Below are 72089 nucleotides of genomic sequence, written 5' to 3'. Positions count from 1 at the left end.
AAGGATGCTTTGTCTAATGTGCTAGTTGATTGGGTCTTCGTTGAACATGCTGCCGAAGTCAACTCTGTCAAAGCTATCATACCAGGGAGCGCCTATGAGGTATAACGGTGTAATCGTAAAAGCTTTTGACGGTTCGCGCAAAACAATTATTGGTGAAGTGGACCTTCTAGTTAAGATAGGTCCGAGTGATTTTCAAATTACTTTTCAAGTAATGGATATCCACCCGACCTACAGTTGCTTGTTGGGAAGGCCATGGATCTATGAGGCGGGAGCTGTTACCTCCACTTTGCATCAGAAGCTCAAATTTGTAAAGAATGGAAAACTTGTAATCGTTGGCGGGGAAAAGGCGATGTTGGTTAGCCACCTGTTATATTTGTCTTATGTTGAAGCTGAGGATGAGGTTGGAACTATGTTCCAAGCCTTATCTATTGCTGCTGAAAAAAGAATTGGGGCACCTATGTCCTCATTGAAAGATGCAAAGAAGATTGTGGAAGAAGGCAACATTGATCAATGGGGACGAATGGTAGAGGTCTCCGACAACAAAGGCATAACCATTTTGGGTTTCCAGCAAGGTTCATCAACTGCATGGTCTGAAGATATGCAAATTAGCTTCCGTAGCGGAGGGTTCATTCATGGAAATGAACAACACTTAGCTGTTGTGCTAGAGGATGACGAAGAGGAAGACTGCATCAACTTTGTGACGCATGGAAAGGCTTGCGACAATTGGATTGCTGTTGATATTCCTGTTATTTTGCATCAATCTAAGTAATTGCTTTTATATATTTTTTTAAAAATCCTTCTCCTATGCCTAAGGGAGAAGTGAACATTGTTGGGCATTTTGAAAGTGATCATTAATAAAATTAATTCTATTCATACATATCTATGATGTTTGTTTTTACTTTTTGCTTTATTCTGAAAATGGTAATCACAAAAAACATAAATAAATAATATAATTGTCCATCTGCATAATATTTGGTCACAAATTCACTTCTCTAAAATCAAAATATCAAATCATTATGCAGGTTGGTTTCTAACCCCATTGAATACAATGATCCTTCTCCTTCTCCAAATTTTGAGTTCCCTGTGTTTGAGGCCGAGGAGGGAAGTGATGAAGAAATGAATCGTGAATTATCTTGTATTCTTGAGCAAGATGAAAAGACCATTCGGCCATTCGAGGAGCATATTAAGCTAGTCAACTTGGGTTCCGAGGATGATGTGAAGAAAGTCAAGATTGGGTCTCGACTGTGTCCAGATGTCAAGAAGGGGTTGATTGATCTTCTTCGAGAGTATTCAGATGTGTTTGCTTGTTCCTATCAAGACATGCCTGGTCTGGATTCTGAGATTGTGGAGCATAGATTACCATTGAAGCCAGAATGCCCGTCAGTCAAGCAGAAGTAGAGGAGAACGCGTCCTGATATGGCTGTGAAGATCAAAGAAGAAGTGCAGAAACATATTGATGTCGATTTCCTTGTAATCGCTGAGTATCCGCAATGGGTGGCCAATATTGTGCCTGTGCCGAAGAAAGATGGAAAAGTCTGCATGTGTGTCGACTATAGATATTTGAATAAAGCCAACCCGAAAGATGATTTCCCTTTGCCACACATTGATATGTTGGTAGACAATACTGCTAAATTCAAAGTCTTTTCGTTTATGGATGGATTTTACGGATATAATCAGATCAAGATGGCACCCGAAGATATGGAGAAGACCACATTCATTACGCCTTGGGGAACATTCTGTTATAGAGTGATGCCTTTCGGTTTAAGAATGTTGGTGCAACTTACCAAAGAGCAATGACCACCCTTTTTCATGATATGATGCACAAAGAGGTTGAAGTATATGTCGATGACATGATTGCTAAATCAATTGATGAAGAGGAACATATAGAACATTTGTTGAAGCTATTCCAGCGATTGAGGAAGTACAAACTCCGCTTGAATCCCAATAAATGTACTTTTGGTGTTCGTTCTGGTAAGTTGTCAGGCTTTATTGTCAGCGAGAAAGGTATTGAGGTTGATCCTGCCAAGGTCAAAGCAATACAAGAGATGCCTGCGCCCAAAACTGAGAAGCAAGTCAGAGGTTTTCTCGGTCGCTTGAATTATATTTCCAGATTCATTTCACACATGTCTGCCACATGTGCGCCTATATTCAAGCTTCTTCGGAAAGATCGGTCTTGTGATTGGACCGAAGACTTCCAAAAAGCTTTTGACAGTATCAAGGAGTATCTGCTTGAACCTCCGATTTTGTCTCCACCTGTTGAAGGAAGACCGTTGATCATGTATTTGATTGTGATTAAAGATAGTATGGGTTATGTTCTTGGTCACAAGATGAGACTGGAAAGAAAGAATTTGCAATTTACTACCTCAGTAAGAAGTTCACCGACTGTGAGACTCGGTATTCTATGCTTGAGAAGACTTGTCGCGCATTGGCTTAGGCTGCTAAGCGTCTGCGTCAATATATGTTGAATCATACCACTTGGTTGATATCCAAAATGTATCCAATCAAGTATATATTTCAGAAGCCTGCTTTAACTGGGAGAATTGCCTGTTGGCAGATGTTGCTATCAGAGTATGATATTGAATACTGATCTCAGAAAGTGATCAAAGGGAGTATCTTGGCTGACCATTTGGCTCACCAACCGATTGAAGATTATCAGTCAGTGCAGTATGAATTTCCTGATGAAGAGATCTTGTGCTTGAAAATGAAAGATTATGATGAACCATTGCTTGAAGAAGGGCCAGAATCTAGTTCCCGTTGGGGCATGGTATTTGATGGAGCTGTTAATCAATATGGTAATGGCATTGGGGCAGTGATTATCACCCCTCAAGGAACACATTTTCCATTTACAGCTAGATTGACTTTCAAGTGTACAAACAATATGGCAGAATATGAAGCTTGCATTATGGGGCTCGAAGAGGCCATTGATCTCAGAATCAAGCATCTAGATGTCTTCGGAGATTCTGCTTTGGTTGTGAATCAAATCAAAGGTGAATAGGAGACGAATTAACCCGGTCTAATACCGTATAGAGATTATGCGAGGAGGACTTTAACTTTATTTACAAAGGTTGAGTTTCATCATATCCCTCGAGATGAAAACCGGATGGCAGATGCTCTTGCAACATTGGCGTCAATGATTATAGTAAAGTATTGGAATGAGGTTCCCAATTTATCTGTGATGCGTCTTGATAGGCCAGCTCATGTGTTTGCTGTTGAAGAAGTCAAGGACAAGAAGCCGTGGTATTACGACATCAAATGCTTCCTCCAAAGTCAGATTTACCCGTCTGGGGCATCATTGAAAGATAAGAAGACTTTGAGAAGATTAGCTGAAAATTTCTACTTGAATGGTGATGTACTGCAGAAGAGAAACTTCGATATGGTTTTGCTCAGATGCGTGGATAGACACGAAGCAGACTTGTTGATGACTAAGGTGCATGAAGGTTCCTTTGGTACTCATTCCAATGGACATGCAATGGCGAAAAAGATGTTGCGAGTAGGTTACTATTGGCTGACAATGGAATCTGACTGTTGCAAGTTTGTGAAGAAATGCCACAAGTTTCAAATTTATGCTGATAAGATTCATGTTCCTCCGACACTATTGAATGTTATTTCTTCCCCATGGACCTTCTCCATGTGGGGAATTGATATGATTGGGATGATTGAGCCCAAAGCTTCGAATGGACATCGTTTCATTTTAGTGGCAATTGACTACTTCATAAAATGGGTCGAAGTGACATCATATGCAAATGTAACCAAGCAAGTCGTTGTGAGATTTATCAAGAATCAGATTATATGCCGTTATGGTGTGCCAAGTAAGATCGTTACTGATAATGGATCAAACTTGAACAATAATATGGTGAAAGTTCTTTGTAAAGACTTCAAGATTGCGCATCATAATTCTTCTCCCTATAGACCTAAGATGAATGAGGTTATTGAAGCTGTAAATAAGAACATCAAGAAGATTGTCCAGAAGATGGTTGTAACATATAAGGATTGGCATGAGATGGTCCCATTTGCTTTGCACGGGTATCGAACATCCATCCGCACCTCAATAGGAGCAACCCCTTTTTCTCTTGTATATGGAATGGAAGCAGTGCTCCCCGTAGAGGTTGAGATTCCTTCATTACGTGTGCTCATGGAAGCCAAATTGATTGAGGCTGAATGGTTTCAGACCAGGTTTGATTAGCTGAATTTGATTGAAGAGAAGAGATTAACTGCCATGTGTCATGGTCAGTTATATCAACAAAGGATGAAGAAAGCTTTTGATAAGAAGGTCTGACCTCGCGTGTTAAGAGAAGGTGACCTTGTTCTCAAGAAGATTTTATCGTTCAAACCATATTCTAGGGGCAAATGGACTCCTAATCATGAAGGCCCATATGTTGTTAAGAGAGCCTTTTCATGCGGCGCCTTGATTCTTACAACTATGGATGGTGAAGAGTTCACTCGTCCTGTCAACGCAGATGCAGTCAAGAAATACTTCGCTTAAAAAAAAGAACAACTCGCTAAGTTGAAAACCCAAAAGGGAGGCTTAGGCAAAAATGAGCGTCTCAGTGGATTGAAAACCCGAAAGGGCGATCTAGGCAAAAGTTAGAGACATAAAAACATAAAGAATTTCCCGATAAGTTGAGTACCCCACCTTGGGGCAACTTATGCAAAAATTAGGGATTATGGCAAATAACTGCAGTCTGCTGATCGTCTAGTGTGGGAAAGACTTTGTTGAACACAAAGGCTGATGTCGAGTCATCATCCCCAGCAGCGGTCAAGAGCACAACAAACATCAAAAGTTGGTAGGAGGATTAAGGATCATTTGTATTCAATGTACCCCTTTTCCATGAAAATTACCATTTTCAACTTTGTAAAGATCTATGGAGTCTTGTAATTTACAGACTACCATTCTATTAAATAAAGTTGAGCTTTTATTCAATTATTTCTACTCTTATTTACTTCAGCCAATAGTTTTAAATTTTATTATGATCATTTTCGAAATTAAAAACTTTAATCAAAATCATTTTCTTAAACATATAAAAGCAAGAATTTTTCAAAGCAATTAAAAGGAAACATCAACAACATTTCGAAGAACAACAAGTCTTAAGTGTGAAGCATTAAGGGTTTCCCAAGCAGTTAACCCTTAGGATATCCCCAGCCGAGTTTGATGGCCTGATCCCCCTGTGGAATATTTGATACCCAACAGAGCTTCGATTCTTTTCCTCAGCTAAATTGGTTGGTTCAGTGCCGTGCGATGTGTTATTTCCCTGAAAGAGTTTCTACCCCCCGACTGAAGTTGTTTCCTCAACAGGGTTGATTCCCTAGTAGATCGTGTTGGTTTCTCCACCAGTCGCCATCCGACTTGCTCCCAGTCAGAGTTTCCTCCTGGTTTCTGAGCAGCTACTTGTGTTTATCCTCTGTATGGTTATCTCCCATTTTGATATGGTGTTAACCTAAAATTCCCTGCAGATTTGATAAAATTTCCTCTTCTCAGCAGATCTCCTCCCTCCTCAGCTAGAGTTGAGCCTTGGGGTCGTTGATCTCTCTCTCTGTTTTCCAACAGTTGTCTCCCTCTTTTTGTGGATTGATCGAGGATTGTACCGATGATTCAAAATTCTTTGCGACACATTTGTATCCTTTGTGATCGTTTTGTCAGGATAATCATCATATATACATATACACTCATATAATTTCATAATTGCATAATTACATCATCATATTTGATTTGATTTATTTGAGATTCTTATCATCTGTTATGGAGGTACTTTATCCCCATACAAATTTGGTGTCTGTCCTCCCTCAATTGTAGAGTGTCAGTCCCTTAGGCAGAAAGACTTTAACCTTTCTCCTTTTTTCTACTAAGTTATTTCCTCGTGGATGATTATTACTTCATCTTCCTCCTTAGTTGATTATCCGGATGGAATTGCTCCCCTTGAGTTATATCCTCATTGGTTTGAGTCTTGATTGACTGTTTCTTTCTAGCTCTTGCCTAGATAGATGCTTTGAGTCTCCTAAGAGCTTATTACCCAGTAACTGGTAATATTCTTCTTAGTTTGCAGTTTGTTACTTCTTGCCCAATACACGACAACAATATCCCTGTTTTTCCAGTAGTAGAGTCCCCGATGGATTCGTTTTTTCCTGATTCCCCAGGAAGTATATCCTCGATATGTTCATCCTAACTGATGACGGATATCTTTCTTTCCCCTGCGTGAGTTTATCCTCGATATGTTCATCCTAACCGATGACGAATATTCTCATTTGTGATATTCTACCCAGTAAAAAGGTAGTTGTAATCCCTATTTTGTTCCCTAGAGAGTTAATCCTTGATATGTTCATCTTAACCGATGACAAATTTCCTTCTCTTTGTGGTATTCTACCCAGTAACCGGTAGTTGTAAACCCTACTTTCTTCCGCAGAGTTTATCCTTGATATGTTCATCCTAACCGATGATGGATACTCTCTCTTGGTATTCTATCCAGTAACTGATAGATGTAATTCATATTTTCTCTCCTCACAGAGTCTATCCTTGATATGTTCATCCTAACCGATGACGAATTTTCTCTCTGATGGTATTCTATCCAGCATTTGATAGATGTAATTCCTACTTTTTGTTCAGTGGGTATATCCTTGATATGTTCATCCTAACCGATGACGGGTATCCTCCTTGACATTCCCAGGCAATTCTATCCTTGATATGTTCATCCTAACCGATGACGAATTTTCTTCCCTATTGAGTTTATCCTTGATATGTTCATCCTAACCGATGACCGATACTCTCATCTTTGGTCTTCTACCCAGTAACTGGTAGTTATAAATCCTATTTTCTACAGTTTCCCCAACAAGGTTATTCTTACCCAGTAACCGGTAATGAATACTCTCTCTTAGCGTTTTCCCAGCGAGTCATCCTTGATATGTTCATCTTAATCGGTGACGGGTGTCCTCTTTGTCAGATCTTTATTATCTCCTTACCCAGTAACAGGTAGTGGATGATGAATTTCTGCTCCTCCTGCGTTGAAGTTTATCTTCCCCAGTCGAGTTGAGTGCGCATTTCCTTAGTGAAATTGCTTTTCCTGCATGATTCAAGTACTTTAGTTGCATCCTAATCTACTCGTATCCCCTGCATATGTTTCGATTCCCTAGCCGAGTCTTTCCATTTTGTATGGAATTCCTCTAGTTCCCCATCATTTTTAAGTCGTAGCCTAGCCTACGCGTAACTCCTTTAACCCCTAAAGTCGTTGTCTCCCCAATGAGTTTTCCTTACGGAATGCATTATGCTCCTACGGATTTTCAGTCTCTCTGATTTCTTTTCCTTTGTGGCAATATTTCCCTATAGAGAATTAACTTTTACATTCATATCATATGCATCATGAGGTCTCTTAGGGACCAAAATTTGTTTCTATGTTGTTATTTAAGCCCATTCTACTGAGTCGAGCCGAAGATTTTAACCTTCATCTCCTCAGTTAGAATGTCCTTAAATAGGGGCAGCTGTAAGACTCCAATTTTGACCCTAAGATCCCTCATGAAATTTCATCACATGCATTAAGCATTGGGATCATACCTTGACATCCTCCTTACCCTTCTTTCATTGAGTTTGTTTTGGGAGAGATCACCAAGCACCATGTGTTTGTATCATATTTGTATATTATCATTTTACTAACCAAAATACCACAAATATGTCTTTGTATTTGCCTAACTCTTTTGTAGGTAGGGCATGATCACCATTGATCCATCAAGTTCACATCTAGGGTTTGAGACCCTCATGACAAGGAGCACAACCATGAATTGATCCAATAATGGTTATGAGTATCATATACGAGTCCCAATGATCTCTACATGTCATATTTATCAAGTTTTCTTCAAGAGTTGGAGGGTGATTTGCCTTGGAAACCCTAGTTTGACTAGGTATCTTGAACAACTTCCCCAACAAGATATCTCACTAATTGATCAAATTTCTCAAGGGACACTTAAAAAATCATCATCTTATGCATATATGATCTACCATGAGCCAAGAAAGTCAAGAGAACTTAAAGTTAGCAAGTTGGTTGATGGTTGTTGGCCAGATGAATTCATCTGATCAAAACTGGGTCTCCCTAGACACCACTCCTACAATTTTCACCATATGAAAATTATTCCAAGAGAAAAGTTACTCTAAACGACACTCCAAACAACTTTCATGTTGATACCTAGATCTAGTTTTTCTTGGAAAGTCTTTTTCTATATTGAAACATTATAGGTCATTTTGTCTAAACCCTAATTTGAAAGTCATCTTCCCAAGGTCATAACTTTCTCAATTTTTATAAGATGAAAGATTTCCAAGTTTTATAATCAAATTCAAGATGTCTAATTCAACTTTTATGTTTGGAGTGGAAGCAAGTTCAACTATTATGAGCATGTGATATGAGGATACATTATAGGTCATTTTTGACCTATACCATTGGACAAGTGATTTTTCCAAACTTCAAAAATGCATAACTCTATCATTCTAAATCCAAATGACATGAAATTGGTGACCATTTTGAAGGTCTTTGAAGTAGATACAACTTTTATGAAGACACGTTTCTCATTTGAAGCTCAAATAAAAAGTTAAGTAAGGTGGAATATTGAGATATATGGCTTGACACTTAGAAATTTTTTCAACATGTTGAAATTTCCAAACTTCCACCTCAATATTCACCATGATTGAAGCTCCAAATGAAAAAGTGTTGAACATTAAACTTGTTCCCCTTGATCCAAGCTTTCCAAAGAACCCAAGTTCATGCATTTTGGATGAGGTTTGCTAGGGCTACGCATGGCTTTAACAGAGCTGCACCATTGGAGAAAATCAAAAGTGAAAATGACCATTTCACATTGCCTTGCCAATCAAGCTTCATTTCAACTTCATTTCAGATGCATTTGGACCTAAATGGATTGCTTCATGGGCCTGCACACGCCCATGCAAGCTTGTGCATCACTTTGCCAAATTTAGCAAATTTTCAAGTGTGCAATTATCAATCCCAAATGCTATAAATACATGACCTCTAAGCTCAATTCAAACACACCTTGCGCGCCAGCTTTGACCCCAATTCAAACCCTCTCATTCTAAAGGAAACCTGAGAATTTTCAATTTGAAAATTAAGTTTGAATCTCAACTGTTGGCGATTCAAAAACTCCAGGATCCAAAGCCTTGCACCCTTGCTAATCACTTGCTACAAGCTTTTCAAGTGTGATCAGATCGTGTTTGAAGCAAGAAACATCAGGTTCTGCACAACATTGAAGGTAATTTTCAAAAAACTTCATCTCTTCGATTCTCACTCAATTCTCATCAATTCTCTTGGATCTTTGGTTGTCTGAAGTCCTACCAATGTAGGCAAGAAGATTGAGTTGCTTAGAGGTTAAATTGAAGCAACTCAGTTGACACACCTCAAAATTCAACTCCATATATATCTCTCTATATATTTGGATTTAGTTAAAATTGAGGTGATATTCGTGATCTACACCATTTTATCTTTCAGATCATGTCCTCTTTTGTCATTTATGATGTGGTGATGACTGAACCAGTTTGGCCAGGGTCATCAGAGAAGATGACCGATCTTTGGCTCCGGCAATGAGCTGGAAGTGTTCAGAGCCATTAGATGAGTTTGAAATGTTTTAATCTCGTACGTTGCATTTAAATACCAAGAATATGCCGCGTTGACTGCAGTGCACCATCGAACGCGCGCGCTGATCCACTTGATCTGCCACCTCAATTAATGAGGGAGATCCAGTGGTCCACGTTTTTTCACATTTTCTGATTTTTCTTTTATTCCTTTTATTTTCATTAATTCATATTAATTTTAATATTGATCCAAAAAATATGAGAGTTTCACCAAAAATTACCAAATAATTTCCTCTTTCATATTTTGAATTAAAATTATTTTTTGGATCATTATTAATATTTTTTATGATTTAATTGATTTTTTGATTGTTCTTTAATTGTTTAAAAATACTTTTAAGTCTTTAAAATTTCTGATTTTTTTTCTCCAAGGTCCTTTGACCTTGTTTGACCTATGATAAATCCCATGGCCATTTCTTTGGTGTTTTGATGAGGTTTTAGGAATTTGGCAAACCATATTTAGTTTAAATGTATTATTTTAGTATTTTTAATTTGAATAAATGCCAATTAATTGTGTTGACCTATTGTGATGACTTGTATAAGTTTGACTCTTGTTGTTGGGCCTTGGTCAAGGTTGATTTGACTTTGTCAAGTTAATATCATTGAATTTAGGGGATTGATGGAATGTACATTCCATCTCCCAAAATGAATGAATGATACTAATTTGGTAAAAGTCCTCCTTTGACCAATTTGAAATTTGATCCATTCCCCTCCCTCTTCATCTCATTCCCATTCTTTATGCATTCATCTCATTTGGCCTATGATATCTCTAAGTCCTAAGGCTAGTTGATTGCAAAATCAACATAAGTATGGATGAGATTAGGCCACCTCTTTTGCATATTCTTTTTGTGTGTGGTATGTTTCATGAGCATAGTCCATTATACTATATCTTTAACATGCATTAACCCCAAAGTTCTATTTCCCGACCTCAAATAGTTGTGACTTCTACATAAGTTCAATTACGATTGCTTAACATAACGCTAAATTTGTGACACAAAAAGGCATAGCATTCTAGTTAGTGAGATTGTAAGTCTCCCCTCTTTCATGGTGTTGTGTGGAAACTTGGTCTTTTTTCCTTCCTTTGGAAGATGTCTTGGTTCAAGGATCCATGCTTGTGATAAGTGGGTTGAGTGTTCTCCAAAGAATGACTTAAAATGAAAAGCAAAAGCAAAACAATACTAACTTCTGACTCATTAACAACTAACATATAATTTCAAGACATTTACTTTGATGCAATTTAATTTTAGTCTTTATTCATTTGCCATTATTCATACCATTCCAATTGTTTATGTTAATGCAATTTTCATTTTTGTCCATTTGGACCATATTGTGTGATATATCTTGCTTGTGTATATTTTTGTTTGTTTGTGTGGTCTTTGACCATTAATGTACATAATAACAACAAAAACCCTAAAAAACTTTTGTGTGGAGTGTTGGCTTGATCTTGGACAATTAGACTTAGAATTTAGACAACCTCCCCATGCCAAAGGACTTGGCAAATGCCAACTTTCTATGAAACCAAGTGCTTGCAATTTGAAACTTTATCTGATACATCATTTAAGATCCCTTTGAGTTCATCTGCAACATGATCATTGTGAAACTGTTATTTTGAACCCGTGACTTATGGAATTCATTTGTTGCATGGGCTAATTTGAATAAGATAATGGAGTGGTTAAGCTTGGATGTGGATATCTTTATTTGATGCCTTGCTCTTCAAGATAATATAATTATGCAACTTTTGTGTTGCTTGATTCAAAATGTCCAAGGGAATTTGGGTTTCTATTGACATTCTTGTCTATTGGATTGCTACCCATTTGTCAGATCTTTTCAACCCTTAACTTTTAATTTTGTGCATAGGATTAGTCTCTTCATCTCCTCACCATTTCTTTAATTTCAAAATCTCTCCCTCTTTTTTTTCAAAATCTTCTTTGATTGAACTTAGTTTGTTCTAAACTTTGACCACTTTGCAAACTAGAAACTTTGGCCTTATGCCATTGTATTTTCAAACTCCTTTTCTTAATCAAACTTGTAAATGAACTTAATTATACTTGACTTAAACTTTCAAAAATCCAAAAAGAACTAACTCATTCAAACCATTTTAGGCCTTTGTGCCTTTCAAACTTAAATTTTGTTAAAAGCAATGCATCCACTTTGAAATTTGTATCATGAACTACGAGGTTTTGATCCCTCATTTTATGTTGGTACGTAGGCACAAGTCCGAAGGTCTTGTCAAACACAAAAATATAATTAATGAATTCTTTTCTCATCCCCCCATTCTATTTGTTTGTAAACATCATTTTGTACAAAATACATATGCACACAAAAAAGGGCTCCCTAGGAGTACCTAGGACACTTTGGGTGCTAACACCTTCCCTCTGTGTAACCAACCCCCTTACCTGTAATCTTTGACATTTTATTAGTTTTGATTTGAAAACTTCTTACTTTTGGGTTTTGTTCGTACTTTTTCCCTTTTCCCTTGGAAATAATAAAAGCGCGGTGGCGACTCTGGTTTTATTGGTCTCTAGCTTATCAATAGCTTGATGATCATGAATTTACCGCTACAGTACAGTAACAATGCTAGGAAAAAGGTAGCATTTTGTGCCAGTCCTTTTAGGTTACAACCATCTTCTGTACAATCTTCTTGATATTCTTATTGGTTGCCTCAACAACTCCATTCATCTTCGGGGATACGAGGAGGAATTATGATGCTGAACTTTGAAAATTTGGCACATCTCCGTCATCATTTTGTTGTTGAGATTGGACTCATTGCCCGTAATAATCTTCTCGAGGATCACATAATGATAAATCATATTCTGCTTATGAAACGAGAAACCACCTACTTAGTCACATTGGCATAGGAAGCAACTTCCACCCATTTGGTGAAATAATCAATAGCCACTAAGATGAAACAGTGTCCATTTAAAGCGTTGGGCTCAATGCGTTTGATCATGTCAATGCCCCACATTGCAAAAGGCCATGGTGAAGTCAAAAAATTCAACGACATGGGAGGAACATGCACTTTATCAGCATAAATTTGGCACTTGTGACACAATCTAACATGAAGGTGGCAATCATTTTCCATGGTCATCCAGTAATAACCTGCCCTCAGAATCTTTTTAGCCATGGTATGACCACTGGAATGGGTTCCAAATGAACCTTCATGAATCTCCTTAATAATTCTTTCTGCTTCGTGTCTATCCACACATCTGAGCAGAACATAATCATGATTCCTCTTATACAACATATCCCCATTCAAGAAAAACCTGGGAGACAATTTCCTTAGTGTTTTCTTATCTGTGATAGATGCATCCTTCGGGTACTCTTGTTTTTTAAGGTATCTTTTGATATCATAAAACCAAGGCTTATCCTCTTGCATTTCATTATTAGCATAGCAAAATGATGGCTCATCCAACCTCATAATGCTGATGGAGGGGGCCTCATTCTCCTATTTAACTTTAAACATGGATTCCAAAGTAGCCAATGCATCAACTAAATGGTTTTCTTCTCTCGGGATATGGTCAAACGTGATCTCCTCAAAATATGGAATCAACTTCAATACATGCTCCCGGTACATAATCATATTTGAGTGCCTTCTCTCCCACTCTCCTTTGATTTGGATGATAACTAGAGTTGAATCCCCGTATACCTTTAGAAATTTGTTTCTCAAGTCAATAGTTGCTTCAATCCCGTAGATCCTAGCTTCATATTCGGCCATGTTGTTTGTGCAATCAAAATAGATTCTGGAGGTGAAAGGAATATCAAAACACGTGGGAGAAGTAATGTCATCTCCAACACCATTTCCCAAAGCATTTGAAGCATCGTCGAACACGAGCGCCCATCGTGATCCTGGTTCTGGGCCTTCATTTGGGACTGATCTATTGTAGTAATCTTTGAGAAACAACACATCTTCATCATGAAATTAAAACTTTATTGACTGATAATCCTCTATAGGTTAATGAGCAAAGTAATCAGCAACTATAATACTCTTGATGGATGTTTTAGTCGTATACTGGACATCATATTTTGTTAAAATCATTTGCCAATGGTAAACCCTTCCCATGAGAGCAGGCTTTTAAAAAATATACTTAATCGGGTCCATCTTTGAGATCAACAAGATAGGATGAGTCAAAATATACTGTCTCAGCTGACGAGCAACCCACGCCAGAGCGCAACAAGTTTTCTCGAGCAGTGAATATTTGATTTCACAACTGGTAAATTTTTTGCTCAGGTAGTATATTGCATGCTCTTTTTGGCCAGACTCGTCGTGTTGGCCTAATACACGCCCCATTGACTCATCGAGAACAATGAGGTACATGATTAACATTCTTCCTTCTACTGGAGGCATAAGAATTAGAGGTTCTTGCATGTATTCTTTTATTCTTTTGAATGCTCCTTGACAATCTTCGTTCCACCTGACGACCTGATCTTTTCTTAAAAACTTGAACATTGGTTCACAAGTGGCTGTTAGATTAGAGATGAACCTAACAATGTAGTTCAACCTCCCTAAGAAACCACTAACTTCTTTTTTGTCTTTGGTCCAGGCATCTATTGAATTGCTTTTATTTTCGTAGGATCAACCTCAATTCCTCTTTCGCTTATCAGAAAGCCAAGTAATTTTCTGGATCTTACCCCGAAGGTACATTTGTTGGGATCAACCTCAGTTTGAATTTCCTCAATCTCTCATATTTTTTGTTGCAAATTGACTAGATGTTCTTCCTCCGTATGGGACTTTGTGATCATAACATCCACATAACACTCAATCTTCTTATGGATCATGTCATGAAAGAGAGTCACCATAGGGCGCTGGTAATTTGCCCCCGCGTTTTCCAAACCAAAAGGCATTACCTTGTAACAAAAGGTTCCCCAAGGCATGATAAACATGGTCTTCTCCATATCTTCCGGAGCCATTTTGATCTGATTGTAACTGAAGAATCCATCCATGAAAGAAAATACTGATAATTGGGCAGTGTTATCTACCAATACATCAATATGAGGGAACGTGAAATCATCCTTGGGACTTGCTCTGTTTAAATCCCGATAGTCAACACACATCCTTACCTTTCCATCCTTCTTAGGCATGAGAACGATATTAGCTACCCACGAAGGGTAAGAAGTAACATCCAGAAAACCTACGTCAAACTGCTTTTGAACCTCATCTTTAATCTTCTTGGACATATCCGGGCACGTCCTTCGAAGCTTTTACTTGACAGGGGGACACTCTTCTTTCAAAGGTAGCGTCTGACCCACAATATACGTATCGAGCCCAGGCATGTCTTAGTAAGACCAACCAAAGATGTCAACAAACTCTCGTAACATTTATATCAACGTTGTGTTTACACTTTTCTCTAAAGCAACCCCTATCCTGACCTCTTTCACTTCGTCCCCAGTTCCGAGATTCACAACCTGAATTGAATCTTGGTCCGGATGGATGACCTTTTCTTCTTTCCTCAATAACCTTTCTAACTCTTCAGGGAGTTCGTAATCTTCCTCACCTTTTTCTTCAGCTTGGTAGATCGGATTATCAAAGTCTCAATGAGCGATAACATAACCATTATCAATAAAATCTGGGGTGGATGTGAATCTCTATTAATGATGTTTTTATGTTTTTTAGGAAGTGTATGATGAAAAGAAAACATTTCCTTTTTAAAAGAAAAATAAAACAAAAAGAAAGACAGAGAGAAAAATATTTGAATGCAAAACGTCTTTTATTTAATGATAAAGATTTCAATTAAAAACATGGTGGCCCTACATGATTCACTATGCCTTGGGTAGAGTGTAGGAATTATTTCATGATAAAGAAAAAAAACATAAAATTACTCCTGATTGAGAGTGACTTGGATGATATCCTCAAAAGTCCAGTTTCTGAGCTTTTCCCCTGGAAAACTTGGATGAATCCAGTCGTCAATATCATAATCACTGTAGATATCGTCACCAACAACATTGGCTTGGCCATCCTTGACAAAGCCAGCACTTTAAAACTTCATCGGAGTGGAAGCATTTGGAGCTTTGGGAGTTGAACCTTGTCTGGAGGGACTGAAAGCAAGACCAAACTTGTCAAACTTGGGAGGAAGATCCAACACACGACCCCAACCTTCAGGGTGACCAACTTCAACAACTACTTTAGCATCCTTCAAAGATGACATGGGAACTGCAAGCTTCTTCTCCTTAGGATGAGGAGTCTTGATCACTTGAATAACTTCGAAATCCTGGAAAGGAGTTTCAAGGAACTCTCCTTCAACCTCCACATAACGGAAAGACGCCAAATGACTAACCATGTACTCTTCTTCACCACAAACAATAATCACCTTACCACCTACTGGGAACTTCATCTTCTGATGTAGAGTAGACGTTACAGCCCATGCCCCATGAATCCAGGGTCGACCTAGAAAACAACAATAAGTAGGTTGTATATCCATGACAAAGAACGTTGTACTGAAAACCTGTGGTCCAATCTTGACAGGTAAATCCACCTCACCAAACACCACTCTTAGGGATCCATCAAAAGCCCTGACTATTAAGTCACTCGGGTGTAATTCATCACCCGCATAATCTATCTTCATCCACATGTAAATTGGCCAAAATTGGGTCTGCAACAGTCACTGACCCCTCTTTGTATAGGTCAGTGGTGGGTGCCTTACAATATGCAACTCTTACTAGACTTGATATTGCCTACTTTATCAATAAGGTTTGCCAATTTATGTCTCATCCTCTTAAGATTCATTGGGTTTCAGTTAAAAGAATACTTAGATATCTAAAAGGCACCGTGGGACATGGCTTGTTTGTTTCTCCTCCGTCTCCTGCTGTTACTCCATCACTTCATGTCTATTGTGGGGAAAGTTCAACATGTGAAAATATTTCTTCTATTTATATAAAATTATTAGGTTAAAACATTTAATTTATAACAACTAAATCTCAATTAAAAATAAAATAAATAATTAATGTAAATGGATTCTAACCTAATTTTTTTTTTTGATTTTATGTCATGAATAAAAATGTTTGATTTTTATAGTTTTTAATTAAAACAAAATTGCCAAAAATGAAATAAAACATAAAAAATAAAAGTTAATTAATTAAATAACATAATAAAAAAATGAAAATTTTAATTAAAATTAAAAAATTAAAATTATCCCTTTTGACATTTTAATTTTTTTGAAATAATCATAATGTATTGTTTTACCCTTTTCTTGGATATTTTTTGATTAAAAAGTGAAAATAATTATTTTTAAACAATACATATTAAATAAAATGAAAATTAATAATAAAATGATAATAAATGCATTTGTTTTTATAATAACAACAATAACTATAATAGATAAATATATAATAATGTTAATGGTAAAAACTTGAATAAATCTATTAATAGCAAAATAATTCGAATATAATTCTATTGTTAGTGAAAAAATATATTAGTAATATAATAATGCTAATAAAATAATCCTAATAATAATAATAACATAGTTTTAAAAAGAAAGATGCAAAAAGTGTAGAAAAATAAAAAAAAAGGAGAAAAACACTAAAGATATGAAAGGTGAGACTCAAACTCAGGAGTCACCGTTGTAACTCCTAACACATGCTCTTCTACCAATTGTGTTATCTCATTCATTCAAAAATAAAAGAGACTATAAAACATATGAAGGGTGAACAAAATTTGGGGTACGACACAAACTGTTAAAAAGTTTGGATAACAATTACACTTGATCTACAATCAGAGGTGTAGACAGAATACAACTTAGAAAGACTATAACAATTGAGAAATTATAAAATATACATAAAGTTAAGATGTTCTAAGTCTTGTAAATTTAACAAAGTAGCTTCTCTTTGATGTCAATGAAAAAATGTATGTATCAGAGTGTTATATTAAAGCTTGGTTATCTTCTTCTTCAGCTCCTTAAATAGAGAAGAAAGAAAAGACACGTTGGAGACTTTTACCAAAAGGTTAGATAACCTTTGTACTTGATTAGACACATCAAACACATGTCTTTCTACAAGAGGAATGATTCGTTGAAGCTTAGACAACCAAGAGAGAGATATTTTTTTAAGTGTTCACATGATCAAAAAGGTTCTAGGTATGTCAGAATTGCCTTGGAAGAAGAGCTTTTGCTTTAGAGTCTGACTTTCCTTCAGACTTTACTCTTTAGAAGCTGGTCACATCAGAGTCATTCTTCTTGGCTTTTGACACTTCAGAGTCTGAGTTATCATATGCAAACTTTCTTCATAATTGACTTTTTCAGAGTCTGAATCTCCATCATAGGCATAGTCTTCAGAAGTGATCTTTAGAGCCAACGTCTGATCTTCATATTCAAATTTCTCAAGCATTTATTCATAAATTCTTAATGATATATTGATACATATTTGAACAAATGTTAGAATACCCAATTTTTCTTTAAATAATTTGTCATGATCAAAATCCAAGGGATATGGTATTAACCAATTTTGTTCTAACATAATCAACACCCTATAATTGAGTGTAACCTTTAGTTACCAACTGTGCCTTATATCTCTCTATGGAACCATTTTCATGATACTTCACCTTGTATACCCATTTACAACCAATCGGATTTTTTTCCTGGAGAATGCCCATAACGATACAAGTTTGATTATCCTTAAGATAATTTATTTCAACATCCATGGTCTACTTCCAACAGTCGTGTTTAGAAGCTTGGATATAGGTTTTTGGTTTAGAGATAGATGAAAAGGAACAACTAAAGGATATATGTTTTTGGATAGGGACTGCTGCTATGGCATAAGTGTTATGAAAGTCAGGGATATGGTTGACTGGTATGACAAAGGGGCTTGGGACAAGCATGCCAGAAATTTAGGGATTATCAGGACGAGAAACATTAGGTACATGGGTCAAGGTAGGGACCTATGGTACATCAGGGTCAAGGTCATATAGGGAATGTCCACTAGGTTGTGTATAGAAGTAGGGAGAGTTTTGGTATTATTTTTGAAAGGAAATAAAGTCTCGTAAAAGATAACATTCCTAGATACAAACAAGTCATGAGACTACCTGTCATAAATAATATAATCTTTTGTACCATCTTTGAACCCAAGGAAAATAGATTTTCTAGCCCTAACATCAAATTTGGTTCTTCGAACCTATAATTTTGTTGCAAAGCACAAGAAACAAAACATTTTCAAATGAACAATGACATGAAATGTTTTGAATAATATCTCATAAGGACATTTATAATAAAACAGAGGACTAGGGATCCTATTGATCAAGTGGAGAACATGTTGAATACTATAGTTCCACAAATTTAAAGGAATGTTTAAATGGAAGGTAATGACTCTAGATATATTCATCATGTGTTGGTGCTTTCTCTCTACCATCCTATTTTGTTGGGGGGGGGGGGGGGGGGGGGGGTTCTACAAAAGATTTATGGTGAGTGATGCCTTTTGAAAGGAAGGCATTGCGAGTTAAGAACTTTGAAACATTTAAGGGTAGTTTTAAACTAATTTTCTATTAAGCCATTAAAGTGAATGACACTTTATTTTGTTTTATATTTAGCCTTAAGGAATATAACCCATGTAAACCTTTAAAAATAATCTACAATAGTTAGAAAGTACCTAAGGATTAAAGCATACTCAGTAGAAAAATGACCCCACAAGTTAGCATGTAAAAGTTCAAATGGGGCATGCGTACTAGTGATGCTAATAGGAAAGGTTTTTTTTTTTTTTGCAAATGACATGAATCATAAGGGTTCATTTTATTCTTACAAGGAATAAGAGGAAAAATGTTTAGCCATAGTTTATATACTAAAATTAGAAATGTGGCTTAGTCTTAAATGCCAAATTTCAAAGGAATTTGAAACAATAGAATTACAAGTAGAAGGAACATCACTAGTGTCTATCATATATAGTCCGCTGTGCAAGTTAGTTGTACGAATCATTTGCTTTGAATGGTTCTGCAAAATATGATACATGTTTGAGGAAAAAATTAGATAGCAATCATTGCTACTAGTAAATTTTGTGACCGAGATTAAATTGACATAAAAGTTGGGTATATATTAAAACATTGTATAGGGTTAAGGAATGAGAAATATCAATATTTCCAGAGATACATGAAGTCATATGAGAACCATTGGGCAAAGACACAGATACATGTATGATGTTATGATCTGAGGTAAAGCAATCTAGATGAAAAATAGTATGGTCAGTTGCTCCAATGTCTAGAATCTAAAGTTTAGAATTCTTATCAGTGTTGGTGGATGAGTGAGAGTTCAAAACAAAAGGAGAGGTGGTGATGGAATTGACCGTTGATGTAGGATTCGACTGTTGAAGAAACACACAAATACTTTGAAACTCTTCTTGAGTAAAACCAAACGAGGAGCTTGATGAACCTTTAGATAGAGCAGGAGCATTTCAAGTATTGTTCACTTTAGTTTGTGAAGAACTTTGGCCATATGACTGATTTTTCCTCTTTGTCTATAGACGGGTGGATATTCATGTTTCAAGAAATAGATGCCGACGGTATCATTAGTTTGCCCATAATGAGTACAAACTCTGTTAACTCCTTTAGTTGAAGAATAAAATCCTCTCCCTTTGTTAAACTGTATTCCCTTTCCATTAGAATTATTGTGAGCACTGCCATGAGGAGAAGTAATCGTGGATTTGGGAGAATATATTGGGACATTTGAATTCAATTCACATTTTTGTCGAATAACCAGTGAAAAAGATTTATCAATATCAAGAAGGGGATTCATCATCATGATTTGGGGCCTTGAATGTGCAAACCGCTCATTTAACCCCTTCAAAAATCAAATCACATAATCTTGCTCACGGTAAGTTTTAACAGATTCAACAATACCTCAAGAACAAGCAAATGAACATTTATAACAAGGAAGGGGACGATAGTTCTCTAAATCATCCCAAAAAAACTTTCATTTGAGTAAAATATTCAGAGACGTCATGAGTACCTTGTCGAAAGCGGTACAAATCTTCTTGAATGTCTGAAATATGGAAAATATCGCTATGTGAAAACCTAATATGAAGGTTTCTCCAAACTTCGGTTGAAGTATCGATCCATAGAACATACTTCGCAATCGACTTAAAAGTTAAACTCTGAATCCAAGAGAGAACCACAGTGTTGCAGCAAATCCAATGCACATAAAGAGGATCAGATGTTAAGGGTTTGGGAAACGAACCATCAACAAATTTGTCTTTGTTCTTCAAAATCAATGCATTGTGTATTGATCGTGACCATGTGTGGTAGTTCTTGTTGTTCAATGGTGGAGTAACAAAAATCAGCGCAAAACTTTCATTCAAATGCTGATAGTAAAGATTCGCAGAGTTTGTTGCAAAATCGGAAAAACACTAATGATTCATGAAGAGTTGAATTTGATGAAAGAAGAATAAAATATAAAAAAGAAGATGAATGAATGTTCACCATAGTTCATTTAGCTCTGATACCTTTTGATGTACTTACCGAAGAGGAGAAAAATCTCATTATCATCCAAAGTGAATATGTTTTCTTACGTAACACATAATAAATACTCCCTCCGTTCCTTTATAAATGTCACTTTCTTGAGAAAAATATGTTTCTTTTTAATTGTCACTTGCTATGTTCAATGTAGTATTAATTGATATTTTGTCAAAATTACCCCTAGATAATTACAGAGAGAGAAAAAATAAAATAAATGTAATATATAATTAACGGTATTATAGGTAAAAGAGGAATTATTGTGTGAAAAGTAACAACAATGATTAAATTTCTTGATACGTGTAAAAAATTAAAAAATGACACTTAAAAAGAAACGGAGGGAGTAAATGTTATATATATATATATATCTTATCTACAAGGTCAAAAAGGGAAAAATACAAACTAACGAAACTAACTTATAATCATTTCTATAATTAACATTAGTTATGTTGAGAGATATAAACCCCTTTTTACAAGCTAGTCGAACCAATCCCGGACTATGTCTTGAATCACACAAGAATTAGAATGAAAAGTGACCACACATTTCATATCACCAAAAAAAATCATAAAACTATATATCCAATCAATTGATTGAACCTAGTCTAGCAAGAAGACATGGAAACTACAGAAATGGAATCAATAGCATTACATTTTATCTACTGTAGAACTAGAGTAATAACAAATCTGGTTCATACTGCAAATAAGAGAAAAGCTGCCATAAACAAAGATTAGTTTCACTACTTTCGGTTCTTGTGGAAAGTCAAACCAAACCTAGACAAGTTTCACCTCAAGAATCTTTTTTTTGTTTGTTTTTATTTTCAATTTCCAAAAATATTTTGTTTTATTTGTATGTTTTATCAAAGGTTTAAGATATGACAAATATACGTTATCATTAAAATCAATATAAGATCAAAACCAAATAGTGAATTCTAATTATTGTTGAGAAATGAATAGTGTTTTATCAAAACAAGAAAGAGAGAATGAAATAACAAAATATATATATATATATATATATATATATATATATATATATATATATATTTGTTAATCGAGAAATATAACTGAGAGGACCTTAACCTTGTATACGTTTTATTAATATTTTGATAAATATAAGGAATAAATATTATTTTAAGATATTCTCTCATTCTCTAAATATAGGATATAATTGAAAATTTTATGTCCATTCTTTATGATTATTTCAAAATTCGAAAATGTAACGAGTATTCTTTTATTAATATTTGTGTGATTATTGATTTGATGTCCTTTTTTTTAAAGAACCGACGAGCTTCATGTATAAGACATTGATTCAAAAGATTAGTGAAACTCGCTTCAAAATATTTTTAAATAAAGAGTCCATTAATCTTTTATTTTTGTTATATATATATATATATATATATATATATATATATATATATATATATATATATATATATATATATATATATATATATATATATATATATATCTTCCAATGCACAATCTTTGGATTAAAAAAACTCAATAAATAAACATAGAGTCACATTCTAATCTCAATGGACCTGATAACAACCATCAATTTGGCATAAACAGAGTTAGAAACACCTATTATCAAAAACTCTAACTTGAGTGGTTTTAGGAGAAATTGGAGCCTAACAAGTAGCATAAAAAATTGAATAATTTTAAATCTTGAATACATAAATGCATATGTCTTTTAGACAAATTTGAGGATAAGAAAACATCTTGTTTCATTTTGTCAAAGTAGTAATCAGATTAATAGCATTGACGAACCGCGTCTTGTTGTTATAAAATCTAATAGAATCAAATCCTTAAGTTATGAGCTCTAATTTTGATTCATTATAAAAATAAGATGATGCATCAAAGTGAAGTCCAATGATCTCTCAAGAATAATTGAGAGTCGATTTCAAATTAGCAAAGTAAAAGAGTCACAAAAAAGGATGGTGATTGTCTTCAAATGTATTAAAAGATGCAACATAAAACCATACTGAAACCTTATTTATGATATTGTCACCTATTTGCAAAGCATTGTGATTTTTTTCTTCAAATTACCAAAATTTTGGCATGAGAAATGACATTAGACCAAGTTTTTTTCTCTATCCAACAATTTGATTAAGTGATACGTTGGAAGCGTAAACATCTTTAAAAGAGTAAAGGGATTCAAAACCAGATGGGGATTATCATATGTGAGGGAAATAATTTAATCTGTGATTTTATTGATAAGAGAAGGTTGAACTGTGATTAACTAATCAGTAAAAGATCGAAAACCATTATGAATGAAATCACAAACCTTGGTAATCAAGTTAGCCCACACAGTCAAGGAAATTTAAATCATAAACAATCATATTAGTATTCCAATTGTAATTCCAAAATTATATAGATTTACCTTCTCCTATTTTTCAAGAACAACTTTTTTGAATTAGATTAAGAGATCTTTTAATCCACGCCATAAAGAGGAATAAATATAGTCATTAGTAGATTTGTTGTCTTTAAGAAATCTATCTTTAAGAGTAGAAGTCCATTATTGATATGATACGATCATGTCACAACATAATTTCATACAACCAACCTCATTTATCTTGGATATTTGTCTTAATCACAACCACCATCTTTGCTTGGAGCACAAACTTTATTTTATTTTATTGTGACAAGTTTCTTAGTTTCAGTACAGTATATTCGGATAAAGCTTTTTAATCTGTGTCCATTTTTTATAAGTTTCTAATACCAAAGATAAGTTTTAAAAATAAAAACGTATGTGTCTTTCAGATAGATTTTGAACGTTGAGTTCTACTACTCGTTATGGAAAAGAGGTGTCATTTCTAAGAAGATAACTTAGTTTTTTTTTCCAGTACAATAATTAATACATTTTATGATAAAACATTCACATTAGCAACCAAAAAACTAAGGTATAGTCCCTGGGCGTGCCACGTTTTATTTTAAAAAAAATATTTATTCCGTTTGTGAACCACAAATGAATGATCTAGCTCCACGAAGGAACTAGAAATAATGATAGTTGAGTTATTGATGATCTTGAATGGTGACTATGATCTCCTTTACGGTGGCGCAAGATAGACTTTCACGGTTAATACTCCAACGCCTAAGTTAGTTCAAGATTCAATATGAGTATAATGAAATTGGAGATCAAAGATTGTACCTTGCTCTTAGCATGCGAGTTGTTTTATACCTGGGTCGAGTAGAGTGGGTTTTGAGATGGATTGGTCCTTGGTAAATTTAGCATGTGGCCGATCCGAAACAGTTTTCCCCAAGGTTTTGTCGGGCACTAAATGAGTTGGGGAAAGCCTTAAGTATCATTGACCGGTCACCATGTCATGATCCGGTGTAGAATGAACATAATCGTTTGGGATCAGTTTTTGAAAAAGTAGTGGGAAACAGACGCATTTAATGCGGTTCCATTATTAAAACGTTTTGTCACCATTTTTTGGCACGTGCAGAGATGTGAATAGTTAGGATATGGTGCAACTTGTAGAGGAGTGCTTCAAAGCACTTGAGTTGGTGTGTATTCATGAGTGAAAATCTAGTTGTTGATACTGTGATTTATTTACATAGTGGGTCTTGTCTTTTCAACTTTTGTTACATATAAGTAGAGTGAGTTGAATGTTTGGATATTTTTTTCAACCTTTAACTTTCAAGCTTTATAGTTAATTTTCTAGAAAATGTCTATGTTCTTTCTTCTCTAAGAGTATCACTAGAAGTGATTTAGCGTTTCACTTAATTTGTTTTTGCTTTTTTTCAATTCCTTCTACTTCATCAATACCTTATAATTAGGTACCTTTGACATTTTCTATTTTCTAGTCAGGATCAGAGGTAATACGATTAATTTAGTGAGCAATTTAGAAGTTGAAACTTCATATGCTTCTATTCTAGGGACTTCCCTTGATCTTCATCTCCCTTCTCTTAGTAGCGATCACATAGGATCATAAATTATACTCATATCTGACAATTTTGGATTAGAAATGTTACTTGGGAATTCCTTGGAGGAGGAAACTTCTTCTTCAGGGTCGTTAGATGCCCTTATATCAAATTTTGGCCGAAAAGTAAATTGCGCTGAGGTCTCTATGCCCCCTCGCATCTTGTTAAAAGAAAAGGTACTAGCTAATTTGCAAAGGAAGGAACATGCTGGAGATTAATTTAGTTTTTCTTGTTAACAGGAGGGTGTGAGCCTAGCAACATCGAGGTGCTGGAGCACTTGAATCTTAGAAATCGATCAGATGCATTAGAGTATGATTGGGTGGATGCAAAAGTAGTGGGCACTTCCTCGGTTCTAAGTACAAAGGCCACTTTAAGCAATGTTGACATCGTAGTCAGCAATCCTTTATAATGGTCGGTTCTTCTCGTGTCAGGGGATAAGAGGATATGAAGTTTTTTTTATGATTGCATGGTCCCGTTTCATGAATGCGTGTTTACAAAATAGGATTTTGATTGCCTTTTTCTAAATTCAGGGTAGCCGACCTAAGACATTTAAAATTTGCTCCATTCCAACTTCATCTGAGATCACGAGCATACATAAGGGTCTTCCAACATTGTGTCGAGTACAAATCTTGGAAGCCCTCTTATCGCACCTCGAAAAATGAGAACACAACTTAGCAAAGCACAATCGCACACTGGCGGGATGGACTAGACAGAGTCGCCACCGAACTTTATTTATTCCCAAAGAGGGAAAGGAGAAATATCGATAAAACCCAAAAAAGAACGACTATGATTATGGTCGCCGTAACCAAATCAGGGTTCGGGAGTCGATTACGCAAGGGGAATGTATTATCACCCCTCACGTCCATTGTACTCAACGAGAACCATTAGGCTAGTTATGTGTGTTAGTGTTAGCTTAGAAATGTTAGGCTTCTCGAGTTATTAATAGGGGAAAGAAGAATAGGACCAAAAGAAAAGAGAAAATATTTTTGGATCTTTTTATTAATGTGAAGAAAAGGAACTAAACCTAATTTTTTTACTAATGGGTATGACAAGATTTACAAAACCTGCTCCTACGTATCTCTGGATGCAATAGAGTACTCGAGGCTTTTGTAGTTCTGATAAGAAAATGTTTTTTTGTTGGTCGATTTTAGCGAAAGCTACTTTGTATCAATCTATGAAAACATTGTTGGCTACCTAAAACAAGTGGATAAGGGAATGTTCACATCACGACCGAATGGATTTACAAATCAACATTCGTGGGCAACGTCGCAAGCTTACTCACACGTTCAACTAGACGAAACATTATTTTGCATCATCTCGAGACAAAGTACCTTTAGTTTGAGAAAAGGGTTTGAGGATCAATTGCATGACGGCGAGAAAAGAATTTGATTGGTTTGAAGTATTTTTGGATGATGAGGGAGTTCGGAGGGGCGATAATTAAATCTTGGTTCCTAACTCTCGGGAATTTGTGGACTACACCCCAGTCCATTTTCATCTTAAATGCAAAAAGGTTTTGATATTTTTAAATTTTTTTGAAGTTTGGCTTGAGAAAGCCCACTCGACTAGTCGAAGTTTATTAATCATTGTGGAATTGATTTGAGGATGATGAGTGTTTAGATTGACGAGAACTAAATCTCAGATCTTAACTTTCAGGAGCTCGTGGGCTACACCTTGTTCCTTTCATCTCTTTTATTGAAAAATGTTGAACAGTGGTTAAGGATTTTTTTTCATTGTGAAAATGGTTTGACTTTGGATCAAAATTTTGATTAGCGATTACAAAATGGTTTGAGTGAAATGGTTGAAGAGTTTTTTGAGAAAAATACTCGACGTTGAATCTAGTTTTTATTTTTGTTCTTTTTTGAAAAGGATTGATTTTATTCTTGTGTTAGAAACTAACTAAACAAAACAAACCAAAATAAAGTGATAAAATTATTACACGTAATGGAAGTGGGGGTACATTTTGTTGAATGGGGATATGAGATAATGAGATGATCAAAGCAAAACCCAATCAATAATTGCAAGCAAATGAGTGTACGTGTACGAGAAATTATCTCATTGTAAGAAAGCCCAAGAGTAAGCCATGTGAATTGAAGATAGCAACACAAACGTCAAATGTACAACACACGTTCATCTTGATTAAATCGAAAGAAGTAAAAATGAAGCGTGAACAGATTAAGATTGTGATGCGAGGATGTGAATTAATGTCACATAATGCAAGGACGTGCAAAGTAAACGGAAGTTGAATTCAAATTCGATTTAAACACCAACAATGTTGGATCGTTGTTTGTCATCATGAATAGAAAGAAATGCTAACGTAGGACTTATCATGGTAAGATGGCGAGAATGAAACTCAAGATGCTCGAGAATGAAGTCATAAAGTGAGGTTAAATTTGCAATGGCAAAGCAAACGGTGTCAAAACTGATATTAAGTATCCTCACAATTGAGAAATAAAATAAAATAAGAAATCAATAAGTACTAGCAAAACTTTAGGTAATGTGCTAAAAGTTGGTTTGTGCGTATCTATAACAAATGAGATGTCGTATGCAAAGGTAATAACACGGAGAAATACAATTGATATATTAGTAAAAAAATCGGCGGCATAACGACATGAAAATATCGAATCCGCGGATAAAAATTCTAATTTCTAGCAATGAAAATAAACCAAAGAACATAACAAAACCCACACACATATAATACTTTATTATTCAACAATGTCGTGAAATTTCAATTATCGTAATCGAAATAAAATGGAATTTGAAATAAATATAAAATGAAATTACAAATAAGGTGTAAATAGCAAAAGCTAAATAAGCTTTAATTTAAATGCTACAAATCCATAAAAAAAATTACAATTTATTTAATTAAAAAGAAATGCCAAAAAATAAACAAAAAGATCCGCGGATAAAAATTCTAATTTCTACAATGAAAATAAACCAAAGAACATAACAAAACCCACACACATATAATACTTTATTATTCAACAATGTCGTGAAATTTCAATTATCGTAATCGAAATAAAATGGAATTTGAAATAAATATAAAATGAAATTACAAATAAGGTGTAAATAGCAAAAGCTAAATAAGCTTTAATTTAAATGCTACAAATCCATAAAAAAAATTACAATTTATTTAATTAAAAAGAAATGCCAAAAAATAAACAAAAAGTGAGGAAAATCACAAAAAAAGGAAAATGTATAGCCTATAGGCGTTGAACTTAAGTGATGGGAGTTGAGAGACGTGAGCTTCAACCAACTCAACCATGATCCTATCTTGTCAAAACAAGGCGCCCAAAAACACATAAGGAAAATACGAGAATAATGAAACAAATCAAACTCAGAAACCCCATAAAAATATGTGGCCTATAGGTATTGAACCTGAGTCAGGGGAGTTGGGAGACTGGAGTCTCAACCAACTCAACCACTGACTTCATCATGTCAATAATAGGAATGGAATAATATAAGAAGGAAAACGAAACTAAAAAAGAAAAAAAAAAAGAAAAAAGGACAACATGTTTAGACATATATATTTTACATGAACAACATTGTTCATCTTCTCCTTCATGTTGCAACACCAAGATGTAAACACAACCAAACGCTTCGAAATCAATTTGAAAACAAAAACAAACATTCGAAACAAGTTGAAACATGAATGGATATGCATAAAGCTCGAAACCGTTATCGAAATGCAAAAGAAACTTCCAACCAAAAGTTGAGATGATCGAATTTATTGTTGCTTCGGCGGAAGGGAGTCATGGTGGTAAACGATGGAGGGCGGTGATAGATGAGGTGGTGTTAGACTTCTTTTATGGTTTTTAGATATGGTGTATGAAGGTGTCACAGGATTGAGTTTATGTGAGGTGTGGCTGAGTATGGAAATTGGTGGTTCGACTTCAAAAGTGAAGATAAGTGTGTTGTTGGATTGTCGATGAAGAAGGATGGAGAGGTTGGTTGTAGTGGAGGTTTGAAGTGTGGTGCGGTGAAGTGTGGTGTATGGAATAAAGGGGTGGTTTTTTTTTATGGTGAAGAGTGCTTGGTGACGGAGGAGAGGGTAGCAACTTGTAAAGCAAGCAGTGTGTTTGGGTGAAAGGGTTTCCGTGGAGAAAAGTGGGACACGAAGATGGGATTTTGCAGGTGGTATTGGTGGAGCAGTCTTTGAGGGGTGAAGATCAAAACCAGTTGAAGCATAAATTTTTTCTCTTTTTCTTCAAAGTCTCTTTTGCGTTATTTTCAGCAGCCACTCCTCTCTTTCCTTTATCACATGCCCTTTGTCCAATTTTTTTTTGAAAAAGAACCAACACCCACCAGCCACGTGGATGGTTCAGATTTGTGGTTACCCTATCTCTCCTGATGTGCTGCATTGAGGTATCGTGTGGGTTTTTCTTCTTCAACTTTTAGCAATGCCATTAATATGTATATAGTGAACTAGGGTTTGCTTTATTTTAAAAATTCCACAAATACCCCTTTTTTTTTTAAGATTTTAGTGTAAAAATGAGTTAAGATTAATTAAAATTAAATAAAATCAAACATTTAAAATAATCGAGATAACATCAAAATGATGACACCGATAATTCTGATTATTTACGCCGAACACCTTGACTGAAAAATAAAAATAAAAGGATAGAAAATGGGCGCAAAAGTGCTCGAAAAATTAAAATGATTGCACCACAATGATCAGCGCGAAATAAACTTCTCGGAAACATACAAGTTTTGATAAAATTTTGAAGTAAAAAATGTCTGATTAAAACGCTCAGGCGGATCAAAATGTGACCGTAAAAGTAGTAAAAAAAAATAAAACGAGTGCACCAGGTTAAACAATGTGAAACATAGATTAATAAAACGGATGTCTGCAAGCTCGATTTTGAAAATTTTCACCTGCTAATTTAACACACATTTGAAAATTGATTCAACTAGTTTGCTTGTGGGTCCGGAAATGTATTTCGACTAATATTCTAGGCAGTATGCGGTATGAGATGCATGTTAGGAGGTGCAGAGATGAAAAAGCTATGATGTATGTATCGATTCGGCGATTCAGGGTCAAAATTGGGGTGTCACACCCCCCTTAGCTTATTTTTCTATCTTTTACATCCAATGCATACTTCCCTGGACAACTTTCATAATCACAAGCTTATTTACTTTCATCTGGTCAAGCTTTTGTTTGAGTCTTTCACTCTGGACTAGGGGAATTTTTTGGGACGTTTCTTCTTAGTGAAGCCTCTCACACTTGCGAGTCACTCTACTTTCTAATATATCCTTGTTGACTCTCCTCAACATTTAAAAATTCCGTATCCAAAGTATTGGTCCAAGCTCTATTTTAACCAATTTGCTTACTTTTATTGTACCAAGTCGGATTCTCGTTCTCCAAAAAAGGTGATGGTGAAAGAGGAAATACAGTCATAGTTTCAAGGGCTTGGCTATGAAGACATGTTCGTCCCTAATGAGGGGCCTTCTATCAATGTGAGGAAAAGGAGAACTAGAACTCATTTTATATTGAGTGCAGTTAATCTTGAGAACATGAGGAAGATCTTTGGTGAGAGAGGAGTCTTCATGTTTTTTTAACATGCATGATTGTGTTTTGCATATAGCATGGATAAAATAAGCAAGTTGAACATGGTTTACATCCTTGCATATGCTCAAGGTATTCGGGTTACGGTGAATACTGGGAATTCTTCATCTGTCTCACTCCTCTAGCTACTATTGTTACTGCTTTGGCCCATTCTCCTACCTTGGCTATACAAGCTTCTACTTCTTCTCCTAAGGTGAAACAACTTGTTGCGACCACTTTAATATTGTAAGAATCAATCCCGCATTCAGTTTAGAAGAAGAGGGTCCGAGATGAGGAACAACAACCCCCCTGAGATGAGAGTTCTCCAAAATGAACTTGCATTGCTCAAGGTGATGCTTATGGGGAGTTAACTCCTTTCACGCGGGTTCTGGATGCTTTTCTTGTCGGCTTGTTCAAACTCCTGAGGAGGCGGCTACTACTATCTCAACATCGTATTTATCCTTCATTTGAAATCTCATCGAGGAGGAAAAGATGGAACTAGCCTCTGAGCTTGACCATAACATATTCAAAGCTTCTTATATATTCTCTCTTGTCTCTACTGGACTGGGAGATGTCTTAGCCCCAGGTAATACCTCAAACGAAAGGGGTCTTGGAAAAGGAAAGTTAAGGCCATGGAACGGAGGTGCAATACTCTCCAGGAGGATCTTTTTGCGCTGCAGGAGGAGGTTAAAGCTACCAATTCTTTGCAAGAGGCAGCAAAAATACGTGGCTATCCCCATGATTTGGCTGCTCATTTGAATAACCTGAAGAATTCCCTCAAGGATGCAGATAAGAGGTATAAAGGTATTTCTGATTCTGTTTTAGAAAGGACTCTTCAGACGGAGGAGCATCAGAAAACATCTCTTCAAGAGACTGAGGCCGATGAAAAGGCCTTGAAAACTCTTCAGGACAAGGTGGTCATCCTGAAGCAACTTCTTTATGACTCTCTTCATCAAACTATTAGGTGTGTGCTTAGAGTTAATGAGCGAGTTGTAGAACAGGAAAGAAAGTTTTACCCCAATGCTATAATTTTTGTCAAGGCGTTGGATCCATTCAAGCATGCGTCTAGGGTGGGTTTAAGAGGTGGTCCCACTACTTTGAATTCAGATGCTTCGACTTGATTTTTTTGTATTATTTTACTTCCTACGATTCTTTCCAGGATTTTGTATACCGGTTGTAATGATTATTTATATTTAATGAAATATTTTACCTTGATGCTTCAAGTATTATTCACCTTGGAGCTTTGTATTGGTCTTTGTTTTAACATTGTCGTTGTTTACTTTCTACTCGGTAGAGCCTTTATTTGATTTAGAGTTTATTGTCAGACCAACATATTCTTTGGCTATTGAGGGTCGTCTATTTTGGAAGTGAAAGACTTAATTGTCTCTTTGTGAAGGAAATAGTGCATTTGATTGTAGTGAAATCGTAAAAGTGCCACTTGAATTTTCCTGATTTTGCAACTTGGTGCATTGAATAATATTAGCTACCATGTTTGGTTGCTAAACTTTCTTGTTGTATTTAGCGCTTTTTTAGTAGAATGTTGATTTTTATGTCACACTTAACGGATTGCTTGCGTTCCCTGGGGAAAACCCATGGATTAGCGAGGTCGACATCATGTGGTAGTACATTATACTATGCTCCACGTCATATAGGATTATTCCTTGGCCAAGGGTAGGATCCTCGTCCCTACTTCCGAGTCTTTCTTAGATCGAGGTAGACGCCTCTAGGCTCCACCACCTACACCCTTGGATTGCCTATATCCAAGGGGTGTGTCTGTTGTCTATGCATAAGTGAATTTAATAAGCCTAGGATATGAGGTATGCATTTGAGTTGTATTAGAATCATAGAAGTATGTTAAGTATGTATTGGATATGCAATAGGGTATGGAATGTGCCTTAAGTTATATCATAATCGCATAGATGCGTTAATTATGTATCAGATACACATTCATGCAGACAGTGCAGTTAAGCCATATCAAAATTGCAGAGATGCGTTAAGTCTATATCGGATACGCAATTAGGCATATAGTTTGCTTGAGTCGTATCAGAATTGCAGAGATGTGTTATATCTAATTGGGATACACACTCAGGCATATTGTCTTTGTTCCCTTATCTCAAGCGCTCTAGCAAAATGAGAGACAAAGGAGCATAAAACAGAGGAAGAAAGAGGTATTTATATATATATATATATATATATATATATATATATATATATATATATATATATATATATATATATATATATATATATATATATATATATATATATATATATATATATATATATATATATATATATATAATGAATGGAATTACAAATAAGTAATGAAACAACTAGGTAGATAACCTTCAACGGTGACTCCGGTGTGAATGGTCATTATTCGGTGTCTTTGGCTGTTGTCCTTTGTCGGGATTCTAAGTTGAGTGTACTTTGCGTGTTAAAGTGTATTCTTTGCATGAACGGGATGTCAAGATGTCCCACCTTGCATTTTCTTGCCGATGTATATTGGGATGGTTGGATGCTTTGGGGATGTGGATTAACGTCAACCGTTGAATGTTGAGCATGGAATGGTGAAGCCTGAAAATCGGAGGGAGCTATCAAGATCCGGGGTGACTTTGGGATTAACTCTTCAGCTTATACAATCCCTAAGTAATATCGCCCAAAGAATGATGTTTATTGAAGGTCTCTCAAGAGGTAGGTCTCTACCAAGTTAGACATATGTTCCTCCCCTAATTGTTTCACCATCATGTGGTTGTTAGGGAAGTTAAATGGGAAGTCGACATGCTTGCATACAAATATCTTAGCATTTAAGTCTTCATTCTAGAGAGAACGAACGACCTTGATCCATGAAGGTATTGATGAAATGGTTCCTTGAGGTGGTGACCCTTTTATATCTATATGGGATATCAACCTGCAGGTCAATGGTATCCTTGTCCTTAATAGCCTTTGGATTTTTAGCCCTATGGGGGTGGAGATCTTGCCTTTTTGGCCACTCCTTAATTGATAAGTGGTTTTTGTACAACTTTTACTAGTTGTTTTTAATTAGCATTTTACCGCTTTTTTTCTGATTTGTTTCCATTTACCATATTTTATGCTTCGATAGCATGTTCTTTCTATTTTTAGGGTCTAAGGAGTATTGGTTGTGAAAAAGGATTGAAAACGAGCAAAGCGTGGAAAAACATTAAAAGTAAAAAAATCCTCATAAAAAATCCAGAGAGCTGTTATAGGTCGTAGCAGCCAAGCCCTAAAAGTCCTCCACTATTAAATTCTAGTACAAAAATTAGATGCCTTCTATGGCCATCCGTAGTCGTTGCTACGGGTCAGAGCAGTTGCTACGAGCCATAGCAGGTGGGCGACACATCTTTTGATTCTTTCCCTTTTTAAACCGATTCTCATGTTTTTGGAACTTTGGCATGTTTAGATTGATATATTCTGATGTAATGACCATTGAACAAAGGAGATTTCCATCCAAGTTTAGGTTTTTCTATAAAACTAATAGTTGGTTGTGACTTTTAAAAAAGAAAAGAAGTTTTATTTTTCTGAAATTTCTATGTATTCTATTTATGTCTGCACTTAAGTATCTATTGGAGCATTATATTAAATCTTATCAATTCAGGTTTTATTATTGGTTTTCATTACAATTTCTTATTTAATTCATTTGTTTATTATTAATTCATCTGTGAACATCGATTGGATTATGTTTTCCCTCACCATGAGTGAGTAGTCCACAAGGGACTAGGGGTTATGAGGATCATCTCATGAGTGAGTAGTCCGTTTAAGAGAGTTATTTGTCCAAATTTATTTTAATACCTAAGTTCATGCATTCCAATTCTTGTACGAAAGTAAAGTGTTCTCAGGTACTGACTGTATTCTGAAAGGCTATGTGTCGCTACCGGAGCACAGGTTTTTAAACAAACAAATCCAATGCAGAAAAAGCGCTTGGATGAATTTGAGAAAGTTTTCTAGCCTAGCCAAAGTAGCGAATCCTTGATGAATAATATGGTTAGGCGAAAGCCAAATGATTATTCCTCATCGGTAGGGCAACAAGATGGAGAAAGTAGGTGTTTCCCATGTTATCTATTTTCTATAAATCATGTTAAAACTCTCATAATAGAAGTGACTTGGATTGTATGAATGTGTCAGAGTGAGAACCATAACCATAAGTCATATTTGCCTCCATTGAGATTTAAGTGTTTTTATAATAAAGTTGTTTTCTTGTAAGTGATTTTTGTTTAAGCTATTTTTACCAAATCTAAAAGTATTGATTCCTCTAGATATACATCGATAGAACACAGTTTGTTACTTAAACCATTGGTCTCTATGGTTTGATAATTTTTACTACTTCACACAGTCGTGCACTTGCAGCATGTTAAGTTTTTGGCGCCGTTGCTGGGAACCAATTGCATTTGATATTGAATTACTGTTTATCGTAGTATACACTAGAGCTTTATTTTTTTCTTGATTCTTTTAAAGTGCTTAGTTTTCTGTAGTTCTCGCTGCTCTTGTATGCGAAGAACTCGTTATGCTGGGAATTTAGTCGAACCTGTAAATAAAATCGAGCGTTTCTTATGTAAGAGAAACTGAAATCTTAGGCAACAAGCCATGGCTGATCTAGTAGTTGGCATTAAGCCTCTTATGGATTACACGATTCCTACCGAAGAGGAACCACATTTTAGTATTGTGCACCCGCCGATTGTGGTAAATAATTTTGAATTGAAACCTTCTTTCATCAGTATGGTGCAACAAATCAATTTTCCGGGTTATCGTATGAAAATCCAAACCTTCATCTTTCTATATTTGTTTATAATTATGGTACTGTTAAGGCTAATGGCGTTCACAACAGTGATATCCGCCTCTATCTTTTCCTTTTTTCTTTGAGAGATCGTGCACGAGCTTGACTTCAATCCTTGCCTGCCAATTCAATTACTTATTAACTCAGTTGAAAACAACCTTTCTTGCGTGGTACTTTTCGCCAAGCAAAACGACCTAAAGTTAGGAATGAGATTAATAGTTTTAGACAAGAAGATGGAGAATCAGTGTTTGACACGTGGGAGCGTTATAAGTATTTGTTAAGACTATTCCCTTTTCATGGACTTGAGAAGTGCATGATTATCCATACATTTTATATATGCCTCCTTTACTCCATAAGGATGACCTTAGATGCGGCTTCTGGCGGAGCCCTAATGAGCAGAGACATGTTGCCGCTAAGTCTACTCCTAAGACCGGTGGTCTTTATGAGGTTAATACGTTTGATCATATGAACACTAAGGTGGATGCCATTTACAAAAAGATAGATAGTTTAAGCATTGCACCTTCCACACATGTAACTCTTGCCCATGTTTCTTATGTTGCCCATGTCGTTCTCTACTGCGATATATGCAGAATCAATGGGCACACTGATAGAGATTGCCAAATGATCCTTGTTGGAGGATCCACCCAATAAAATGCCAATTTTGTGAACAAAAACTAGTGGAATAATCCATAATCTAACACCTATAACCCGGGATGGTAAGATCAACTAAATTTATCTTATAGAAACAACAATCTCTAGCAAGCTATAGGACCACCAGGTTCCTAAAAATATATGCCAATTGAGCCTAAGAAATCCAACTTATAACTTTTTATTAAAAACTTTATAATGACGCAAACTCGTCAAAACAATGAATTTATAAATCAAGACCTCCTCACCAATGAGGCGCTTAGGCAGTTGGCCACTAAGATTAACAATGTTTCCAGCCATAAAAAAATGTTGGAGACTCAATTCTCCCAAGTTTTTCAGCAACAAGCTTCTACCTTAGTCCCTTCCGGGTCATTTTCGGGGCAACCAGAACAAAATCCCAAGGGACATTTGAATGATGCAATAACTCGTAGTGGTAAGCTAGTAGGTAGTTCTAGAGAGAAAGTAGATTAATTTTAAGAGAGTGTGTCAACACCACCTGAAAAGGAGGTTGTTAAAGAGGTTGAGAAGGAAGCACCATATGTTGCTCCTCCTCCCTTTAAACTTGTTGCTCCTTTCCCACAAAGGCTTGAAAAGGACAAAGTAGAAACCCAGTTTAAAAATTTCATGGAACTTCTTAAAAAGATCCATCGCAATGTGCCTTTCACTAAGGTATTAACTCAAATGTCTTCTTATGCTAAGTTCTTGAAAGAAATTATTTCCAATAAAAGGAAGCTAGAGGACCATGAAATTATGGCTATGACTCTTGATAGTAGTGATGTGATTTAAAATATGGTGATCCCTATGCTTAGATATTCGGGGAGTTTCCTTATCCCTTGTCAAATAGGAACCATGGACTTTGAGAGAGTTCATTGTGATTTATGGGGGAGATGAAACCGACTAATATGTCTCTGAAACTTGTAGATAGATCGGTTAAGTACCCCATAGGTGTGTTACAGGATGTTCCAGTGAGAGTTTGAGAGTACTATGTGCCAGTAGAATTTGTCATAATGGACATCAACGCGGATTTCCAAATCTCGATAGTCTTAAGTAGGCCTTTCTTAGCTACGGAGAGAGCCATCATCGATGTCAAGAGAGGGAAGTTGACTTTTGAGGTAGGAGAATAAAAGATTGAATTTATTCCAGCAAAGCTTTTGAAAAATCGTTCATTGAGGGATTCTTATTTTTTGATGGATCTGATCACCAATTAGGTTCAAGAGAGTGCATCAATCCTTTTCCTACCAATAAGTTGGAAGAGTTTTTACTTGATAGCTCTAAAGTCGAGAAAGATAACACTAAAGCGAATGTTTATGGAGGAGTTTTGGACAAGAGTCACATTCCCACTAACCAAGGCTTTGAAGCACCTGTTGTGAAAGACAAGAAATCCAAAAATCATAAACCTCGTCTAGGGTTGAATAAGAGTAAGTCTAAGGAGAAGAAAGGAGTTAAATAGAAGGTCCATGAAAAACCAGACCAAGAATATGAGCCTCGGCATAGGAAGGAGAAAAAGGAAGAAAGACGCATGGCATGGATGACTAGGGTTAGTTGGGTCTCGAAATAGCTAATGGAGATGCTAAGGACTCTAACTTGAAGGAAGCACCCTCCTGAGTTTGAGGGTGTAGGTGGTCAAACCAAACGACCTTAAACAAAGCGCTATGTGGGAGGCAACCCACACTTTTCTCACAAATTTCTTTTCTTGTTATTTTCTTTATGTTTCAGTTAATAAAAAGCTCACAAAGATGAAGCATAACTCACGATGAATGTTGAAAAAAGTCGAGAAAAAAATTTAAGGAACCGTTCCCGGAAGGATCCCACAAAACACAAATAAATAAAATTTCCCATATAAAAACCAAGGGCTTGCTACGGGAGGTCGTAACAGGTGCTATGGATCGTAGCATCCCCTTACCATAAAACCCTAAAATCCAACATCCCATAAGAATAATTGCCTTGCTACGGGCAGCTGTAGCAAGGCCAGCAGACCAAAAGTCAAACTTTTTCAAATTTATTTAGGCCTCACACACCTCTGTCACACCCAATCATCACCAATTACTCCATTGTCACCCAACAAAATCTCTCACATTTAACCACTTCCAAACCCCAAATCCTAAACAACCATCACAAAACCTTCATCAACCATCACCCCAATCATACTCCCGTGCACGAAAATTCCAAAACACTCACTTCAAATTTTTCAACTTCAACCAACAATGGCACCCAAGAGGAGCGATAAGGGCAAGAAAGTTGCGGAATCATTAAGGTCTCGCAAGAGAGGAAGCACTAGATCCTCCAACCCTCACAAAATCATCTTCGAGGACGACACTCAAGCCAAGCAGTACTCCACTCTCATGAAGTGGAAAATCACGCTATCAAGGTACATGTGCGAAAGAACTGTCTCTACCCTTGGTCTTAAAGCCGAATTAGATAGAATGTTCCACTCTATAGGGTTGCTTGATTTTATGCAAAGGGAAGCGCCAACCTATGAGCGCGCCACTCTTGAATTTTTAAGTACATTGGATTTCAAATTGTGCGAAATAAGGGGATTAATGGCACAAGGTACTACTATAGTACTATCAAGTTCTGCCTCTTTAACCAAAACCAAGAATTGAGTGTGGAAGAGTTGAGGCACATCCTCCAATTGCCTATCTATGGGCTAGGATATGTCCCAAAAAATTTGATGTTAAGATCTTTTGGCGTGCTATTTCCATCAATCGCTCTTATACTGTCGCGGGGAGAAAGCCTCCACCATCCAAAACCCATGCTTCCGGTACGCCCAAAAGGCACTTACTTTCACCTTGTTCGGACGAGGTGATAAAATCGGTGTGGCCTCCCAAAGGGAGATTTTATTCTTTTTTTTGCATGACTAATAATGTTGTCCTTAACGTCGCCACCTTTGCGGCCAACTATTTGCGAAAGGTTGCTCGTGCAGATACTAAAGGCATTTTGGTGGAGGGAACAATTACCCAAATTCCGAGCACCTTGAATTTGAGTTTAACTTGGTTGAGGACCGTATTATTGAGAGAAGGAATAAAGTTGATATGGATGCCCTTGTGCATCAAGGTATGATTTCCATGGACGGTAATACCTACATGATGATGCTCAATAATAAGGTCATTCTTGACTTGCCTAATCCTAGAAAGATAAGGATTGATATTGCAAATAGTTGGCTCTGCCAAGTGGGCATCCCCTCCCCGGGTAACTCATCCGAGGAAGAGGGCGAGTCTGATTTTACTAACCATGTTGCAGGTACCGCAATGGAAGAGGATATTATTCCCCCATCCACACTTCCTACCCAAAATGAAGTCGGGTCTTCAAATGAAAATCAGGATAGGTGGTAGTGGGTTAATTCCAAAAATTAATGGCATGAAGGGTGAGCAAACAAGGCAAGGAGTAGTCTTAGATAATGTCCAAGTGATGTTGCAACAACTCATGTTGCGCTTCCCACCTCCCGAGTGTAAGGTTTTTATGAGTTCACTACCTCTTGTTTGCGCTAAAACATTGAGGATACTGTTTGGTTCAAGTTTTGGGGGGGGGGGGGGGGTACTTCTTTGCTTTTATTTTATTTTTTTATTTTCTTTCTTGTGTGTTTATGTTTATGCTTTTTCTTGTTCTTTAGTTAATTCTGTATTTTTCTTTTCAAAAGACCATTTTTTCAAAGCCTTTCCCGAACTAGGAAGGTGCAACAAAGTTTTTTTGTGAGAAGCTTCGGTCATGAGGAAATCAGGAAAGTATATAGAGTTAGAGGAATGAAAGGCTAAAACTAGGGGCATTGAGAAAGTTTGACAACTTAGGTATTATCCGAACTCCCTGGGTCCCCCGAAGTAGGATATGAGCCCAACATGTAGATTTATGCTATAGTACTTGGTTTCTAGTGATTAATTTATAATGATAGTCCAACATAATTTAGACTCGCATGCATATATGATTGGTTGGAAAATAAATAATTTAGATATCAAAATGATGAAAAAATGATAAAAGAAAATTACACCTTCTAAATTGGATAATCCTGACCCAATTTTTATAAATGAGACTTTATATATTTAAAAAATTATAATTTTCAATTAATCAAAACTATTTTACGTACTTTATCTTTATTTATTTTATTTTTATGCATTTTTTAAATTAATAGTTTAACTTTCATGCCATACCTAACATTTTTCGGAATTCATATAATAATATATAATAATGTTCTATTAGATTAACTCAACTTATAGCTTCCAATATTATTAGACTAGATATTTTGTCTTGGATTCCAACTTAAAATCTTATGAGTTTTTGTGATTATTAAATAACTTTGTTTACAAAAATAAATAGATAAATATCATCTTAAACATTAAAAATTAGTATTATTTTAAAATGTTTTTTGTTGCAATTATATTAATTATGGAATCGCAAAAAACTTAAAAAATAAAAGTCAACTAGAATAATAGAATAATGTTGATAAATTTAACTCTTATTTTTCACCAATATTTTGACTTTTCTTTTAATGATATAACAACCGCATTAAGTCCTCTAGATCGGTGTCCCACATACTAGTAGCTAGCAATCTCTGATACAGTGATACGAATAAATTTGTTCATTGTTGATTCACTTCCAACATTTTCCGACACGTTTACATTTTCTTCCAATTTTCGGGGTCTTGTTGCCACTAAGTAATTTCCTAGATGCATGCATAATTGCTTTTTATTTTTCCTGCTCGAGAATAGTTGATATATGCCTCTGGTCAAATATTAGGATGTGATATTCTTCTTGTCTTAAGATATATTTATAGCTAAAATCAAAAATTTGTTGAAGACGATATTTTTATGATAATTTGACAAATTGATAACACAAATACAAAAGACTATAGATTGTAATTATTTTTAATTTTATTTAGATGTAATTTAGATTATATTTGAATTTTATTTAGCTGGTCTATATAAGCTAAAATTTGGTTTAAGTATGTTAGGAATCCTTTTCAATTGTAAAAGAATTTTCAATTCAAAAGGTTAGTCACAACTTTTCTCTCTTCCCTCTCTTCCATCTTCATCATCTTCATCTCTTTTCTCTTATGCACTAACAAATGGTATCTAAAGTTCTGGTTTAGATCCACGAGAAACATAAAGGGAAACACAAGTGTGCATGAGGCGTGTGTGATTGATTTTGTTTCTTTAATTCGTGTTGAGTTTACGATCGGAGTCGTAACAGAATCATATTTCTTGATTCTGAGGGATTGAGAAACACGAGTGTTTGGTGAGATTTGAGTGAATTCTTGCACAAGGTCGAAGATGAACGGTGCAAACGATAGCTTGAACACAGAGCTTCTAGTATTTTATGTGAAAAATTGAAATAGATGGATGATTCAGATGTGTGTGTTGTTGGGAGCTCAAGATATTCTTGATCTCGTCAATGACGGTTATGCATCGAATGCAGCAGATGCCACTGAAGCACAAAGTAACACATATAGAAAGTTGAGGAAGAAGACTTAGAAAGCTTTGTTCTACATCCATCAGTGTATGGATGTGAATATGTTTGACAAGATCGTTTATTCGACGATGGTGAAGGCTGTGTGGGACATACTGGTACTTGTTATGAAAGTGATGCATCAGTAAAGAAGGTGAAGCTTCAGTCTCTGCGTAAGCAGTATAAGAATCTCAACATGAAGAACAATGAGACAATACCATATTACATCTACAGAGTGATTCTTATTACAAATAAGATGAAATCTTGTGGAGAGACTCTTTCTGAACAAGTAATCATTGAGATCACTTACTCCTCAGCTTGATTACATTGTTGTAGCAATTGAACATTCTAAGGATCTGAGCACCATCAGAATTGAAGAGTTGCATAGCAGTCTAGAGGCACAAGAGTTGCGTCTGACTGAGAGAACCTCTAAAATAGAGGTAGAGCAGACTCTAAAAGCATATTCTGGTAAGAAGAATCAGAAGTAGTTTTTGTTAGAGGCCAATAAGAGACATGGTGGTGGTTATCAGAAGTCAAAAGTCAAAAGTCTCCAACTTTGATGAGAAGAAACATCATAAGGGAAACAAGATTTTTACAAGAAGAAGGTTTAATGTTACTATTGTAAGATGTTTGGTCACTTTGTTGTTGATTGTTGGTCAAACAAAGAAACGAAATCAGAAGAAGCAAATATAGTCAGAGGAGATTCTGATGATGAACTTGTGATATTGATGGCTTCTGAGTCTAATGGTGGATATTTGGTAGACTGGTGGTATATGGACACTAACTAGTCAAATCACTTAACTGGAAAAAAAATTATGATTGATTAATTTTGACTCTAGAAAGAGGAGAAAAATCAGATGTGTTGATGATAAGTATCTGAATACTGAAGGAATGAGAAAAGTCAAGGTCAGATTGAAGAATTGCAAAATTATTCTGATCAAGGATGTTTGGTATGTTCCTAGCATGAAAAACAATCTAATGAGTGTAAGTGAGATAATCGAGAAAGGTTTCTCAGACAGTATGAGGGACAATCTCTTGAAGTTGTATGTGTAAGTTATGAGTATGCCTAAGAGGGGGTGAATTAAGACTTTTTAAAAAAGTTATCTGGTTTTTGTATGGTGTATCTTTCTTTTTTTGCTTGATGCGATAAGTGATTAAAGAAGTAAATGTGTAAAATAAAGAACACCGATAATTATTTAGGTTCCCCTCACAATCCAAAAGTACATCCAAACCTCTTACGTAGTAAGAGATTTCACTATTTTCAGAACTTTTGTACAATCCTAATCTCGACTTTTATACAATGGGTTCTAACCTAATCACCAAGAACAATCTTCTTATGTGAAGCTAGCGGAAATATACCCGAACGTATCGCACGCTCGAACATACAACAGAGTCGCCATCGAACTTTATTTATCCTCAAAGGGAAGGGAAAACATCGATAAAACCTGGAGGAAAGAGATATGATGGGTAAGGAAGTCGGTTATGCAAGGGGAAGGTATTATCACCCCAAACATCCATGGTACTCCATGGGAACCCTTTTAATTTTCTCGCTTGAATAGGTGTTATATCTAAAGATTACTCGGGGAAGAATAAGGGAAAGGAAAGAAAATAGATAAAGTGCTCAGTGAGGATTGGGGCCCTCATTCCTATGTATCCTCATAGTGCAATGAGGAATTCAGAGCTCCGTAGTTCGAAGAACTGATGGTGGGAGATGAAAGGAAGTGTGATAGAAATATGGTCTGAACCAAAGAATAATGTTTTGAACTCCAACAAGGGTGAAAAGATGAACCCAGGAGAAAACACGTATGAACTAACAGGTGTGGGCGCATAGAACTTGTATCATTGTATTGGAACAATAAAAAAAAGAGGAATTAGGTGTTTCGGTTAAGGTACAAACAACTCTTGGTTCACAAGGGTGTACAAGATGGAGCACAAAGAGGTAGTGTGTTTGGCTCAAAGAATAGGTATATCACATGGGGTGAATGAAGGTAGTATATGAATGTATCATGGATATGAACGGAATGAAGTGACCGAAGTCACAAAAATGAGTATTTGAAGATAAGTGACTGAAGAAGTATTGTTTGAAACCGAAAGGTGAAAGTGTATTAGAATCCATAAGAGAAATGAGATTTCTACCATGTAGGGAAACATATTTTAACCGCTACAGGGTGTTAACTAAAAAGGAAGGAATTAAGTGTTTGGGGTTGTTTGCCCAAACAACTCTAGGTAGAAATGCGGACTATTCGTTAGGCGTCCTAAAAGGGTGTATATGGAATTCCAAAGAAATTGTATTTTGATGTCAAAAGGACAGTATGTCACTGGGTGAACGATTTATGATCGAAGGTAGATAATGAATTATGAAATATATGGATGGTGCCCTAATGCGAAGGAAGAATAATTAGAAGTATGCTCGCCAAGGATTCACATCCTCATGCCTACGTATTCTCATTGTGCAATGAGAAAATCAGAGCAATCGTAGCTCGGAACTACGAGAGTAGAAAGAGAGAGATTTCTCTAAGCAACGGGGACTCACAAGACAAACATATCTTCAAGGAATGATTGTAGTACTGGAGTGCAAGAAGTGGTGTATCACTTGCTGGGGAATCAACAATTCGAGATCAAATCAGGATAGTATCTTGAATCCAAGAGAAGGATAAACTCTTAATCAAATAGTAAAGTGGCGTGTTAGCCGAAAAAGAATGAATTAAATGTTTGGGTTAGGGGCCAAACAACTCTCGATCGAGGAGGTGGACTGTCGTTATCGTCCTAGCAGGATAGACAAGGAGTCTAAGGAGAAGTATGATTGATCTTAAAAAGATGGTATTGCTAGCATGAATGGAGAATTATCCATGGTATATAGAAGGTAGATTCATAAATAAGATATAGATAAGATAGATTCATAAATAAGATAGCTCGCGAAGAATCTGAATTCTCCTGCTTACGTATCCTCATTGTGCAATGAGGAAATCAAAGCTTTCGTAGTTCAGCCTTCTAGGGATGAAAACAAGATGATGGAGGCAAAAGAATGGAGTGATGGAATGATTGAATGGAATGAATGAATAGACTTGATAGTTGTTGGATAAGAATCACACTAAAGTCTATGAGTAAAGGTGGACACGATAAGCAACGAGCCAAACGTATTGCACCCAAACATATCCAGAATGAGTGTAGGAAAACTCCAGTCTCATTCCTTCTTTACTACTTAAGGCTCATGGCATGTAATTCTCATCTTAACTTTCAAGTGGATAAAGGAGAATCTTTGTAGTTGCTCTTGTATTGATGATGAAGACCTTATCAATCGTTCGATTCGAATTGCACTAAAGTCTATGAATAGAGGTGAATATGATGAGCGCTGGGTCATATGTCCCATACCCAAAGATACTCAGAATGGGGGTAGGAATACTCCAGTCTCACTCCTTCTTTATTGCTTAAGGCTCGTATCATACAACTCGATTCATGATTGATAAGTTGTTGATGCAATCCTTGTTTGTTGCATGATGCTTTGTGAAGGGAGAGAAACTTATCAATCGTATGATTAGAATTATGCTAAAGTATATGAATATAGGTGAATACGGTGAGCGCTAGGTCATACGTCCCATACCCAAAGATACTCAGAATGGCGGTATGAATACTCCAGTCCCACTCCTTCTCTATTGATTAAGGCTCGTGCCACACGGTTCTAACTTTGATTTAACAAGTTTTTATAGTTTCCACCTTTGATGTGCTTGAAATCCGTTGTTTGGTATGATTGAGGATGCCTTGATTGAAGATCTTGTCTTGAGGCCTTGAGCTCCACAGCTTGGAAGAAAAGTCTTATTAAGTGATCAATGGTCTTTTGATCACTCAATTTAGACTGTGGGATTATATAAGTTCAAAGGATTTAATTAATCAAAATTGCTTTTGATCAATTTAATCATGGGTTTTGTTTTGTTTTTAGGGAACTGTAAGACCCCGATTTTGACCCTAAGATCCCTCATGCAATTTCATCATAAGCACTAGCATTGGGATCATACCTTGGCATCCTCCTTACCCCTTTCTTATTGGGTTTGTTTTGGGAGAGATCACAAAGCACCATGTGATTGTATCATACTTGTATATTATCATTTTACTAACCAAAATACCAAAAATATGTCTTTGCATATGCCTAACTCTTTTGTAGGTAGGGCATGATCACATTGATTTTATCAAGTTCATATCTAGGGTTTAAGACCCTCATGACAAAGAGCATACCCATGATTTGATCCAAGAATGTTTATAATCATCATATATGAGTTCCATTGATTCCTACATGTTATATTGATCAAGTATTCTTCAAGAGTTTGGAAGTGATTTGCCTTGAAAACCCTAGTTTAACTAGGTATCTTGAGTAACTTCTCCAACAAGCTATCTCACCAATTGATCAAATTTCTAAAGGGACACTTCAAAATTCATCATCTTATGCATATATGATCTACCATGAGCCGAGAAAGTCAAGAGAATTGAAGGTTAGCAAGTTGGTTGATGGTGGTTGACCAGATGAATTCATCTGATCAAAACTGGGTCTCCCTAGGCCCTATCTCCTACAATTTTCACCATATGAAAATGATGCCAAGATAAATGTTACTCTAAATGACATTCCAAACAACTTTCACATTGAGATCTAGAGCTAGTTTTGCTTGGAAAATCATTTTCTATGTTGAAACATTATAGGTCATTTTGTCTAAACCCTAATTTGAAAGTCAACTTCCCAAGGCCATAACCTGCTCAATTTTTATGATATGAAAGATTTCCAAGTTTCATAATCAAATTAAATATATCTACTTCAACTTTGGTGTTTGGAGTAAGAGCTAATTCAACTTTTATGAGCATGTGATATGAGGGTACATTATAGGTCATTTTTTACCTATACCATTGAATAAGTGATTTTTCCAAACTTCAAAAATGCATAACTCAATCATTCTAAATCCAAATTACATGAAATTTGTGACCATTTTTAAGGTATTTGAAAGAGCTACAACTTTGATGAAGACACTTTTCTCGTTTAAAGCTCACATAAAAAGTTAAGCAAGATGGAATATTGAGATATATGGCTTGACACTTAGAAAAAATTTCAACATGTTGAAATTTCCAAACTCCCACCTTCAAATTCACAATGATCCAAGCTCCAAATTAAAAAAAATTCAACATCAAACTTGTTCCCCTTGATCCAAACTTTCCAAAGAACCCAAGTTCATGCATTTTGGATGAAGTTTGCTAGGGTTGCCATGGCTTTAAAAGAGCTACACCATTGGAGGAAATCAAATGTCCAAAACTCCATTTCACCTTGCCTTGCCAATCAAGCATCATTTGAACTTCAGTACAGTTGCAATTAGATCAAAATGAATTGCTTCATGGGCCTGTACACGCCCATGCAAGCTTGTGCATCACATTTCCAAATTTAGCAAATTTTCAAGTGTGCAATTATCAATCCCAAATTCTATAAATACATGGCCTCTGAGCTCATTTGAAGCACACCTTGCGCGCCAACTTTGCCCCCCCCCATTGAAACCCTCTCATTCTAAAGGAAAACCTGATAATTTTCAATCTAAAAATTAAGTTTGAATCTCAACTGTTGGAGATTCAAGAACTCTAGGATCCAAAGCCTTGAACCATTGCTAACCACTCCCTGCAAGCTTCTCAAGTGGGATCAGATCGTATTTGAAGCAAGCAACCTCAAGTTCTGCACAACATTTAAGGTAATAATCAGAAAACTTCATCTCTTTGATTCTCACTCAATTCTCATCGATTCTCTTGGATCTTTGGTTGTCTGAAGTCCTACCAATGTAGGCAAGAAGATTGAGTTGCTTAGAGGTCAAATCGAAGCAACTCAGTTGACACACCTCAAAATTCAATTCCTCATATCTTTCTATATATGTGGAGTTAGTTAAAATTGAGGTCAGATTCGTGCTCTACGCCATTTTTTCTTTCAGATCATGTCCTCCTTTTTTATTTTGGTGATGGTTGAGGGTGGACCAGTCCGGTGAGGTCCACCGGAGAAGAAGACCGGAGCTCTGGCTCCGGCGGTACATTCGAACGTCTCCCAGCCACATGATCCTTTCAAAATGTTTTAATCCTGAGCGCTCATTGTGATTACCCTTGGTGCAGCGCGCTGACTCGTGTGTTTGGTGGAACGCTCGTTTCAGACCACTTGATCTGCCACCTCAATTAATGAGGGAGATCAAGTGGTCCACGTTCTTTTGATTTTTTTATTTTAACTTTTATTCCTCAGATTTTCATTAATGAGGGAGATCTGCAACATGGGCTTAATCTGAAGAAGATCGTGGAATGGCTAAGCTTGGATGTGGCTATCTTTATTTGATACCTTGCTCTTCAAGATTGATATAATTGTATGCATTGTTTGTTGCTTGATTCTAATGTCCAAGGGAATTTGGGGTTTCTATATAGCATTCTTGCCCATTGATTGCTACCCATCGCTCAGATCTTTTCTACTCTTAACTTTTAATTTTGTGCATAGGATTAGTCTCTTCATATCCTCCCCATTTCTTTAATTTCAAAATCTCTTCCTCCTTTAAAAAAAACTTCTTTGTTTGAACTTGTTATTTTCTAAATTTTGACCACTTTGCAAACTAGAAACTTTGGCCTTTTGCCATCGCATTTTCAAACTTCTTTTCTTAATCAAACTTGTAAATAGACTTAACTATACTTGACCTAAACTTTTAAAAGCCAAAAAAGAACTAACTCATTCAAACCATTTTCAGGCCTTTGTGCCTTTCAAACTTACCCTCATTTTTATGTTGGTACGTAGGCACAAGTCCGAAGGTCTTGTGAAACACAAAAATATAATTAATGAATTATTTTCTCATCCTCTCACTCTATTTGTTTGTAAACATCATTTTTGTACAAAATATATATGCACACAAAAAAGGGCTCCTTAGGAGTACCTAGGACACTTTGGGTGCTAACACCTTCCCTATGTGTAACCAACCCCCTTACCTGTAATCTCTGACATTTTATTAGTTTTGATTTGAAAACTTCTTACTTTTGGGTTTTATTCGTACTTTTTCCCTTTTCCCTTGGAAACAATAAAAACGCGGCGGTGACTCTTGTTATTTGATGTCTTGCTTATCCATAGCTTGATGATCATGAATTTACCGCTACAAAAATTAAGTGGCGACTCTGCTAGGGAGTAGTCTCCAGTGGGTTTAGCCTACTTTTTTGTGTGTATATAATTGTATATATGTGATGTATGTATATTTGTGTGATATAATCAGCTTGTCATTCTTGGTGTTCTCTGAGTGGTGAGATAAGTTCTAATCCGAACTTGAGTGCAATTAAGATAGGAGGATGGTATAGTCATGTTCGACTTGTGTGGAGTAGTCCTTAACAAGTTGGCTTGAGATCCATCTGCTCAGTGGAGACCCTTTTGGATTTGGAAATGTCACACAAGTATTGGTGGTTAGTCATTACTATCTCTAATTTGGGTCCGAGAAGCTAAGGATCATAGAACATTTACCCCCTCTTGGCCTATTTAGGAGGTAGTACAGAGACTGTTCAAGTGTAGACTTGATAATAGTTGTTACGCGATACTACACTTAAACGAGTTTCTCTTGAGAATATTATGGGTCGATGAATCAGGCATCTTAACCTGTAATATTCGATAGATGGAATTAAGACTCTAGGAACTTTTTAGAACATGATCTATAGGTTTTATCCTTAGTTCACTCCTTTGGGATGGTTCTTACCCAGACTCCATGCTCGTGACTTACAACAAACCCTTGATTCTTGGTTGATCCAATCAAGTCTTGTCAATATCAATGGAACTTGTGTGTTGATAAGGTGAAAACCATAATCCACCAAAATGGATGATTGATCTTGACAATGACTTGATTCATCCTTTGACCTTTGCTTGTTTGCCTTGTGTGTGATCCCTTATTTGTGATTGTTGGATTCAAGCATTCACGCGCATCATAACATTCATCACACGAAAATTTCAAGGAACTGAGGTATTATTTGCAAATATTTTCAGACCATGGATTATGGACGAAGGAACACTAAGAAGTACAGTTTCAGATGTCCCGAATTGAAAGAGTTAAGGAAGCTAGCATCTTTTGTATTAGATCCCTTGGACTTCAAACAACGCCATGGGAAGCTTTTGTCTATCTTGTCTGCTGATGTGGTTAAAGGACTTTTGAGTGTACTAGTGCAGTTCTATGATCCTCTCTACCGCTGTTTCAGTTTCCCAGATTTTCAGCTTGTGCCTACATTGGAGGAGTATTCTCATCTCTTAGGGATACCTGTTTCTAGTAGAGTACCTTTTAGTGGATTGGGAGAGATCCCCAAATCTCATCTTATTATTGAAGCTCTTCACTTGAAGAAGTCTGAGATAGAGGCTCATTGGGTGAAGAAAGGAGGATTGTTTGGGTTGCCATCTGATTTCCTCATCAAGGAAGCTACTTCTTTTTCTCAAGTCAGTAGTGTGGATGCTTTTGAAGCTATCTTTGTGTTGCTTATTTATGGATTAGCTTTGTTCCCTAACATTGACGGTTTTGTTGATGTTAACGCCATTAGACTTTTCTTGATTGGGAATCATGTGCCTAATTTGTTGGGTGATATGTATTTCTCTTTGCATCTAAGGAATTCTAAAGGTGGTGGAACCATTGTCTGTTGCATTCCTCTTCTGTACAAGTGGTTTATTTCTCACTTGCCTCAGACGCCTGCTTTTGTGGAGAACAAATAGTGTCTACGGTGGTCTCAGAGACTTATGTCTCTCACTAAGGATGATATAGTTTTATATGATCCTTTTTTGAGCAGTTTGGACATTATTGATAGTTGCGGTGAATTCTCTAATGTATCTCTCATTGGTACACAAGGAGTAATTAACTACAACCCTGCTTTGGCTCGTCATCAACTTGGGTTCCCCTTGAGAGACAAACCTAATAACATGTTGTTAGAAGGTCTTTTCTATCAAGAGGGTAAAGATACCCAACATTTGAAGCAGAAGATTGTGCATGCTTGGCATAATGTACATAGGAAGGGAAGATTCGAGCTTGGTCCATGCAATTGTATAGCTTTGGAAGCTTACACTCTTTGGGTGAAGAAGAGAGCTTTGGAGTTGAAGATGCCTTATCCTTATGAAAGACCTATGTCTATGGTTGTGGTTGAGCCATTAACTCTCCCTAACCAAGATGTAGAGGAGTTGGAAGACTCCCTCACCAAGATGAAGCAAGAGAAGGATATGTGGGAAGAGTGTTTCCGTGCTGTGCGCAAAAAGCATGAAGAGTTGCAGTTGGAGTCTAAGGACAAAGATGCACTTATTGAGCTACTTGAAGACCGAGTGACAAAGAGACAGAGAGAGCCAGAGGTTTCATCTTCTAGCATGCCTCAGTCTTTCGTTGCTTGGAAGAAGATTGTTGATCAGCTTGTCCTCGAGAAGACTCAGATGAAGGCTTCTTTTGAAACTGAGATTCGACGCATTCGGAGGAAGTACGCATCTTCAGCCAGATCTTCTGACATGGTTGTTAGGGATCCTTAGGATGACTAGTCTCCTTTTCTCTTGTATTTTTATTTGGTTTCTGAAGTTGTAGTCAGTGTAATCCTTCCAATTATATAAATAAAAAGAGATTTTTTATGGTCATATCAAATTGTTGCAATTGTTGTTATATATATATATATTTGCAAATAATATAGCAAGTTCCTTGAAAATAGAAATAAATAAACAAGCATTACATTTCATGCATCATTTGCACAAGAAGGTTTCTCTTTCGCCAGATGTCTCATTGGTGTTCTTCTGTGCTTCAGCCAAGCTGATTCATCGCTATAACACTCGCGCCAATCATCTGAGAATCATGGAACATCTTGAGCAAGAGAATAGAGAGTTGAAGGACGAGATTGTCCGATTGACTGCCATGATGGAGTTAGTGTTGGCTGCTCAGAGCCAATCTTCTCCAACGCCCGTAACTCCTCCGCTAAGGACTGTTATTTCAGAGATGGCTACCTCTACCATGCTTGTTGCTGCCGCTCACTTTGCACCTGCCATGTCCACCTGATTTCCATGGGGAATTCCATCCAACTTTATGCCTGAAGGCTTCACGCCAACCTTTGCTTCCATGCCGGCATCTAGCTCGGTCATGTTTGTGCCACCTCCCGTTGTGCACACCTTACCTCGTGTAGAGGACACCATTTATCACTTCGAGCCGTCTGAGGGTCCGGATGTTTACGAGAAAATGGGCAAAATGAAGGATCAGTTTCTTGAGTTACACAAGGAATTGAAGACACTGAGGGGTAAGGATTTGTTTGGGAAAAATGTTGTTGAGTTATGTTTAGTGCCAAATGTGAAGATCCTGATGAAGTTCAAAGTGTCTGAATTTGAAAAGTATAAAGGGAACACATGTCCACTCCTATCATCTAGTGATGTATGCTGATCACACTGAATCACACCGCGTTTTTGACTCGGATTTCACATGTTTATTAGGTCTTTATTACCATTTTGCTTGTCTTATGCTCTCTTTTATGTTGTTTTCAGATATTTAGCTCTTTCAGGACCTTTTTAGAAGAAACGAAGCAAAAAGAACAAAAATTAGGGTTTTTCAGCAAATATTGTACACATGGCGTTATGCATGGCGACCGCTATAGGAGAAGCCATGACACATCAACCCTCAACTAGGAGGTAACTGCCACGATCCCATTAACTTTCCCATTCGCACACATGGCGGGCGCCATGAACGGGTGGCGGGCGCCACCTTTGCATTTCACGTTCCCACTAAGGAGAAGTTGAAGGGCATCATGGTCTTTGCAAGCTACTGAATTCCTCTATAAATAGGTCGTTCTAGTTCATTTCCAAATCATCCAACTTAGTTTACAACACTAAGACTATATTATCATCTGTAAAAGCGGTAACCCGTCACATTGAGGGGTTATCGCACCGTAGTGTAATTGAGTTGGAGCACTTTGATTTTGCTGTCGTCTTTATCTTCAAAGTCAAAGGTTTATTTTCCTTGTACCAGATTTAAAGCCTTCGTTTGGAGCAGGTTCTAATTTAATCGCTTTTATTTATTTTACTTGTCATGCTTTACTTTATTTAATTTCTTGCTATGCTTTACTTTATTTAATTTCTTTCCATGTTTTACTTTATTTAATTCCTGTCACTATCTTTACTTTATTTAAATTTCTCGCCATTATATTTATTGCTCGTTTTAATTATTTTACACGCTTTACTTGTTCTTTACGCCTTACATTCTAAAACAACTTTTCATCATGATCAATATCGTTGTGTTTGTTTATATTACCATGTCTGGCTAAATCTTTCAAAGGTTAGAATGCAAGGATCACGATTAAAGAGATGTTTCACATATTGAATCTGTAGAAATGCTTTAAAGGTTGTTTTGATTTTTAATTCGAGTTTTCTGAAACAAACTTGGTTAGTTTTAACTACTCAAGGAGTGTGGAAGCACCCTGGCTTAGTTAACTAGGAATTTTTATCACTTTAAGGAAAAATGATTTTTGAAATTGTTTTCGGACGCGTTGATAGATTTAAAATCAGGAAACTCCTAGGGTAAACTTTCCAAATCAAAATCACTTTTCAACTAAGTTTACGAGTCTTATTTCTTAAAAATAAGTTTACTACTTTAGCGTTCTGTGCACCTTTTATAAGTGACAATAAAATGCCTTAATTTAAGGGTAAACTCGGTTCTGAATACGCGAAAGCGACAGTTCCTATTAAATGGATTCTTTTCAAGAGTAGAAAATATTGTCCCATAAGTAGTTCTATTTAGACAATCAAAACATCGTTTAACTGACGTGAAATACATTCAAACCTGTCTTTATCTGGACTGTATTTATTATTTCCTTTATTTACTGTTATTTTGCGACATCAATATCTCTTTTGTACCGCCTTAGATAAACATCGTAACAATAGTAATCTATAAATTTATGATTTGGTCTCTGTGGGGTCGATATTCTTTTATATTACTCTGACGCGATATTCTTTTATATAAACATCAATATCTCTTAAGGAATTTGCCCAACCCTCTGACGAGGAACCTAGTTCTAGTGTAGTAAACCCCCTCATTCCTGCCAACAATTTCGAACTAAAACCATCTTTACTGCAATTAGTGCAACATAACCAATTCGCAGGTCTCACTATTGTAGCGGGGTATTCGTTACCATTAGAGATATTGACTAAATCCAAGGTAAATCATACAAGTCGAGTCGCCACCGCACTTCTATTTATCCAAAGGAATGGTTAGAAAGCGAACAAAAACCTAATAGTTTTAACAAAAACTAGTAAAAGAAACAGAGATCTGGGTAAGGGGGTTGGTTATGTAATGGGAAGGTATTAGGCACCCAAAACATCCTAGGTACTCTTAGGGAGCCCTTTTCATACTTGTTGTAAGGTTGTTGTTTTGTGAAAATTTGCTTGTGCAAACATGATTGAAGAGATGAGAAGAGAATATACAAGTTTATTTATATTTTGTGTTTGGATGGATAAACCCATTGCCTACGTACCACCTTAAAAAGATTAGGATCAAAACCTCGTAGTTCGGGGTAAAAATCTCAAAATGAGTTGGTGAATTGATTGGTCTAAAAGCCTTAAGGTCTTTTGTTATCAAAGGGAGAAAACTCAACCAAACCACAAATCCACCATGTGATAGCTTCAACATGCTATTGAGGGGTTAACCCTATAATAAGCATGGAAGACTCATTTGTCCATCACTAAGGATGTAGGTGAGTACCACATCTACCACAAGGATAACTCAAACCTAATAGCTAAAGGTTATGAAAAATTTGATTAAGGAAGTGGCCATTGGAACCACAAAAAGGCATTTGAATGGGTTATGTTTACCAATTAGAAGTATATACAAAAATGGTCAAAGTTGACTTAAAGATTCAATTCAAAATAAGTGTTATGAAAAGAAGGTTTGAAAATCAAAAGCCTAAGGCTTAGGTTTCTAATGTTTGAAAATAATGGTTAAATGTTTGCACAAAAGGTTTTGGCTTGGGTTAGAGTGGAGTGAAGAAGAAGAAAGGCTAAGTCCTAAGTAAAGCAAAAGGTGAGGGATAAAGAAACAAAACCATAATGGAGTTCCTCTCTTGAGATCATATAGATGATCCAAGTAGCTTCCATCCTTTGGAATAGGCAATCACAAAAAGCATAAGCAAACATCAAACAAGCCTCTTAAGAGATCCTCAATGTATCTTGTGTCTTTCACTTTGGATGAACATGGCAATGGTTTCTCCAATTTAAGCTCATAGAATCCCCTAGCACAAAAGCACACACATCAAAAGTTTCATGAAGTAAACCAAGGATGGGCAAGAGTGAGTTTAGAGATTTGGTCCTTCTAATCCATCTTCATCATTAAGGTCCTTTTACTCCAATTTTGCATAAGGAAAGTCCTTGGATATAAGTCCATTTCTCCATTTCTTTGCATAGGGAAAGTCCTAGAAACTAAGTCCATTTCTTTGCATTTGGTTCACAATAATCAAAACAAATTACAAGCACAATAATATATACACAATTATGTGCTCAAGTGAGCAAAAGGCAAATGGCATTAACATAAACATGTGCTCAAGTCAGCAAAGAGAAAAGCAAATGGATAATATGTGCAAGAATAGTAAATTGCATAAAAGTAAAGAGCAAAAGGTAAATGTTAGTTGTTAATGGTTAGTGTTAGTAGTTAATGTGCCATAAGGCAAATTTAGCGCTATGTTAAGCAATCGTAATTGGACTTATGTAGAAGTCACAACTATCTGAGGCCGGTCAATAATAATGTAGGCAACAACACAAGTTAGAAGTCTTGATTAGTGAACCAAGTTCCAACAACTTGCCATGCCAAAAAAGAAAATGAGAATTGATCTTGTATTGGTTTAAGCCTTTTGCATGATTTAGAAAACAACATATCCTTAATGCAAAGCCATTCACTTGATCAATTGATCAAGATGAATTAGATTTGAATCAAGGAAGATTAACTCTCCCTAATCAATGCTAACTTATCAACCTTCAACTCATTGATCAAAAAGAAAGAAGAAGAAGAAGAAAGAGATGGAGAATGGATAATGAAAATGGAAAGATCAAAATGCATAAAGTGCAATAAGATGTACCTATCTATATGTATTGACCAAATGACATTGAAAGTCAAAGTCAAACAATGATAAATCAGAAATAAGATGAAGATTGGAGGTCAAACAATAAGCAAAATATTTTTTGGCATTTTTAAAATAAACTTGAATTAAAAATAATGGAAATGTCAAACTTCAAAATCACATCAAATCAACCTTGAAAGGTCAGTGTAATTTATCCCAAGTTCAACAAGGTCAAACAAAGTTTGACAAAAAAATTCAGCATTTTTAAAAGTCAGAAACTATTTTTAATCAATTAAAAATGAATATAAATAACCTAATTGAACTAAAATCTCAAATAAATCTCAAATCAATAAAAAATTGATGAGAATATTTTTCATAGATCCGTCATCATTCAAATAGGTTAGGAAAATATTTTTGTATTTTTTGAATATCAAAAACTATTTAAAATGAATTAAAAACAACCATAAAAGAGAAAATTCATAAAAATATCAAATGATAAAATAAAAAATATTAAAAATCATAAATAGAAACTAGAATTTATTTGGAGACTAATGCAATTGGTCCCATAACACATCTGGCAATGGCACGGCCACCGGAGCCACCTTCTTCTCCGGTGAGCATGAAGATTCCGGCCAATTTTGCAGACAATCAAATCTTAACCAAAATGCACGATCTATACATCTTTGGAAAGCTGGGATGATGTACATCATCCCTATGCCACTCAATTCCACTCTAGATCTCTATATTGAGAGAAATCAGAGATGGAAGTTCTGTGGTGTTCATCATGAACTTAATGGATTTCAAAAATTAAATGCACAATCATGATGCCTCTATTGAGAGGACTTCAGCCAACACAAGATCCAAGCAAATATGTCAATATATTATGAGTTTCAAAGAAAAAACCAGTTGCATAACAACCTTGATTTCTGGAGGCTTGAGCTCGATTCCTTGCTTTCTTTATCAAAACAGAAGATCAATGGAGTAAAGGATGAAGGTTTAGAAGCTTTAGATCCAAGGATTCAACCAAATGTAGTTGAATTTTGGATCTGAAAAATTTAGAGAAAAATGAACTAGCTTCTTTGGTGAGAGGTTGGGTTTTGATTTCTGCAGCAATTCAGGTTGATTTCAGTCTGTATTTGAATGGAATAGAGCTTCTATTTATAGAGGGAATGGTAAGGAGAAGGTGATGCAATCCGTGTGCATGGAATTGGATATCCATTGCATGGGCTTGCATGATCATGCACAAGGCCCAAAACCAGAGCCAAATGACATCTGAACTCATACCAAAGTGAAATGGGCATGTAATTTGAGAGGCAAAGGCTTGTGTAATGAATTCTCACATGTTATGCATAATTGAACTGAAAACTTCTCCTCTTCGAAACTAACACTTGCCAAATCCAAACATGATCATGTGAGTAATGGTTGGAAAGGTTTTGATGTAAGGAACAATTGTTATGTTGGGAAAAAATCCATTTGGGATGTGGAAATTGGTGAAATTTGAGTTTAAAGTGCAAGGTGCAAAACATGTCAAGGCAAAGTTTCTAAATTTGGCCAATGTTCAAGCCCTTCTGTTTTGATGATGTAAGCTTCAAATGAACAAACCTCCAACATCAAAGTTGTATATCTTTTCAAGACAATCAAAATGGACTTAAATTTTGCATCATTTGGAGTTTTGATGAATGAGTTATGGGCATTTGAAGTTGGACTTTTTTGCCTTTCAATGCATTTGGTCCAAAAGGACCTATAATGTCTTGCATTATCACATGTATTTCCTTTGAGATTTTGAAATTTTGTTCAACATAACATTTGAAGTAGACATCTTAATATTTCCAATGCATTTGATACCACCTCAAAGTCATAAAAAATGAATGAGTTGTGTCTTTGGGAAGTTGACCTAAAATTAGGGTTTCAGTCAAAATGACCTATAATGTCTTGGAATGGGAGATGATCTTCCAAGCTTCAAATCAATTTATGATTAACATGAAAGTTTTTCATATTGTCCCTAAGAACATTTTTTCTTTTTGAACCATCTCCAATTGGCCAACACATAAAAAGTTAGGTCTCAATGCATTTCAAAATAGTCAGATGAATTGACTGATCAACTTCTCAAGTCCACAACCCATATCTTGATGAATTGATGATTGAGAACACTAAAATAAGTTCAAATAAGCATGAAATGATGAATTAAAGAACTTCCCTTGATTTCATTTGACCATAGGCCGAGGTTGCTTCAAGAGCAAGGCATTGTGGTGCACAGATGAATTAGGGTTTCTTTGGGGCACAAACCTCAAACCCTTTGACTTGTTTTGATCAAAATGATGAATTGAGATGCTAGGGAGGCACATTTGATGGATGAGAACTTTGGGAACCATTACCATGCTTGCTTTCATCTCCTCTTGGCCATATCTTTGTACCAATGATCTCCTTGAAGCCTTTAACCTTGTGATTACTCAAGCTACAAACAAAAGATATTAGTGACATATTTTTGTGCTTTTGGTTAGTAACTAAAATAAGAAAAGCAATGATATACAATTCAAGCATGCTTGGTGATCTCAGATCACTCTCAAGAAGTCCCACCCAAGAGGCAAAGGGAACCAAGATGCTAATGATCCTTGAGGCAATGTTATGATGCCATGAGGGATCTTAGGGACAAAATTAGGGTCTTACAGATGCCTCTATTTAAGGTCATTCTATCCGGAGAAGTGAAGGTTAAAGTCTTCGTCTCGACGGGGTAGAATGGGCTTAAATAATAACAAAGAGACGAATTTTGGTCCCTAAGAGACCTCATGATGCATACGTATGCATGCAAATGGTAAAAACTCTGTGGGGATAGGCGTCCACAAAAGAAATTCGGAGAAACTAAAAAATCCAAAGGAGTAATACGCTCACTAGGGAGACAAAGACTCTGGGGGAGTAAAGGGTGAAAATGCGTGAGCAGGTCACGACTTGAGACTGGCTGAGAGACACGGAGAGAATCCATGAAATAAATCAATGGAAGGACTCGAGCTGACTTGAAGATGCATGTATTAGGGAATATGCCAATACAACCAAACATTATCCGCAATGGATACTTCGGATAAAAATCCGGACTCAGGTGGGGATGTCCACTAAGGACTCAACTGAGGGAGATCCCCAACAGAAAATCGCCTGGGGAAGCAACAGGATGAGGTATTACTAGTTACTGGGTAATAAGCTCAAAGGGATGTGTGATCTGAACACCGGTATAAGGGTGAGAGAACAACATGCCCCGGAAGAATGAATATCTGAGACCGGTATAAGGGTGAGAGATATCAATCAACCAAATCATCCGAGGAAGACCTAGAAAGGTATATTTCAACTCAGAAAAATCTGACTCCATAGGGGACAAAAAAGTCATAATAGGGAGCAGAAGGAAGGAACACCAGGGATGCCGGTTACTGGGCATATAATAGGTGACCAACCAAAGCGTGAATTGGGGAATATTCCCAAAACACCCATCATCCGGAAAAAGGGGGCAAAAAGCAAACTTGATTACGGGATGGACATTCGATTCCACAAAGGGATACGAATCTTACTCAACTAGGGAAGAACAAAAGGCTTCGACCAAAGAGTGCATGAGATATATTATCTATTACCGTCAGAACGTAGATAATATACTTGCATGGAAGATTATCCACAATCGGTTACTGGGTAAATAAAGGATAAATCGACCGACAAAGAAAGGCATCGGGATACCAAAACTAGGTATATAATGATGACCATTCAATGGGAGCAACAAACATTACCGACAACTGGTATGAAAGATGACTTGCTGGGGATAAACTGCCTAATCAGAGAAATTATCCAAAAAAGGGAATATCAACACCGAATATTGGATAATGATAACCGTCAAGGAGGGGATTACATCTACCGGATACTGGGTAGAAAACCACAGAAAAGTAACTATCATCGATTAGGATGAACAAAAAGATTAACTCTGCAAAGGGGAGAAAATAAGGTTTACAACTACCGGTATAAGGGTAGAAAACCACAGACTCCGCCGAGGATAAGATGAATAACTACTAATTACTGAGCAATTATTCATTTATACCGCAGAGAAACACAGGAAACAACCACAAGAAGGCCAATTTAGGATCAAACCAAAGAGGCAAACTGAAATCAAGACTCATCCTAGTGAGGATATAACTCAATAGGGGAACCCCTCCCAATATATGTGTTGGGAGGAGACAAAAAATAACTGTCGTCCACGAGGATATAACTCAGTGGGGAATGCGGAAGGAAAGATAAATACTTTCTGCTTAACGGGTTGACTCTATATTGAGGGATCAGACACCGACATCTGCTTTGGGAATGTACTACCAACTAGCAGAGAATAACAAACAAAGATATATGGCAAAGAATGCAATATGAATATCCGAATGTTTGAAAATTATATGCACACAAGCGTGGTTTATGTATGATGAATGCTGACACACAGACATTTCTAACACAAACATCTCCAGGGAATAAACACTCAACAGCTGGTACTACATCTCAAGAGAGAAAGCCAGACTCCATGGAGAGTATCCAATCTGCCGGGGATCAGAGATACCAGGAAGCAAAGACCTCTGCAGGGGATGAATCATCAGCCATTCCAGCTGGGGGACAGGAGTTTATGGCACAGATAAAAATCCGCCGCATAAGCAACTCTACTGGGGAATCTATCCAAGGGATAAAGGGATTCTGGGGATCAACCTATAAGTATTGTACTCACCAAGGAGATCACATCTGCTGAGGAGGAAAGGTTGCTACTCCGCTGAAGGGGAGAGTGGTGAATATCTCAACAAGCATTCCACTCAGTAGGATAAGCCACAAAAGGCTCCGGAGTAAGAAAATACAGCCATGCCATGACAATGAACAAATGTCTTACCTTGTTGGAGATCATACCATCCTTGGGAGAGCACTGAGGATCTCCTGAGTATCTTTTCGTCGTTGTGAATGTTCACTTTGTTTAAAAAACAAGTTATGAAAAATTCGTTTCTTCAAAATAATGATATATATTTTTTCAATTAAAACATGCAAAACATTTGTCGAATAGAAACAAATAAGAGTGCAAATAATTGGATAAAAGGCTCAAATTTATTTGATGGAATGGTAGTCTGCAAATGGCAAGACTCCATAGATCTTTACAAATTTGAAATTGGTGATATATATTGGAAAAGGGCTACATTAAACATAATGACCATTTCTCCACCAATTCTGAATTCGATGTATTCGAAGCTTCGGTTGGTGACGAATGAGCAAGAATATCTGACGGATGACAGTTGTAGAACAAAGTCTTGTCGGCATGCAGTTACTTGCCAGATCCCTAATTTTTGCCTAGATTGCCCCAGGGTGAGGTACTCAATCTAGCGGGATACCTATATTCATTTTTTATGTCTCTAACTTTTGCCTGGATCGCCCTTTCGGGTTTTCAATCCACCGAGACGCCCAATTTTGCCTAAGCCGCCCTTTCAGGTTTTCAACTTAGCGACCTATTCTGTTTTTATTTCTAGGCGAAGTATTTCTTGACTGCATCTGAATTCACAGGACGAGTGGAATCCTCCCCATCCATAGTTGTAAGTATCAAAGCACCGCCTGAAAAGGCTCTCTTAAAAACATATGGGCCTTCGTAGTTTGGAGTCCACTTGCCCCTGGAATCGGGCGCGAAAGACAAGACTTTCTTGAGCACAAGGTCACCTTCTCGGAACACACGAGGCTTGACCTTCTTATCAAAAGCTTTCTTCATCCTCTGTTGATATAACTGACTGTGGCACATGACAGTCAATCTCTTTTCTTCTATCAAGTTCAGCTGGTCATAACGACTCTGAACCCATTCAGCATCAGTCAACTTGGTCTCCATCAAGACTCTCATTGATGGGATCTCCACCTCTACTGGGAGTACAACCTCCATGCCATAAACAAGAGAGAAAGGGGTTGCCCCTGTTGAAGTGCGGACAGATGTGCGATATCCATGTAAAGCAAATGGCAACATCTCATGCCAATCCTTATACGTGACAACCATCTTCTGGATAATTTTCTTGATATTCTTATTAGCAGCTTCAACAGCCCCATTCATCTTGGGTCTGTAAGGAGAAGAATTATGGTGCGCGATCTTGAACTCACTACACAGCTCTTTCATCATTTTGTTGTTCAAGTTAGATCCATTATCAGTAATGATCTTATCTGGCACGCCATAACGGCATATGAGTTGATTTTTGATAAACTTCACGACCACCTGCCTGGTCACATTTGCATATGATGCTGCTTCAACCCACTTGGTGAAGTAATCAATTGCTACGAGAATAAATTTATGTCCGTTAGACGCTTTTGGCTCTATCATGCCAATCATGTCAATTCCCCACATGGAGAAAGGCCATGGTGATGAAATCACATTCAGAAGTGTCGGGGGAATATGAATCTTATCTGCATAAATCTGACACTTATGGCATTTCTTCACATATTTGCACCAGTCAGACTCCATTTTCAGCCAATAGTAGCCTGCTCTCAGCATCTTTCTAGCCATGGCATGTCCATTGGAATGAGCACCAAATGAACCCTCGTGGACCTCAGCCATCAACAGGTCTGCTTCGTGTCTATCCACGCATCTGAGCAACACCATGTCAAAATTTCTCTTATAAAGCACATTGCCATTTGTAGCACCTCAAATTTGCACCTATCATTGTACATACATTTTCATATTAGGTCATAGCATATCATGGTCCACTGCATAGCATTGCATTGTCCCATTTGCCTCAAGTGCAAGCCAATCAAGAAATTAGGTCAAACTAGTCAGGAGATCAGTTAGTCAAGCAAGCAAGCACAATTCTCAAGGAGCCAGGGCCCTAGGATTGGTCCAACATGTTCACATGACCTAGGGATCCATTTGAAGTGTTTAGGTCAAGGATTGGATGTTCAGAAGTCATCAGTCAATGCACAGTCAGTCAGAAACCCTAAAAGTCAACTGTTGGTCAACTGTCCATTTAATCAGTGCTTTGATGATGGAAATTGGTTTGAGAGGTCTCATTCATGTCCATATAGACCTCATATATCATGTCAAACACCATCATGGAAGAATTTGAAGCCAGATCAGAAATTTCCAAAAATGGAAACTGGACCTGTAATTGAAACCTGCCCAAAATGGAAAGTCTTGATCCTCAAACTTACATCATGATACAAGCTTCAAATGATTTTTTGCCCAACATGAAAGTTGAAGATCTTGTTCTCCCATTTCCAAAAAGTCCAAGAACACTCAATTCCCATGTATGGTTGGCAAGTTATGATCAAATCATTTTCAGAAATTCTTGAACTTCAAAAGGCCATATCTCTCAAACCATTTGGCCAATTTTGGTGGGGTTTTTTCCTACAAGTCACATTTGATCCCCTCTTTCCGAAAATGTAAATTTCATATACCAAAACTTCACCAATCAAAATGGCACTTTTGAACCTATCATGTTTAAATTTCAAGTGAAGTGAAAATTTGAAGTTTTGAATTAAGCAATTTCTAACATTTTGGAAATTGGAACTTGCTTGGAATGTTATTTGCAGCTTGTTTGAGGCCAAATTCGTGCAAGTACATACACCCATGCCAACTTGCTTGAAAATTGGAAAGAAAGTACATTTCTCAACAACTCTATCCCATATTTCCATGGATTGTGATTTGTACTCTTAAACAGAGTATTTGGACATCATTTTCTGTCATTGTGAACCCTAGTAGCAGCCACATTCTAACAGAAAAAAATCCATCTCTCTCATTTTGCTCATTCTTCATTTTTTAAACTTTCTGTCAAAAAACCAAAAGAACTCGAGCTAGGGTTTGGATACTTCATCTCATACCATCATTTTAAACTCATTGCAAGTGGTATTCTTCAACTGTAAAGCTTCATCTTCGACTGTTTTCTCCATGAACTCAGAAATGGCAGTTCAAGTTCTAGACCATTTCAAGCTTTCCTAAGCCAAGCTTCCTTCACCATTCACCTTGTGGAAGTGTGTTGAGCAGCTGTTTCGAGCAAAGGAAGCCAAACAACATCTGAATCACCACTGTTCTGCAAATTAAGTGAGTTTTCGACTTTAACCTTTTCCAAAACCATGCCATGCTTTAGGTAGGCCTTGTTTTGCTGATTCTACTGAGCTTTACATCATTGAAAATGGTTGCATATTAAGGAAGTTATGTTGTCTTAAAGTTTCATATGTGAATGTGTTCTTTGTTTGGTTCTCTCTTGTTAGCATAAATTAATGAAAATGGATGTTGTAATGTTGATGTACTCTGTTAAATGAACACGATGATACCTTGTTTGTGGATTTTGATTACACTTCGTTCTTGCTGGAAAAATCTGGAAAATACTGAAGAACACGGCCAAAACCCTAATTTTTTCATGCCAAAATCGTGTTTGATCCGTTGAATCCGTTTCCTGCATGGTTTTCGTGTTCCTGGCCCATGTAACCAATGATTGCTCGCCACGCCTGTAAACGCAATGCAGCGTTTCATTAAAGTTGTCCCATAATTACAAAAACGCCACTCCCGTGCCCCTTGGTCCCATTAGTCCATGTGTGTTTTCAATATTTATTTCAATTTGATACATCATCTTACAAAATTCATAACTCGTCCATTTTAAATCCAAATTTCATGGGATTTTTTGCATCATGTTCATCACAATCTCTAGTTTTTTATCATATTTTTTCCAGATTTTTTTGATGAGTGGATTTTAATTGGTATTAGGGTTTGTGACATGTGACCAAATTTTGTACACTTTGCCAAAACATTTGTGAAATGATGATGCTTTATCCAATGGCTCCCAAATTTTTTGTGCTTAAACTAGACACATTCATGGTGATTTTGGTGTAGAGTTTGTGAATTTATCTTATCTGGATTGTGAGTTATGATTTTTTGAATTAGGGTGTGACAATTTGTGTCACACCATTGATGTCCAACTTCATGATTTTCATTACCATGCTTCCTGACCTCCAAATGAATTGATTTTTTGCATGAACCTTCTCTTGTATGTCTAGTTCACATGTGAATTTTCCTGGAATTATTTGTGGTATTTCCTAATTGTTTGAGATTTTCTCCCCTGCTTAGTCAAATGTTGGCTTTTTGGGACACATGTTCCCATTTCCTTTGTGAAATTCTCATACTTTATTAGATGGACTTGAAATTTCATATGTGATTACTAGACATCTTAAGCTTTGCCATGGTTTTAGTCCCATTCATTTATCATACACCATTTCTGATTTATGATTTTTCTAAGTTGATGCATGTTTGGTTGACTTCATTGAGCATGTTCAAAATTGCTTTGACTTTCTGATTTTCATTGACTGCCTTCCTCTTGTCCAAATGAGATGAAATTTGACATGCTTACCATGCTGTGGGTTGTGATTGGTCATGATTTATTTGATGATTTTTGGAAATGTTTAAGATTGCTTTTGAGTTAAGTCTTGCTGTTGACTTCTATGAGCTTCTGTTTGCTATACCTTGACCTAATTTGATCATGAAATGATGATGATGATTGATATGAATGTGAACCCAATTGGTTTTGTTTCTTGAATGTTTGAACATGATTTTGGACACTTGTCATTTGCTGTTTTGACTTTCTCATTCCCTTTTGACCCTAGGCTTGTCCTAGTGGTCCTGTTACTCACCTTTGAGCTCATGTTTTCAGGTTGACCAACAAATGACCAATGAGACCAACTCTTTTTGATTGAGCTTGCTTGAATATCATTGATTAACTTGTTTGTTTTGTAGGTGGCTTGGCTCACATGCCTTAAGCCCTGTGCCTTGCACATTCATTTGCTTCTGACTAACTGTTAATGTCTGTTTCCTTTTGCTTTGTTTTGAAGTTGCATACTAATGTCTGCTTGACTATTTCAGGTGCTTTTAGTTGCTCAGTTCCTTGTGAACTTTTGCTTTGCTTTGCTTGTATAAGCAATTTGCATTGAGGTATATTTCTAATCTTCATGTAGTCTGGAAGACCTGGCCTGTTACTTGGCCAGGCAACTGTCTGAAGCCCTCCTTAAGAGGCAATGTTTGTGACTGTTTACTTTTGTCCTTGCATAGAGTCAAAGACCTCCTAAGTGAAGAGGCAATTGGCAGAACCCAAGGGATAAGCAACCTATCCCCTGCTATTCTGTGTGTCATCTGCTTTGCTCACACCACTGTGTTGATGCATTGCAGATACAAACCCAAGATCTTGTACAATTGTACAGTTGAGTCAGTATCAAATGTGTAGAAGGGTTCCCACTTTCTGAACCCACACATTCTTGTCTTAAGCTCTCCCAGGCCAGGGATAAGAGCTGTGAAGTCTTATCTTCACTCTCCTTTCATCTGCTTCACCTTAGCCCCTCAATGGCAAGGTTAAGAGCACATTCACCCAGTTCCAGAGGTTTGTTTGTTGAGGTTGATATGACCCCTCGACTAAAACCTAACCCTTGTTTGAGCCCCCTTGCTTGTGTATAGTGTGTGCTACCTGTGCTTGTATGTTTGTTTGACTTGCTTCCTGTGCAAGTTAGGGTTAGTTTAGACTTGCTTCCTGTGCAAGATAGGTTGTGCTTGACTTGCTTCATGTGCAAGTTAAGTGTGTGTGTGGCTTGCTCCCTGTGCAAGTCATGCTTAGGATAGGCTGGCTCCCTGTGCCAGTTAGCTAGAAACCTTAACTTAGGGTTGACTTTGCATGATAACATCTAGGCTCGAGTCGTAGTCTCCCTAGTTGTGTCCCCCTCTGTTATTTGGTTAGGCTAGTCCTTTTTCCCTCCGTAGGGGAACTACGTCGCCCTGATCCTCATACCAGATGAGGTACGTAGGCAGGAGATGAGCAGATCTCTCCGGGCGCCTGTGTCTTTGTTTTGTCTTGTTGTATGCTTGGAAGCTGATGTAAGTCCATCGAGTGGCATTTGGGTTCCAGTGTGCGTGTGTTTTGGTTCGGATGCTGATGTAAGTCCAGTGATTGGCATTCAGGCTCCATGTTTGCCTTCTTGTGTGTGTTCTGGTTCGGATGCTGATGTAAGTCCAGTGATTGGCATTCAGGCTCCATGTTTGCCTTCTTGTGTGTGTTCTGGTTCGGATGCTGATGTAAGTCCAGTGATTGGCATTCGGGCTCCACGTTTGCCTTTGCCAGTGTTTGTTTGTGTGTGTGTCAGCCGAGCTACGAATGCTCTGATTCTTCTCTCGTCCGAGGAGATACGTATGCATAGGATGCGATATCCTAGCGAGCATGTGTCATTTCCCCAGTCCGAACTACTTCGACTCTGATGTCTATGCTTGATAGACTAAGTAGGCCCAGGATGCGATATCCTGCCGAGTCAGTCTCTTTTGTTTTCTTGTGTCCCTTTCAGCCAGTGTGTGCGTGTTTGAGCAGTGATTTTAGCAACCATATTCCTTTCTATTGTGCGTGGATCCCGTCGAGTACGACGGATGCGTAGGGGTGCTAATACCTTCCCTTCGCATAACCGACTCCCGAACCCATTCTCTTTGGTCGCGAGACCATGTTCTTTCCCAGGTTTACTCTGAGCGTTTCCTTTCCCTCTTTTGGGATAAATAACGCACGGTGGCGGCTCTGTTGTTCTTCTTTTCCCGCCGGTTTTTCGCGTGATGCGACACCATTGAGGTAGAAACTTCCTGATAATCTCCTCAAAGTCTTCCTATCTTTCACAAATGCCCCAGGCGGGTAAACCTGGTTCTGAAGGAAACACTTGATGTCGTAATACCATGGCTTATCATCTTTCACCTCTTCTACCGCAAACACATGAGCTGGTCTGTCCAAGCGCATCACAATGATATTTGGAACTTCATTCCAAAGTTTTACCACAATCATCGAAGCAAGTGTAGCGAGAGCGTCTGCCATCCGATTCTCATCTCGAGGAATATGATGGAAGTCAACCTCAGTAAAGAACGTTGAAATCCTCCTCGCATAATCCCTATATGAAATGAGACCAGGCTGATTCGTTTCCCATTCACCCTTAATCTGATTAACAACGAGGGCCGAATCACCATATACATCAAGATGCTTGATCCTTAGATCAATGCATTCCTCTAAACCCATAATACAGGCCTCATACTCAGCCATATTATTCGTGCATTTGAAAGTTAGCCTTGCTATAAAAGGAATATGTGTGCCCTGAGGAGTAATAATCACTGCCCCAATACCATTTCCATACTGATTTACAGCGCCATCAAATACCATACTCCATCTGGAACCAGGCTCTGGCCCTTCATCGAGTGTGGGCTCATCACAATCTTTCATTTTCAAATACAGAATCTCCTCATCCGGAAAATCATACTGAACTGACTGATAATCCTCGATCAGCTGATGTGCCAAGTAGTCAGCCAAGATACTACCTTTAATAGCCTTTTGAGCTCGATACTCAATATCATACTCAGATAACAACATCTGCCATCGGGAAATCCTCCCGGTTAAAGCAGGCTTCTCGAAGATGTACTTGATTGGATCCATTTTGGATATCAACCAAGTCGTATGATTTATCATATACTGGCGTAAGCGCTTAGCAGCCCAAGCCAAAGCATAGCATGTCTTCTCAAGCATTGAGTATTGAAACTCACAATCAGTGAACTTCTTGCTTAAGTAGTAGATGGCATATTCTTTCTTCCCTAATTCATCTTGCTGACCAAGGACACAACCCATTGAGTCTTCAAGAACGGTCAGATAGATAATCAAAGGTCTTCCTTCCACAAGTGGAGACAGGATCGGAGGTTTAGACAGATACTCTTTAATACTGTCGAAAGCTTTCTGGCAATCCTCGGTCCAATCATGGGACTAATCTTTCTGGAGGAGCTTGAATATCGGCGCACATGTGGCAGTTATGTGGGATATGAATCTGGAAATATGATTCAAGCGGCCAAGAAAACCTCGGACTCGCTTCTCAGTTTTGGGCGCAAGCATTTCCTGTATTGCTTTGACCTTTGCAGGATCAACCTCAATACCTCTTTCACTGACAATAAAGCCTAATAACTTGCCAGAACGGACTCCAAATGTACACTTGTTGGGATTCAGACGAAGCTTGTACTTCCTCAAATGCTGAAAAAGCTTCAACAAGTGCTCTACATGTTCAACTTCCGTTCTTGACTTAGCAATCATATCATCAACATACACCTCAATCTCCTTGTGCATCATATCATGAAACAAGGTGGTCATAGCTCATTGATACGTGGCTCCGGCGTTCTTCAAACCGAAGGGCATCACTGGATAACAGAATGTTCCCCAAGGTGTGATGAATGTTGTCTTCTCCATATCCTCGGGTGCCATCTTGATCTGATTATATCCGGAAAATCCATCCATAAATGAGAAGACATTGAATTTAGCTGTATTATCTACCAACATATCAATATGTGGTAGAGGAAAATCATCGTTTGGACTAGCTTTATTCAAATCTCGATAGTCCACACACATTCGGACTTTTCCGTCTTTCTTAGGCACGGGCACAATATTGGCCACCCATTGAGGATATGTAGAAGTCATCAGAAACCCTGCATCAATTTGTTTCTGAACCTCCTCTTTGATCTTCACTACCATATCAAGATGAGTTCTTCTGAGCTTCTGCTTTACAGACACGCACTCAGGCTTCAAGGGTAAGAAATGTTGCACAATATCAGTATCTAGACCTGGCATGTCTTCATATGACCATGCGAAGACGTCGACATATTCTCGTAGCAAATCAATCAACTCCTTCTGAACAGACTCTTCCAGGAGTGCCCCAATCTTTACTTCTCGCACACAATCCTCAGACCCCAAGTTGACCGCTTCCAGATTCTCAAGATGCGGCTGAATGATCTTCTCCTCATGCTCAAGCAAACGGGTAATCTCATCAGGATTTTCTCCAATATCATCTTCTTCCTCCTCAAATACAGGGAATTCAAAGTTGGGAGATGGTGTTGGGTCATTATGTTCAATGGGTTTGATCAACCTGCATAATGATTTTGGATATGAAAAGCTTTTAGAATTCAAACAAGGCAATCATTATGTAGATGAAAAGATTGACTTTATTCTATTTTTAGGTTTTATGTGATCACCAATTTCATGCAAAAAGCAAAAAGGGAAAATAATTAGAAAAACAAACATTTAGCATGAATCTATTGAATGAAAATATCATTGTATTTATGCGCCAACAATGTCATCACTCCTCCTTTTGGCATGGGAGGAGGGTTTTTTAAACACAATGAACATTACTTCGACTTATGGATAACTGTTGGAATATCCACAGCGACCCAATTATTGCAGATTCCCCCAGGGATGACGAAGTTGCCAGAATCCTCTTCGTCCTCTTCCAGAATGGCAGCAGCTTCCTCGCTCTGACTGGTGTGGATGAACCCTCCACTCTTGAACAACCCTTGCAAATTGAAAACCCCAGATGAATAACCTATGCCAGCCCGAGACTTATTGTCTTCTAGCTCAATCATTTTCCCTAAATCAGCAGTTGTGCCACGCACAATGGCCAACTTTGCATCTTTATAGGAAGCAAATGAATGAGTTCTCTTCTCAATAGGCTCAGCAATAGATAAAGCTTGGAAAGGAGTTCCAAATTCATCCTCGGCATCTATGTATGAGAAGGAAGACAAATGGCTTACCAGGAGAGCCTTCTCTCCTCCTACCACCACCAGCTTCTTATTCTTCACAAATTTCAGTTTCTGGTGTAGGGTGGATGTCACGACGCCCACCTCGTGAATCCATGGTCTGCCTAAGAGACAGCTATACGATGCGTGAATGTCCATAACCTGGAAGGTAATCCGGAAATCACTTGGTCCGATTTTGACTGGGAGATCAACTTCCCCAATCACAGTTTTGCCAGACCCATCGAAAGCCTTCACAACTACTCCACTCTGCCTCATGGGAGGCCCCTGATATGACAGCTTCGAGAGAGTGGATTTTGGCAGTACGTTTAATGATGACCCAGTGTCCACCAGCATATTGGACATGGCGTCGTCTTTGCAACCCATAGATATATGTAACGCCAAGTTGTGGTCTCTTCCCTCCTCGGGGAGATCAGAGTCACAGAAACTCAAGTTGTTACAAGCGGTGATGTTTGCAACAATGCTATCGAATTGTTCTATCGTGACATCATGATATACATATGCCACATCCAAAACTTTCTGCAGAGCCTCTCGGTGTGGTTCTGAATTCAAAAGCAATGATAACACTGATATTTTGGATGGCGTTTGTAGAAGCTGGTCTACAACATTATACTCGCTTCTCTTGATGAGCTTCAACATCTCATCACAGTGTTCTTTCACATTGCCGCTTGGGCCGATAGAAGTAGGAGTTATCAATGTAGAGGAAGGCTTAACAACAGATGTCGGATTCGGAGTGCTCAAAGCATTCCCAATCGGGCGTTCAACAGAATTAGCATTAGCTTGGGGCTTGGAAGGTGCTGAAAACACACGACCGCTGCGGGTCAAACCACTAACATCCGCAATGTTAACGACAGAGGAAGATGGCAAGGACACCTTTTTCCCATTTTCTACAGCGACAACGTTATAGCGATAGGGAATTGCTTTTTCGGAAGAGTATGGTACTGGTCCGGCCGGCTTGATGGTTAATGCAGGAGAAACCTTCTGCTTGCTACTATCATACTTGATGATAACAACTCGGGGATCCGGAACACTAGAGAAATTACGTTGACCTCGTCAGCATCTTCGTCGACATTTCTGTTCTGAAGGATCTCAATGACTCCTTCATCTAGCATTTCCTGAACATCTTTACGCACCTGGCGGCAACCGCTTTGATTGACAGAACAAACTCAGCATCTATCGTGGTCATGCTCATAATGACTATACTCACATAGCAAATGATGCATCTCGACCAGAGATTGTCGAATATGACTGACATATTTGACTTTGTATTTGCCGGGGCAGCCCTGGACCATGTTGACAGATTTCCCATGCTCGAGCAATGGGTTCTTCTTCACATTAGGACCTACGTCCTCGAAACACAGAATGCCACACCTCACAAGGTCTTGAACCTTGGTCTTCAAAGGGTAACAATTCTCCACGTCATGGCGGGGAGCACCAGAATGGTAAACACAGTGTAATTCAGGCTTATACCACCACTGGGGGTTAGCAGGTATAGTCGGTGGGTCTCTCGGAGTAATCAACTTCCTCTCTATCAAAGAGGGATATAATTCTACATACGTTATTGGAATAGGATCGAAGGTGACCCTTTTCCTCTCGTAACTCGTGCTGGTTTGATTATTGTTTCGAGGCTGGTAGGCCTGCTGTTGCGGTCGGTGCTGTTGTTATTGATATTGCGGATGTGATTGCTGATTGTTGTTGTGTTGCTGGTACTGTTGATTGTCTCTGAAGACAGGTGCTATATGAGCCACCTAGTGCTGGTTACTGGCGGGACGCACGGTCTTCCTCCTCACAGAGGGTCTTCTTGATTTCACATGGGAGGTCACAACATGTGCCTCTCCATCTTTCTTCTTCGCAAACGCCCCATAACGTTTGGCAGAAGAGCCTTCTTCTCTGGTCAGACATCCTTCTCTAACCCCTTCTTCTAGACGCATCCCCATATTCACCATTTCGGTGAAGTCAGAAGGAGCACTAGCGATCATCCGCTCATAATAAAAAGAACTTAAGGTCTTCAAAAAGATCTTAGTCATCTCTTTCTCTTCTAGCGGAGGCACGATCTGTGCTGCTAACTCTCGCCACCTC

The 72089-nt window shown here is 37.2% G+C and overlaps 1 protein-coding gene and 1 non-coding gene across 2 annotated transcripts; one reads left to right on the top strand and one right to left on the bottom strand.

The window, feature by feature from the left end:
- Positions 1-35489: 35489 nt before the first annotated feature.
- On the bottom strand, positions 35490-35596 carry LOC127124913 (small nucleolar RNA R71). The gene has a single exon (XR_007804389.1). It is a non-coding gene; the product is annotated as a small nucleolar RNA R71 (small nucleolar RNA).
- Positions 35597-36139: 543 nt separating this feature from the next.
- Positions 36140-36727, top strand: LOC127123747 (uncharacterized). The gene is made up of 2 exons (XM_051053948.1): positions 36140-36374; positions 36420-36727. The coding sequence occupies exons 1-2, from the start codon at positions 36140-36142 to the stop codon at positions 36725-36727; spliced, it is 543 nt and encodes a 180-aa protein (XP_050909905.1).
- Positions 36728-72089: the final 35362 nt, after the last annotated feature.

The sequence above is a fragment of the Lathyrus oleraceus genome, chromosome 2, assembly GCF_024323335.1.
Source record: "Lathyrus oleraceus cultivar Zhongwan6 chromosome 2, CAAS_Psat_ZW6_1.0, whole genome shotgun sequence".
In the NCBI taxonomy this organism is placed as follows: domain Eukaryota; kingdom Viridiplantae; phylum Streptophyta; class Magnoliopsida; order Fabales; family Fabaceae; genus Lathyrus; species Lathyrus oleraceus.
The sequence above is the reverse complement of the archived record's forward strand: the minus strand, read 5'-3'. Positions and strand labels throughout refer to the sequence as shown.

Excerpts from the sequence above, each read along its gene's own strand:
- LOC127123747 (XM_051053948.1), top strand. The coding sequence starts at position 36,140 with ATGACGCAAACTCGTCAAAACAATGAATTTATAAATCAAGACCTCCTC. Across the intron at positions 36,375-36,419 it reads TGATGCAATAACTCGTAGTG|AGAGTGTGTCAACACCACCT; the intron begins GTAAGCTAGTAG and ends ATTAATTTTAAG.